Source organism: Eleutherodactylus coqui, chromosome 5 (assembly GCF_035609145.1).
Source record: "Eleutherodactylus coqui strain aEleCoq1 chromosome 5, aEleCoq1.hap1, whole genome shotgun sequence".
Classification (NCBI taxonomy): domain Eukaryota; kingdom Metazoa; phylum Chordata; class Amphibia; order Anura; family Eleutherodactylidae; genus Eleutherodactylus; species Eleutherodactylus coqui.
In genome coordinates this window covers 275,427,467-275,496,616 of record NC_089841.1, presented here as the reverse complement: position 1 = coordinate 275,496,616, position 69,150 = coordinate 275,427,467, and the positions used below count along the sequence as shown (strand labels likewise).

General features: G+C 51.3%; 3 protein-coding genes across 3 annotated transcripts; all 3 read right to left on the bottom strand.

Annotated features, from left to right (window-relative positions):
* Nucleotides 1-11,012: 11,012 nt before the first annotated feature.
* Nucleotides 11,013-30,855, bottom strand: CDC34 (cell division cycle 34, ubiqiutin conjugating enzyme). The gene is made up of 5 exons (XM_066604761.1): nucleotides 30,607-30,855; nucleotides 16,959-17,045; nucleotides 15,998-16,095; nucleotides 14,665-14,799; nucleotides 11,013-11,775 (listed from the first exon to the last, which is right to left on the bottom strand). The coding sequence occupies exons 1-5, from the start codon at nucleotides 30,778-30,780 to the stop codon at nucleotides 11,565-11,567; spliced, it is 705 nt and encodes a 234-aa protein (XP_066460858.1). The 5' UTR covers nucleotides 30,781-30,855; the 3' UTR covers nucleotides 11,013-11,564.
* A 5,009-nt stretch (nucleotides 30,856-35,864) lies between these two features.
* TPGS1 (tubulin polyglutamylase complex subunit 1) lies at nucleotides 35,865-45,788 on the bottom strand. Its single transcript, XM_066604760.1, has 2 exons — nucleotides 45,426-45,788; nucleotides 35,865-37,665 (listed from the first exon to the last, which is right to left on the bottom strand). Exons 1-2 carry the CDS (start codon nucleotides 45,704-45,706, stop codon nucleotides 37,140-37,142), a joined length of 807 nt encoding a protein of 268 aa, XP_066460857.1. The 5' UTR covers nucleotides 45,707-45,788; the 3' UTR covers nucleotides 35,865-37,139.
* Nucleotides 45,789-45,841: 53 nt separating this feature from the next.
* Nucleotides 45,842-47,926, bottom strand: LOC136628980 (ribosome-binding protein 1-like). The gene has a single exon (XM_066605055.1). It carries the CDS (start codon nucleotides 47,924-47,926, stop codon nucleotides 45,842-45,844), a length of 2,085 nt encoding a protein of 694 aa, XP_066461152.1.
* Nucleotides 47,927-69,150: the final 21,224 nt, after the last annotated feature.

Below are 69,150 nucleotides of genomic sequence, written 5' to 3'. Positions count from 1 at the left end.
GCCGTTCTGGCGTGTTTTATTTTTCACAGCGCTCACCGTGCGCTATAAATGATGTTCGATTATTTCTGCAGGATTATGTAAATACCAAATTTATATCATTTTTTTTTTTTGTAATTCTTTCACACTTAAAAAAGATGTTCTTTTTTTGTTTATTGCGGCTTTCAAAGGCTCCTCCCATTTTTCTTCTTTTGTCCAGAGTGAAAGGCTTAGTGCCACCATTTGTTGATCCATGCCACGTTTTGATCACTTTCCGTTCTGTCATTTGTAAGACAAGAGGCTAAACTGGCTCTTATCGCCATGTGTTTTTAGGAGGTGCCCGGTGTCAGATAATGTACGAACGGAGCCATACCACATGTGTGATTTTTTTTGGTAACCTTTTACCTGTCCAAATCGCTGAGGTTTGACGGTTTTATCTATTTGTTTTACACTCTTTAGATTTGTCTCACTAGGGGACTTGACTATCAGCATCCTTTCTCGTTCTTTGAATACTCTACTATACTTCTGTATAGTAATGTAATAGAAAGCCTATGAGGTCAGCCAGAGTAAAAACTAGAAAGAGGGAATCTTTATGGAAAATCCTGTTTAATGCCCACACTACCCTTTTCCAGTTTTTATGATCCCTTCTGAACAGACTGTAACCATGTAAGTTCTCCAACCAGTCAGAGCTTTCATCCAGCCAGGTCTCCGTTATTCCCACTATGGCATAGTTTTCCTCAGACATTATTCCAGTTCGTCCATCTTATTGGTCAGACTTCTAGCATTAGTCTCCATATAGTTTAGAAGGTTATTTGTATTATTAAGTGTATCCCTATTAATTGTTCTGCCAACTCTAACAGTACTAACTCCTCCCACTGGTCCACCATTATTACCATTTCCTACCTTCAAGAATAATGAGCCAAAAGAAATTCTCCAGTGTAAGTTATTCTGGTCCCCCAGCCACTATGACAATAGTAAACTGGAAGTTATCAGAGCACAATGCAGTCCTACCACATCCTACAGTGGAACCAAAGCTTGTACTGTATTAGGGGCATAGCATTCCCCATATGACTTGACTACACAATACTGCTGACCACCATGTAACAAATGACTGGCCCTCATGTCCGATGCAGTAGTTGTCATTTAAGGTAAGAAACCATTAGGGGGAAAAGTAAATATTTTATCGTACAGCAAGAGAGGGAAATCTTTCGTACAACAGATGGCATGATTGTGTTCCAGAGGCCGCTTCAAAGGAAGTTATTGTCCTCGAAATCTACGGCATGTATGGTAATAGTGCAGCTTCCAGGAGTCGCTATTCACGGTGGGCTTACACACTGCGGGGGCAGTATGGAGTCACCTGAAGCTGCAGCTTCAGACAATGGGGCGGATGTGTAAAACTGCTGGAGTTATTTTTGCCAGAATGAAGGTCTGAAGGTCTGCCCGCGCGGCCGTTATGAAGCTGCTGCTTTTATTCCAAGTATCCTCCTATGCATTTAGTCTGTGCAACAGTTTACAAAGGAAACAACTGTGCGGCGGCTGATCACCGGGAGCCCCGGATTTTGTATAGAAGCACATGGAGATTCACATTCACGAAGATGAGCATTCCCCACACACGTAGAAGAGATGTCTGTCCTGGGAGCCTGACGCAGGGCCACACACCACCTGCCTGCAGGTCCAGGTACTGGAGCCTGTACACCACTAGGAGGGTGAATGCTCACCGCAGTGTCATCTCTAGGGGATCCTACTCACCAAGCCTCAGAACCACAACATCATTAAAGACCACTGTGATTTGGGTTTTGTACTATATCAGAATGAATAAACCAAGCCAGATGAACCAAAATTTTTGCAAAAAGATTCATTTAAAGGGGTTGTCCCGCGAAAGCAAGTGGGGGTATACACTTCTGTATGGCCATATTAATGCACTTTGTAATGTACATTGTGCATTAAATATGAGCCATACAGAAGTTATTCACTTACCTGTTCCGTTGCTAGCGTCCTCGTCTCCATGGTGCCGTCTAATTTCAGCATCTAATCGCCCGATTAGACGCGCTTGCGCAGTCCGGTCTTCTCCCTTCTGAATGGGGCCGCTTGTGCCGGAGAGCTGCTCCTCGTAGCTCCGCCCCGTCACGTGTGCCGATTCCAGCCAATCAGGAGGCTGGAATCGGCAATGGAACGCACAGAGCCCACGGTGCACCATGGGAGAAGACCTGCGGTCCACCGAGAGTGAAGATCCCAGCGGCCATCTTCGCAAGGTAAGTAAGAAGTCACTGGAGCGTGGGGATTCGGGTAAGTACTATCCGTTTATTTTTTAAACCCCTGCATCGGGTTTGTCTCGCGCCGAACGGGGGGGCTATTGAAAAAAAAAAAACCCGTTTCGGCGTGGAACAACCCCTTTAAGCAAGTATAATGAAAGGGGCGTACCCAGGTCTTGTGGGGGCGGACAAAGGTGGGAAAATCCCTACTTGTCTAACCTTTACAATCAGTAAAAGATGACACTAGCGCGGACAGAAAGGTCACTGAACAGGCCAGTATTTTCCTTATTTTATAGGCTTATCTGCTCCTCATCATTTCAGGCCGTACAGATGAACTAATGCATCTTTCAAATTACACCTTGTCGTTGTGGAGTTGTCGTTTTGCTGCATATCTACCTGAGATGTAACTGCATGCTAACAATTAGAGTTGTGGTGATTGGGTGAACGGTCACTGGAGGCCCTAAAAGCGGTTCCCCCATGTCCTATAAGAGGCTCTCGGCGGCCCTTGTGTGTAGTGACCTCTTCTTCCACTTGTGTAGAGCTTGTGCACCACTAAACGTCTCTACGCCACAGAGAAGAGATTTTGCCCAGTTAACCTTTTATCTGTCAATGTTCCAATCTTGAAACCGTAGATTCAGAGAGTTGCTGCTTTGCTTTGGATTCATAGAATGGTCGAGTTGGAAGGGACCTCCAGGGTCATCGGGTCCAACCCCCTGCTCAGTGCAGGATCTCTAAATCATCCCAGACAGATGTCTGTCCAGTCTAGGTTTGAACATCTCCATTGAAGAACTCCCCACCTCCCATGGTAACCTGTTCCACGCATTGATCCCCCTCACTGTCTAATATCTAATCTGTGTCTTCTCCTATTCGAGTAACTATAGGGGATGCGGTTGCACCCGGGCCCAGGAGCCTTAAATGGTCCATAAGGCCTTTCCTCTCCATATAGGGAGCCCAATACTATGAATAAGACATTATAGTTGGGGGCACGGATAAAGGTTTTGCATTGGGGCCCAGGAGTTTCAAGTTACGGCTCTGCGTTTAAAAAAAAACTTTTGCACAAAAGGGCCCATGAGCCTTTAGCCACAACCCTGGCTCCTCCCTTCAACTTTATCCCATTGCATCTAGAATTTCCTTGCGCAGATGACAATAGGGCTGATCCCTCTGCACTGTGACAGCCCTTCAGATATTTGTAGACCGCTATTAAGTCTCTTCTCAGCATTCTCTTCTGCAAGCTAACAATTCTCAGATCCTTTAACCGTTCCTCATAGGACATGACTTGCAGACCGCTCACCATCTTGGTAACTCTTCTCTGAACTTGCTCCAGTATTCCAGATGAGGTCTGACTAAGGAAGAGTAGAGGGGTATAATGACCTCACGTGATCTAGACTCTATGCTTCTCTTAATACATCCCAGAATTGTTTTTGCCTATTTGGCTGCTGCATCACATCGTTGACTCATGTTCAGCCTATGATCTATTAGTATACCCAAGTCTTTTTTACATGTGCTGCTGCTTAGCCCAATTCCTCCCGTTCTGTATATGCTTTCTTCATCATTCTTGCCCAGATATAGGACTTTGCATTTCTCCTTGTTAAATACCATTCTGTTAGTCGTTGCCCACTGTTCAAGATTTCTAGATCTTTCTGAATCCTCTCTCTCCCCCCTAGTGTTAGCTATCCCTCCTAGCTTTGTGTCATCTGCAAAATTGATCAGTTTCCCATCAATTCCCTTCTCCAGATCACTTATACCAATGGTGACCAACCCTGGGCTTAGGACAGAGCCTTGTGGTTCCCCACTTGATACATTCTTCCACGTGGATGTGCAGCCATTTATGACCACTCTTTGAGTACGATCACTCAGCCAGTTGTGAATCCACCGAACAGTTGCCTTGTCAATCCCAGATTTGGTCATTTTTTCAAGAAGTACAAGGGGCTGCTGCTAAGTCTTTGGCTTTACCCAGAAAGAAACAAGATAGGAAGATGAAACTTTCCATTTCTTCCACATCCTCTCCACTGATGCCAACACACTTCTTACATCGGTATTCCAAGTTCTGTAAGCCTTGCAAAAAGAAGCATTTCGGTTTTGCCTCAAACCAGTCATTTGTAGCAGCCATGGCATCAGAAATGGTGTGAAATTTGGTCCCCTTAAGGAGTTTCTTCAGGTTTGGAAACAGATGATAGTCAGAGGTATCTAGATCTGGTGAATATGGTGGGTGGTCAACCAGCTGGAAGCCTAGCTCCACCGGTTTTGCCGTGGTCGCTTGTGCAGTGAGCGGAGGCGTTGTCTGGCAGGAACAAGATTCCTTTGGACAGCTTGCCATGCCTTTTGGCCTTCAGAGCTGCCTTCAATTGGTCCAAAAGTTCAATGTAATCCCTTGCATTGATGGTGGAACCATTGTGAAGGTCGTCCACTAGCAGCATGCCCTTCTTATCCCAGAACACAGACGCCATCACCTTAGTGGCTGAGAACCACTGGGCCTCCACTCTCTGACTGCTCCTTGGTTTCAGGGTCATACAAATAAATCCAGGTCTCATCCATGGTGACCAGTCCATCCAGGAAGTTCTTATCAGTCCGGAAACGCCGACAAATGGACCGGGAAGTTTTCACTCGCATGTTTTTCTGATCTGTTGTCAAACATTTGGGGACCCACTGTGCAGATAGCTTCTTCATGGATAATGACACAAACACGTTCACCAGAAATCCCCATGATGCCAATTTCGGAAGACTATGAGTTAGCACAATCTAGAAGCTCAGTTACAGCGAATATGGACGTACATACTGCAGGATACCATATGGAACTTGTATGCCTCCATGCCCCCCGTATCACATCCTGTAGCCAAGCTAGAGGTGGTACAACAAGGTATTAGAGCATCCACGCCCACCCGTTCCACATCTTGTATCCAAGCTAGAGGCGGTACAGCAGGGTACTAGAGCCTTCATGCCCTCCGTATCACATCTTGTATCCAGGCTTAGAGGCAGTACAACAGGGTACTAGAGCCTCCATGCCTGTCTATCACATATTGTATCCAAGCTAGAGGCGGTACAACAGGGTACTAGAGCCTCCATGCCCGTATCACATGACTCTACCCACAAAGAGCAGAGGAGAAAGAGGTACAGCAAGAAATGGACTCTACCCACAAAGAGCAGAGCAGAGGAGAAAGAGGTACAGCAAGAAATGACTCTACCCACAAAGAGCAGAGCAGAGGAGAAAGAGGTACAGCAAGAAATGACTCTACCCACAAAGAGCAGAGCAGAGGAGAGGAGAAAGAGGTACAGCAAGAAATGACTCTACCCACAAAGAGCAGAGCAGAGGAGAAAGAGGTACAGCACGAAATGACTCTACCCACAAAGAGGAGAGGAGAAAGAGGTGCAGCAAGAAATGACTCTACCCACAAAGAGCAGAGCAGAGGAGAAAGAGGTACAGCACGAAATGACTCTACCCACAAAGAGGAGAGGAGAAAGAGGTACAGCAAGAAATGACTCTACCCACAAAGAGGAGAGGAGAAAGAGGTACAGCAAGAAATGACTCTACCCACAAAGAGCAGAGCAGAGGAGAAAGAGGTACAGCACGAAATGACTCTACCCACAAAGAGGAGAGGAGAAAGAGGTGCAGCAAGAAATGACTCTACCCACAAAGAACAGAGGAGAAAGAGGTACAGCAAGAAATGACTCTACCCACAAAGAACAGAGCAGAGGAGAAAGAGGTCCAGCAATAAATGACTCTACCACTAAGAACAGAGCAGAGGAGGAAGAGGTACAGCAAGAAATGACTCTACCCACAAAGAGCAGAGGAGAAAGAGGTACAGCAAGAAATGACTCTACCCACAAAGAGCAGAGCAGAGGAGAAAGAGGTACAGCAAGAAATGACTCTACCCACAAAGAGCAGAGCAGAGGAGAAAGAGGTACAGAAGAAATGACTCTACCCACAAAGAACAGTGTAGTAAGCGCACAGAGTCCTTTTGAATGGAGAAAAAGAAGTGCTGTTGTGAAGAGGAGGAGAGTGGTGGTTGTAGAGGATTCCCTATTGAGAGGAACAGAGGCCGCTGTCTGCAGACCTGACATAACCTCATGAGAGGTGTGCTGCCTTTTCTTCCAGGGGCACAAATTACAAATGTGCCTGATAGGCTGTCAAGACTCTTCCGTCCTACAGAACACCACCCATTCCTACTAATACATGTAGGGACAAATGACACTGCAAAAAGGACCTTGCAACTATCTGCAGAGACTTTGAAGACTTCAGAAAGAAGGTGAAGAAACTAGGAGCACAGGTGGTCTTCTCATCCATCTTCCCAGTGGATGGCCATGGAATAACAAGTAAGCATATATTTGGTGGGCGTCTTGCTTCACTTATTAGGAGAGCTTTAAACTAAAACAATATGGGGGGGGAAGTGAAAGGTAAAAATATACAGCTAATTAATACATTTGAGACCCTCGCTATTACAATTCAGAAGGCAAGTAGGGGAGCAAGAGACCCCGATCACAAACTAACATGTTTTTATACAAATGGCCAGAGCATGGGAAACAAACAAGGAGAACTGGAGCTCCGAACACAGGAAGAGAAATATGATGTCATAGGCATCACGGAAACTAGGTGGGATGATACACATGATTGGGATACAAGGCCTAAAGGATACAACTTATTTATAAGATACAGACCTAATAAAAGGGGAGGAGGTGTTGTGTTGTATGTTAGGAAAACATCCATCTCCACGGAGATTCAAGCTTCAGAGCTGGGAGTTCTGTAGAAACTGTTTGGGTAAGAATACAAGGAGAGAGCAACAGAAAGGACACCATTGTAGGCATTTACTGTAGGCCGCCAGGACAAGCAGAAGATATGGAGGAACTCTTTCTACATCAGATGGCCAAGCTCTCAGAGAAGCCCAACATAGTGATAATGGGAGATTTTACCCATCCAGACATTTGTTGGGAATCTCTCAGGTAAAAGTAATGGATCCAACAGATTCTTATCCGCTCTTGGTGACAACTTTATCTGCCAGAAGGTAGAAGAGAAAACAAGGGGATCTGCTATCTTAGACCTAATTCTTACCAACAAGGAGGGAATGGTTGAGGAAGTAAGGGTGGCTGGGACCTTAGGAGGCAGTGATCATAATATCCTTGGATGTTGGATAACAAGGGGAGGAAGACCTGAGAAGACTCAGACCTCAAGGATGGATTTCAGAAAGGCAGATTTCAATGAACTCATAAATAGAGGGAAGAATCCAATGGCTGGATGTTCTTAAGGGCAGAAATGTCGAAGAAGGTTGGGAAATATTGTGAAATGAGATTCTCAAAACACAATTGTTAACAATCCCTAAAAGAACGAGGAACAGGAAGCATTTAAAGAGACCCGGATGGATGAACACAGAACTTGTACACATGTTATAGAGGAAGAAAAATATGTTTATCAAATGGAAAGAGGGGGGAATATCTAAAGAAGAATATAATGCGGTCTGCAGAAACTGTAGGGCAAGTGTCAGAAAAGCTAAAGCTGATAATGAACTGAGGCTTGTAACAGAGGCCAAAAGCAATAAAAGGATTTTGGGGGTCAAAAGCAAAAGAAAAGTCAAAGATGCTATTGGATGCTTACAGGATGAAAATGGTGAATTGGCTAAGAGCGATGTTGAGAAGGACAGACTTTTAAATTCTTATTTTGTATCTGTTTTCGCTCAGAAAGTAGATGGAACATCAGCTGATCTTCCCTGTGCTATTGGGGAATAATAGAATGCAGGCTATCTGTAAGCAAAGAGATGGTGAGGGAACACTTAGCTAACTTACATGAATTCAAGTCTCAAGGTCCAGATGAATTACATCCTAAGATACTAAAGGAAGCAGCAGAGGTAATTGCTGGACCACTCGCCATACTCTTTGAAAATTCCTGGAGAACGGGAGAAGTCCCAGAAGCTTGGAAAAGGGCAAATGTTGTCCCCCATCTTCAAAAAAGGGAAGAAGGTGGATCCAGGAAACTACAGGCCTGTGAGCCTGACTTCTATACTGGGAAAGATCTTTGAAACATATTATTAAACAGCATGTATGCAAGTACTTGGATGAGAATGGAGTAATTAACCAGTAACAAACAAGTCATGCCAGACGAATCTAATTTCCTTCTATGATAGTATCACTGACTGGGTTGATCAGGGAAAGGTGGTTGATATATTTTTTTTCTTGACCTTAGTAAAGCATTTGACAAAGTATCTCATACCATACTTATTTAAAAAAAATGACCAAATATGGGTTTGACGAGGCAACTGTTAGGTGGATTCACAACTGGCTGAGTGATCGTACTCAAAGAGTGGTCATAAATGGCTGCACATCCAAGTGGAAGAATGTATCAAGTGTGGTACCACAGGGCTCTGTCCTAGGCCCAGTGTTGGTGAACATTGTTATAAATGATCTGGAGGAGGGAATTGAAGGGAAACTGATCAAATTTGCAGACAACACAAAGCTAGGAGGGATATCTAACACTAGGGAAGAGAGGGAGAGGATTCAGAAAGATCTAGAAAAGCTTGAACAGTGGGCAGCGACTAACAGAATGGTATTTAACAAGGAGAAATGCAAAGTCTGACATCTAGGCAAGAAAAATGAGGAAAGCACATACAGAATGGGAGGAATTGGGCTAAGCAGCAGCACATGTGAAAAAGACTTGGGTATACCAATAGATCATAGACTGAACATGAGTCAACAATGTGATGCAGCAGCCAAAAAAGGCAAACACAATGCTGGGATGTATTAAGAGAAGCATAGAGTCTAGATCACGTGAGGTCATTATCTCCCTCTACTTTTCCTTAGTCAGACCTCATCTGAAATACTGGGTCCAATTCTGGGCACCCCACTTTATAAAAGACAGACAAACCGGAGCAAGATCAGAGAAGAGTTACAAAGATGGTGAGCGGTCTGCAAATCATGTCCTATGAGGAACGGTTAAAGGATCTGGGAATGTTTAGCAGAAGAGAAGGCTGAGAGGAGACTTAATAGCGGTCTACAAATATCTGAAGGGCTGTCACAGTGCAGCGGGATCAGCCCTATTCTCATCTGTACAAGGAAAGACTAGAAGCAATGGGATGAAACTGAAAGGGAGGAGACACAGATAAGATATTAGACAGTGAGGGGGATCAATGAGTGGAACAGGTTGTCACGGGAGGTGGGGAGTTCTCCTTCAATGGAAGTGTTCAAAGAAAGGCTGGATAAATATCTGTCTGGAATGATTTAGTGATCCTGCACTGAGCAGGGGGTTGGACCCGATGACCCTTCCAACTCTACCATTCTAGGATTCTATGATCTTGTATCCAAGCTAGAGGCGGTACAACAGGGTACTAGAGCCTCCATGCCCGCCTGTATCACATCTTGTATCCAAGCTAGAGGCGGTACAACAGGGTACTAGAGCCTATCTGCAAGAGGTCGGTTCTCCACAATAAACGCTCCTTTTGCTCGGATATTGTAATCACTTGTAACGTTATAATCACACAGGGAAAGTTTTATTCGGACTACTTCTTGGGGAGGGCTTGTTTTTGACAAGAACTCTATAAGTAAGGTAGTGTTTCCTTGGTTAGTTATTTCGGTCTGAGCCTCCCGGCCTCATCTTCCTTGGATGGTCATGTGATCTCCATTCTGATCTGTTTGGTGCTTGTGTGTTCATTCACTAATCAATTAGTCAGGCTGTATAATGCTATTACGTGGATTTACCACTGAAACTGTGCTGACCAGTTATAATAGTGGAGATCACGGCTCATGCTCATAACTGGATACTTACGGTCTGGAGCATTTTTTTTAGGTGAATATAGAAGGTAACGATAATTAGACTGTCACCCCAGCAGGCAAAAATGGTATAGCCTCAGCAAATTCTGTGCCGATTCATCATGGGATCCATGTGAAACCTAAAGTAAAAATCTGTGCCTTCAGATGTTAAAGGGGTTGTCCCGCGCCGAAACGGGGTTTTTTTTTTTTTCAACAGCCCCCCCGTTCGGCGCGAGACAAACCCGATGCAGGGGTTAAACAAGAAAACCGGACAGCGCTTACCCGAATCCCCACGCTCCGGTGACTTCTTACTTACCTGCTGAAGATGGCCGCCGAGATCTTCTCCCTCGGTGGACCGCAGGGCTTCTGTGCGGTCCATTGCCGATTCCAGCCTCCTGATTGGCTGGAATCGGCACGTGACGGGGCGGAGCTACAAGGAGTCGCTCTCCGGCACGAGCGGCCCCATTGAGAAAAGAAGACCCGGACTGCGCAAGTGCGTCTAATCTGGCGATTAGACGCTGAAAATTAGACGGCTCCATGGAAACGGGGACGCTAGCAACGGAGCAGGTAAGTGAAAAACTTCTGTATGGCTCATAATTAATGCACGATGTATATTACAAAGTGCATTAATATGGCCATACAGAAGTGTATACCCCCACTTTGTTTCGCGGGACAACCCCTTTAAGTATCAGATAGGGGGCTGCACTGCATGGAAGTGCCTGCAATACATTGAAGAGACCCCCAAAGTCTGACAGGCAGTCGGGTGAGGGGGGGGGGCAGGGATGGAAGAGGTCTTCACCAGAGCGGCTCGTTAATGCTTAGCCTGTTTATAACGTTAATCTGCATGCGGTCAGACGTTGTGCTGATTCCAGTATTATCCAGTGACCCTCGCCCCTTCACAGCATTTACAGCAAAGACTTCAAAACTAAAGGTTTCCGTGTGGCAGTTAAAACACTTCATAAACAGGATGATAGTACTTGTATCTTATGACCTGCCGCTTGCGTCCCGCCAGTAGAACCTGTTTGGTAACGCGGAGCTGCAGATTACACCAACAAGTCACTTTATCTTTTATTTATTAAATCCTCTTAAAACAAACCAGAAAAAAACTGCAGAAAAATCCACCCAACCAATCCAAAGCAGCCGACAATGCTGTGAAGTAACCCGCCCAACCAGTGTTAGAGCAGAACAGAAGCCCCCCGCCACCTTCCACCCGCACCCAAAACACAAAGCAACCAAATGATTGTTCTCGCACCCTCCCCGCCGATTCCAGCCCTGCACCGCAGCCTGAACCAGCACAGATGAAGGGTGTGGAGAGAGTAGCAGCAGGGACTTGCAAAAGCACTCTACTGCCATCCTGTGGCACAAGCTTTTACTGCAAGCATTAAGCCATCCTCTAATGGAGCTCAGGGACCACCATCCTTGGCATTTTAGTAGGCAAAGCCTCAAACCGCTCTTCTATCTTTCTAGTACCACAAGTGCCAGGCGGTCATGTGGTCAGAAGGATCACCAGTGTCTTTTTTTGGATGAGAAGATAGTAATGAGGCAGTCATGAGGGGGGGGGGGGGGGGGGGGGGGGGGGAAATCGCTGATGAAGAACATCAGGTGGGGTCAGGATTCTTCATTGCCAGAATCATCCTGGTCTTCATAGCAGCTGTCACCGTCATCTTCCATGTCGTCATCCTCATAATAGTCATCATAGAACAGGTCGGACCCCTCATCCGGCGCGGGAACCTTGGTTTTCACACAATATTCGGCTAGCGTGGTGGGGACTTTCACTCCATCGTTTTCTGCATCAGCCTTCGTGGTGACAACTTGCTTCCTGTGAAGGTAAAAAGGTGACATAGAACACAGTAGGGATCGAGAAGACTGTTAATCACTACTCTGTTGTACAGAAGTCTGAGAACATGCCGCGGTCTCCCGCCGCTAGCCGCACTAGCCTGCCGCGGTCTCCCGCCGCTAGCCGCACTAGCCTGCCGCGGTCTCCCGCCGCTAGCCGCACTAGCCTGCCGCGGTCTCCCGCCGCTAGCCGCACTAGCCTGCCGCGGTCTCCCGCCGCTAGCCGCACTAGCCTGCCGCGGTCTCCCGCCGCTAGCCGCACTAGCCTGCCGCGGTCTCCCGCCGCTAGCCGCACTAGCCTGCCGCGGTCTCCCGCCGCTAGCCGCACTACCCTGCCGCGGTCTCCCGCCGCTAGCCGCACTACCCTGCCGCGGTCTCCCGCCGCTAGCCGCACTACCCTGCCGCGGTCTCCCGCCGCTAGCCGCACTACCCTGCCGCGGTCTCCCGCCGCTAGCCGCACTACCCTGCCGCGGTCTCCCGCCGCTAGTCGCACTACCCTGCCGCGGTCCCCCGCCGCTAGCCGCACTACCCTGCCGCGGTCCCCCGCCGCTGGCCGCACTACCCTGCCGCGGTCTCCCGCCGCTGGCCGCACTACCCTGCCGCGGTCTCCCGCCGCTGGCCGCACTACCCTGCCGCGGTCTCCCGCCGCTAGCCGCACTACCCTGCCGCGGTCTCCCGCCGCTAGCCGCACTACCCTGCCGCGGTCTCCCGCCGCTAGCCGCACTACCCTGCCGCGGTCTCCCGCCGCTAGCCGCACTACCCTGCCGCGGTCTCCCGCCGCTAGCCGCACTACCCTGCCGCGGTCTCCCGCCGCTAGCCGCACTACCCTGCCGCGGTCTCCCGCCGCTAGCCGCACTACCCTGCCGCGGTCTCCCGCCGCTAGCCGCACTACCCTGCCGCGGTCTTGCTCGATCACTTCAAGCCAACAGAAGCTATTCTGCCAATATTAGGCAATTACATACTTTGAACCAGAGCTGCACAACCGGACCCTCTTCTTCCTGTGATGCAGCACAGATTGCCATCATTTTGCTTCCTGCAGGTCCGTGTACCCGGTCACTAGTGATGTAGCGTTCGCTGCCTAGCAGGGAGTGGCAAGGTATTGCGGCATTACTATATGAACACCCTCGATGAGACAGCACGACATAGGATTCAGCATTCCCTGGCAGGCAGTAAAGACTGCAGCACTAGTGACAGGCCACACGGACCGGCAGGAAGCAGAATGCCAAGAATGTACGCTACATCACAGGAAGAAGAGGGTCCGGCCGGCTTGTGGTGAAGTGACCCGGGGGGCTGCAGGAGCCAGGTGAAGATCAGTAACACTAACAGGGAAGGAATAGGTAAGTTTAGGATTTTATTTCCAATGACAGAACCCCTTTAAACTATTTTGCAAACCGCTTTGCTAAGTAGTTCTCACTGCACTGCAGTCCAACGTTCCTGGACTACTGCGGATTCCTGGGAGGAACCTTCTGCACCTCTTTCCTCTCCTGCACAGTTGTTGGTTGCACCACCATTCTCGGGGCCTAATGGACCTTCCCTGATATCTCGGTCATGTGACCACCCATGCAGCAAGGGAGGGGGTAGCGGAGGTCAGCTGCCTGTTCAATGCCAGGTTCAAGTCATGCGACGGACACCCGCTCCCCCCTCCCTCGCTTCTGGCCGCTCACATGACAGTCTGGGAAAGCCTTCTAGCCTGGTCACACTAGCGGCTAGCATGGCATGACTATGCCGCGGACTGTGACTTAAAGGGGTTGTCAGGAGGCTAGCCTCTATAGTCCTCTCATGGTCCATGGGTAGCCAGAAGTCCATCAGCCACTGCGGGCCACATGTTGTGCGAGTCCACTGTAAACATTATATTCAGAAACTAAACACGTGGCATTAATATCCTCCCAGGGAATGTGTCAGCAGCCATGGACCAACCGCAGGCCCGGATCCCATGCATGGCTCGCTTACTTGGTTTGGTGTTCAGGTTTTCTTGAAATCAGCCATTACCTCCGGCACCGGCACCCTACCGCCTCCGCTACCACTAAACCAATTAAAGTGAGCCATCGCTGACATTAGGGTGTCTGACCAGTTTACGTCCTCAGATAGGTGGTCAGCAGCTATGGCCAGAAACAGGCAGACTCGCTCCACTCCTCTGAACGGAGTGAAACACAAGCTGGGATGGAGAATGGTAACGGGGCCGGGTAGTGAGGATACAGAAGTCTGATGCATTGCGGTACCCTGTGCCATTATACGGAGGGGGCTCGCCCCGAGTTCTTCCTGACATACAGTGCGTGTTCGCCCCCCCCCCGATAGATTCTGCATTGTATAACTTGTTTCCCCAGCAGATAGACGCCTGTGCAGACACTAAATGTCCTTTATAGCTATGAACTCTTCCAGGACCCGCACTTCTCTGTTATACGTAGATCTCCAGGTGTTTCTTCACCTCATTGGGACTTTAAAAAAAACCAAAAAAAAAAACCTTTAACCCTTTCCAATCCACTGTCTGACGTCTAAAGACATTCTGATTGACGGCTGTACAGCTCTGATGTCGAAAGACGTCCGGCAGGGTATTCTTACTGTAGATTACTGGCTGCTCTGTTGTCGGGGGCCTCTCCAGCATGCCACATACCGCAGTACTGGCTCCAGCCAGCAGATGGTGCCATTGTATAATGGCAGAAAGAGAAAGCCCCCTAGGAAATACTGAATCCAAAATTGGATTGCAAAGGGTTAATAAAATCTTTTAAAAGCAGGTAGTTTAAGACCCTCTTAATGTTATACCTGCAGTGCAGAGCAGGAGTGGAGCGTGCTACAATGTTTATGGATTCCAGGTAGAAAGCCTCGGCGCCCCGCATGCAGCTCGGCGGACGCCCGCGCCCCGCAGCCAGCTCACCGTATGATGTCCGTGTACTCTCTATCTCGGCCCTTGCTTTCCTTCCACTTCCGGTACATGACTGATGCGTCCACATTGGCTGGAGAGAAGGTGTTGGGTTCGTTCAGGAGGGAGATGACGCTGAGGAGGATCGTCCTGCCAACAATTAACAACATGTTAGACCAACCACATGTGAAGTGGCAGCAGCAGCTCCTTCTCATCCCCAAGCATGAGCGTTAGCTGATTAGGGGCCATGAAGCACATCCACACTTGTGGGATTACAGCACAAAGAGGGGATTTCCAATGAAGCGGGACCGGACCCGTTTGTGAAACCCCTCGGCGGGCAACTGTGTGTAGAAAGTACATACATTTCTGCCACAGCTGCCACAGCAGAAGTGAACCACCACGTGCCAGCCATGTAACCCCCGAACGCTGCAGGACATACAGTTAATTCCTACACGTTTGGGGTATGTATAGAGGGGATAGGGCGGGTGGACCCCACTCCATACAGTGCAGGTGCTGACTGTTTCCTACAGCCAACACCCGCGCAACAGCTCCAATAAGCAGTGCCACTGAGCGGAGTAGTTAACCCTTTAAATGCCACAGTCTATTTTGACAGCGACATTTAGATGCCCGATTGATGTTTGGGGGTCCCACACTGCTCCCAACTATAAGATGGCAGGTTGCTGTGGCAGCCGGGGGCCTTCTGAAAGCCCCTAGGGGTTTAATTGCAGATTGCCTATCAAGCCATACCTCTGGCGTGAGCTGATAGGCTGCCTGTCAGATTGCGGTATAATGGAATGCTATGGCATCACATCATATTGCAGGAGCCATCAAACCATCCGAAATTCTTGTCCCCCCTGGGGCTAAAAAGAATGTAAAAAAGTTGTTAAAAAAAGTTACGTTTATTATTTCTATTAAAAAAATGAAGATAATAAAGTTTAAAAACTGAAACCCTTTTGCCATCTTTATAATAAAAGAATCTAAACAATGATACAAAAATACATATTTGGTATCGCCGCGTCCGTAAATGTCCGACCTATCCAAGTAACACATTGTAACGCCAACGATGGTTGGCTCAGCTCCGTCATTGGCTGCAGCAGCCTGCGCCGTCCCGAAAAGTACAACCAACCGGAGAGGAAGACCGAGCAACGGCGCAGGACGCAGCGGGGAGCAGGCAGACCCAAGGATGGGCTTGGCCGTTATTTTCCTGCATGGGGAAGCAGATTCTACTACGACTACTTTATTCACCCTGGAACACAGACAAGTGAGGAGCGACCAAACAACTGTACAACTACATGAGGATCTCTCCCAGGACTGCGGTTGTCACAAGAGGGCATCCGCTGCGTCTTACCGCACGTTCTGCGTTGGGTTCCACCTCTCTGAAGGAAGTTCTCCACTCTGAGGGTCATCGACTTGGGGATGCAAGATGGAAATGCACACATCTCCGTTCTGTAAGAAACACCAAAGGAAGCCGTAATCCCCACTACCTTAGTAAAGCGGTAATTTATTGGTGAGGCCGCCCCCACACAGGCGTTTTGGTACAGCATTTGGTGCCGCTCATTCCAGTGGGGCGGCTCACACAAGTGTCTCCAACACTGCGCTTTGACAGCGCTGCATGTCCCATCTTTTTTGTCTCTGCGTTGCCCATTGAAACGAATGGCCAGCGGTTTCAACGCTGCTAAAAACGTGGCACAACTTGGCATCGTGTTTTTGGCAGCGTTAAACACCCTAGCTACACTACCTGAGGATAAAAAAATCAATCCTCACCCAGCGGCCTCCGCCGCTTTCCGTACCTCTGTGCAGGCTCCCCCTACACTTGTCATACCCGACAAAGCATCTCTTCCTGGTAATGGGGATTGAAGACCCCGCCTCCAGCAAGAGATTGCTCTGATTGGCTGAGGCGCTTGGCCAATCACAGCCATTCATTGAATGGCTTGTCCAATCAGAGCAATCTCTTGCTGGAAGCATGGTCTTCAACCCACGTTACCAGCAATAGATGGTGTGTCGGGGAGTCTGCACAGAGCGGTAGGGACCCGACCGAGGCAGCTAGGCTATTTTTCTTTCAGCTTCCTCACCTGCATGTTCAGCTGGGCTGAAAATGCAGCCAAAATGTGTCCCAGCGCTGCCAACACAAAAAACGTAAACGCCTGCGTGAGGGAGGCCTAAGAGTTAATTAATGTCCATCAACGACAGCTTTATTCAGACAAAAGCGCCGCATGCATTTTAACGGTTTTACAATGCGGTAGAAGTGGCGTTGATGAGCTCCGCCTCATTTGCTGGTTGGGCAGTGCACGGTATACATATATACTCACCTCATAGATGTTTGGGTGCCACATCTTGGTTAGAAATCGAAATGCTGGGGGAGAATATGGATAATCAATGGGGAACTTCAGACGAGCCTGCGAAACGCAGAATACAAGTCAGTAAATACATCACATCATTAGCTAAGTACCACGTATAAACATCAGCGGCACCGCCACCGCCGGGCGGCACGCATGCCGCCGGGCGGCACCGATGCCTCCGGACGTCAATGTATTCAATCACTAGCCACGTACAAAAGAAAAAAAAAAGCACATCAGCAACTTTTTACCCACTGCGTTCAAACACAGGTCTTGCCCTATCTCTTGCTGATATGCTGGCAGCTCCATGGACTTCTATGGCAGCTGACAATAAAAGGAGAGGGATGGGGTTTAGCTGCGTCCAACGCTGGGAAAAGATGGCCGCTGGCTCTATTTAAGCATTAGCAGTCATTCCGGGGGATTTCCACGCTGTAGCGTATCTTTTTGCCGATACGCAGCAGCCGCCCGTGTGAACGCCGGAGAATACACCACTGCAGTTCGGAAGCCGATTGTGGAAATTCTTCATTCATGCAATTTTTTTTTTTTTTAAACTCGTTTTATTGGACATTATGTATTTTGTACAATACATGAATAAATAACTTTGAATACATCATAGGCTCCTCGTGGTCATGTAGTCAGGACTGGAGTATGTTACATTAGTATATACAGTAGCTGAGTACAGTGCGTCAGTACTCTCGTGGTGTCAGTGGGAGGTGGTAGCAGTCGCTCAGCATTCCCAGGTATAGTTGCCCTCAGCAGGTCCTGTAGTCGATCTTGCGTGAATACTGTGTACGTTGATCCGCACCATCTTTCCCAAACCTTGTTGAATTTTTCGGGGCATTTTTTATTTTTGTAGACCATTTTTTCGTATGGCAAAATGGCGTTAATATTCTGCCATTTCGAGAGTGTCGGAGGGCGTCTGTCCATCCAACGTAGGGCTATTGCTTTGCGGGCAAGGAATAATACTTTGGTAAGGAATATCCTGTCGTGGTGTTGCCATTGTTCTTCATCTAGAAGTCCTAATAAGCACACTGCTGGATTGTGTGGTACTGGTATACCCATCAATTGGGTTAGGAATTCTGTGACCTCTCCCCAGTACGTATAGATATCTGGGCAGCTCCATATTAGGTGCTCTGCACCGATGACACTGGTTTGTGGGTGTCCTATTCATTGTATATAGTCTGGTCGGTGTTAGGTAGCATTGGTGTAGGATGTATACTTGTGTTAGTTTATTATTTGCGGCTGGTGATACCGTAGTATATGTGGACATTGCAGACCCCCAGTCCTCACTAGTGAGAGTGGGAATGAGCTCTCTCTCCATTTCTCCACCACCGCCATCGGCGTGTCAGGGATCTTAGATTGTAGTAGGTGTGTGTACAACACCGATATCAGGCCTTTGGGTCCTTGGGTGCGAAGTATGCCTATTAATGGATATTGTGAGAAGGGTTGTCTGGGCTCTGGGAATTGTGTTGTCAGAGCGTGCCTAAGTTGCAGGTATCTAAAGAAGCCCTCTCTTGGGATTTGATATAGTTGTTGTAATTGTTCGAAGGAGGCCAATACTTGGTCGATCTATAGATGTTCCAGTGTGGTGATTCCTAGATTTATCCAGAACTGTTTATCCGGTAGGTTCATCAGGTGCAGCAATGCTCTATTGTCCCACAAGGGGGTCTCCAGAGGGGTGTTGTCTTGCTTAGTCAGTGTTTTGCATGTCTGCCACACGTTGACTGCAAGTCTATGGATTGGAAGCATCTGCTTAGTCAATAGTCCTGGTTTTTCCAGGAGGACCCAGAGTGATGTCTCCGAAAGGAAGAACATCAAGTGGTGCTCGGAGTTTGGAAGAGGAGAGCCCGATAGCCAGTGACGGATATATCTCACCTGCCCCGCTAGGTAGTAAAGTTTGAGGTCTGGTAGCGCCATTCCTGCCATTTCCTTGGGTCGCTGTAGGGTGTCCATGCGGAGTTTCGCTCTGGAGTTCCCCCAAATGAATGATGTTATTAGGGAGTTAGTTTTTTTGAAGAACTTTTGTGGTATGGCTGTTTCTGCGTGCTCTAAGCAGTATAAGTACTTGGGGAGTATTATCATTTTTATAAGGTTTATTCTGCCCGCTACAGATAGTGGTAAGGAGCTCGTTTTTTAATTTCAGTTGTAGGGTTGCCAATAAGGGGGTGATGTTTAAATCAAGGCTCTGAGTGTGATCTCTGGTGATGTGTATCCCTAGGTATTTGAATTTAGGAGTGACTTGTAGTTTACAAAATACGTCTCCCATTTGCCATCCCTCTGGTCTTAGGGGCATAAAAGCGGATTTTTGCCAATTGATGCACAGACCCGAAAAGTTCCCAAATTCATCTATTAGTGAGATAGCTAGCGGCAGGACGTTCTTGGGGTCCGACATGTATAGTATTAGGTCGTCTGCGTATAAGCCTATTCTATCTTCTCTGGGTCCTATCTGGATGCCCCTATATGATGCGTGTTGTCGGATTCTCAGAGCCAGCGGTTCTATTGCAATTGCAAACAGGAGGGGGGAAAGTGGGCAGCCCTGTCAGGTTCCTCTGTGGAGTGAGAAGGAGGTGGAGGTCAGGCCGTTTACTACTACTCTGGCTGTCGGAGACTTATATAGAATAGAGATCCACTTGATAAATGAGTCTCCGAATCCAAATCTCCGTAGGACCTCCATCAAATAGGGCCATTCAACTGAATCGAATGCCTTAGCAGCATTTGGTGAGGCCAAGGCCCAGTCCGATCTCCACCTCCATCCCACCTGTGTAATCACCTGCGTCCTTCTGATGTTGTCTGATGTAGATTTTCCTGGGATAAAGCCAGATTGATCGGGGTGTATTATTTCCTTAATGGCTTGGTTTAGACGAGATGCCAATATTTTGGTAAGAATTTTGTAGTCTGTATTTAGTAAGGAAATTGGTCTATATGAACCGCAATCTTCTGGGTTTTTATCTGGTTTTAGAATAAGGACTATATTGGCTTCTAACATTGACTCTGGGAGATGGTTTGTATCAAATATATATTTATATAGGGAGAGCAGGTGCGGCATTATGTCCTTTTTATAATGCAGATAGACTTCCACTGGCAGTCCATCTGGGCCTGGAGTCTTGTTTTTTGCCATATCATTTATTGCCTCCTATCTCTTCCTCTGTAATGGCAGAGTCTAATAGGGACTTAGAAGTGTCTTGCAATACTGGGAATGTTATGTCGGCTAGATAAGACTCTAGTTCTGCAGGTGAGTAGTCGGTTCGCGATTGGTAGAGGTCATCATAGTATTGCTGGACCCTGTCTAGGATGTCTTTTGGGTCTGTGAGCGTTATTCCTTCGGCTGATTTAATTCTTAGGACGGACGGTGGGGCGGTCTCCTGTCTTGCCATGTAGGCTAGTAGTTTGCTGGACTGGTTTCCTAATTCAAAAAAGGATTGCCGAGTAAAGAAAAGGTTTCTCTGGGCTTTTTCTTTTAGGTATATTAGATCGTCTCTCCCTGTCTGTAGCCATCTATCTTTTTTGGTATCTGTAGGGTCGGCGACAAATTCCTTTTCTAGTTGTTGACATTGCTCTGCTAGGAGTTCTCCTTCCCTTGCGGTGGCTTTTTTAATAAAGGAGATGGAGGATCTAAAGCAACTTCTGAGGTACGGTTTAAATGCCTCCCACACTAGCATCATATTCGTGTGCACCTCATGTGCCTCGTAATATATCTGGATCTGGTCCGGTATGCGGTCGTTGGGGCCGAATAGCGAGAGCCAGAATGGATGCACCTTTAGTCTCTTAATTGTGTCCGGGCCTGGGTTTTTAAGGGCATACGGATTGGTGAGGGGTCTGAGATCCCTCGAGGGAGGAACTCTATGGATTCAATTTTTGGAAATAGTGAGGGGGACCCAAATATATAGTCTATACGGCTTAGCGCATGGTTGTGGGCTGCGTGACAAGTAAACTCTTTTTGTTGTGGGTGGAATATGCACCATAGATCTAGCCATCCCGTCACTGATATAAAAGAAGCCAGGCAGGTCATGTTTGTGTCTACCTCCCTCCGAGCACCACTTCCGATTCTGTCCATAGTGGGATTCATTACCATGTTCATATCTCCCATACAAACAATCGTTGTGTCTGCTAAGATGGCTGTTGTCGCCGGCGGTGGGTTATAGCAGCACAAAAGGACGTATGGGTCGTTATTGATTTTGGCTCTCACAAAGACGTATCTACCCTCCGGGTCTCTCCTAAGTTGTTCTAGCTCCCATCTGAGTGACCTTCTTATTAATAGGGACACCCCTCTGGAGTAGGATATGTGGCATGAATGAGCGGACCACTGTATCCACGGTTTCGACAGGACTTTCGTAGTTTCAGGTGTCAGGTGGGTCTCCCGCAGGCACAGCACATGTGGTTGCCAGGAGCGTACTAATGAATTTATTGCTGATCGCTTCCTGGCTGACCCCATGCCCCTGACATTCCAGGACACAAAGACTATCCCCGCCATGGGCTGGGGAGGGTTTATCGGGTCTGGATGAATTTCTTTATATTGTTCCGACCGCCAGGAGTCCCACCCCGACACTCGGTTACATTCTTATACATCATACAGCAGTTTTTCGTTACATTTTTACGATCATCATGGAGCTCTTGATGCGTACAATTTGTTAACATTACGGTAGTCTACTACCAACTTAAAACAGCTTATTTTGGAACAGACTTTAAATGCTTTTTCTGTTGCGTTAGCATTCATGGCGAACTGGTATTAGGGGGAACCTGCTTAGCGTAGCTTTTGTATGGGCTATACTTGAGGTACTGTTATATGCATCGATACGGTAATAGAGGCCGGCTTTAGCCTGGTGGGCATTATCTAGGTGGGCCTCCTTGCGGGGTGGGGGTGGGAGAGTTCTCTCCTCTCCGGGTACTTCCACATTACCCCTCTCTATATAGGTAGTAGATTTCATTATACCCAGAGCAAAAGATAGGAGGGGGGGGGGGGGGGGGGGAGGAGGTGTATAATAGGTTAGAAGAAAGGGGAGAGGGGAATTAATGATGCCGAGGGGGGGGGGGGGGGGGGGGGGGGGGGCTCACCGCCATCCTCGGGAAGGAAGTTAGTCAAGTAACCACAATAAATTGCAGGCGTCTCAATCCTGTGTCTCAGTCTCAGATATGGTCAGTGTGTGTCTGGAGTACAGTTTCTGATGCACGGTCGTATGGCTTTTAAGGGCATGTTCACGTGTTTACATAAGAGTCCCGGCACCTGGAGGGAAAAAGGAGTATGGTTATGTATACATTACGGCCCTTCTGGACGACGTCTGGTGGCCACTCTTCTGCTTCGGTTGGGGTAGTGAAGAAGCGGGTACGGTCTCAGTCTGTCACCCGTAGTCGTGCCGGGTACATCATGGAATACGGGAGCTGCAGGTCTCGAAGTTGTCTTTTGATTCCGAAGAATGATGCTCGCTGTTTTTGGAGGTCTGCAGAGAAATCTGGGAAGCTGGAAACTGCGGTGTCATATCGCAGAGGTCCTCCTTTTCTAGCAGCTTGTAGGATTGTATCTCTATCGCGAGAGTTGAGTAGTTTAGCCAGCAAGGGTCTAGGTGGTGCCCCTGGTATGGGCGGCTTCATGGGCACCCAGTGGGCTCGCTCAATCACAAAGACTTGTGATAGTCCAGCATTGGGAAAAGTTTCGTGGAGCCATCGTTCCATAAATTCTTCGGGTCTCTGCCCTTCAGCTCGTTCTGGTAGACCCACTACGTGCAGGTTATTCCGTCGTGAGCGGTTTTCGAGATCATCCGCTTTTTGTCTCCAGTACTCGGCTTTCTGTGTGAGGTCTCGTATGGCGGCCGACATTGGAGAGACGGAGTCATCTAGTGTAGAGATCCTGTCTTCCGTATTAGTGACTCTTTCTCTTAGGTTTTGAAGGTCTTGTCTCAGTAGGCTCACGTCCATTTTTACTTCGTCGATTTTGCCAGTTAGAGTGGCCGTGGACGTTTGTATTGCTGATAGAAGTTGTTCGGATAACTGTTGCAAGGTTTGGACTGTGCCCTCTGGTGGGCCTGGGCTGCCGTTCTTTGTTGCTGATGTTCCTGCTATGGCGGGCGTAGTGGGTTCTGGGCCGGAGTCTTTTCGGGTCTCCCCCCTGGCAAATGCTTTAAGTTTGTCGACAGACGAGCTCTGTCTAGTGGGGCCCATGATGAGATAGTTTAATATTTCGTGCTGGTGAGAGGTTCTGCGGCGCATTCAGTTCTCCACAGGGGGCTTTTGTGTTCCCTGTATATGGCGTTTAGTAGCTGTATGCCCCTGGGGGGTGGCAGCGGCGCGGCGAAGCTGGTGCCTCTCTTAGAGGTATATGCTGTGCTTTTCTTTTTTACCTTCACTCTGCGGCCTCCCCCCTGGCCCCCCCGCTGGTTATGGCGGGAAAGTATGCAGTTCCCTCTCTCAGGGTGGTATAGGGCTCTCTATTCAGTTGTTCTCTCTATTCCCCCGTGTTCTCAGCACTGCTTCGGGGTGCCGTTTCCTCTTCCCAGGGGGGATCTCCCTGTTTTCTCGGCCCTCTCTTGCTACTCACGGCCGGTGTCGCCTTCAGGTTAGTGGCGGCGGCGGTCGCCGCGTCGCGGGTCCGCTGCCGGCGTCTCCTCCGTCACAGGTACTGCGAGGTTGCTGCAGGCAGCCCGGTTTCTGCCCTCTTCCTCACTTCGGCCTCGCGGCCGGTGTTGTCTTCCAGTCGGCGGCGACAGCGGTCGTGGCGGGTCCGCCGCCTGTGTCTCCTCTGCCTCGGGTGCTGCGAAGTTGCTGCAGGCGGTCCGGTCTCCTCCCTCCCTTCGGCCTCGCGGCCGGCGTTAAAGGGGTGGTCTCGCGAAACAAAGTGGGGTTATACACTTCCGTATGGCCATATTAATGCACTTTGTAATATACATCGTGCATTAAATATGAGCCATACAGAAGTTATTCACTTACCTGCTCCGTTGCTAGCGTCCCCGTCTCCATGGTTCCGTCTAAATTCGCCGGCAGCTTGCTTTTTTAGACGCGCTTGCGCAGTCCGGTCTTCTCCATTCAGCACGAGCCGCTTCAGTGTGCTCCCCGCTACAGCTCTTCTGCGCATGAGCAGACGACCTGTCACTGCTCGGGAGCGCGCTGGAGCGGCCATTCTGTACCTTCCTCTGTTAGAGGAAGGTGCAGAGCTGCCGAGCTGTCCAGAGAAGCCGCCCAGCTGTCCCGTCGTCCAGCTGTCCTGGTAAGTGATGGGCCGGGGGGGGGGGGCTGTCGCTGCGCCGGGGGGGGACTGTCGCTGGGCCGGGGGGGGACTGTCGCTGCGCCGGGGGAACTAGCGCTAGGCCGGGGGGGGGCTGCCGCTGTGATGGGGGGGGGGGCTGTCGCTGCGCCGGGGGGGCTGCCGCTGTGATGGGGGAACTAGCGCTAGGCCGGGGGGGCTGTCACTGCGCCGGGGGGGCTGCCGCTGTGATGGGGGGGGGGGCTGTCGCTGCGCCGGGGGGGGCTGCCGCTGTGATGGGGGAACTAGCGCTAGGCCGGGGGGGCTGCCGCTGTGATGGGGGGGGGGGCTGTCGCTGCGCCGGGGGGGCTGCCGCTGTGATGGGGGAACTAGCGCTGGCCGGGGGGAAGCTGCCGCTGTGATGGGGGAACTAGCGCTAGGCCGGGGGGGGCTGCCGCTGTGATGGGGGAACTAGCGCTAGGCCGGGGGGGGCTGCCGCTGTGATGGGGAACTAGCGCTGGCCGGGGGGGGGGGGGGGGGGGGCTGTCGCTGGGCCGGGGGGGCTGCCGCTGTGATGGGGGGGGGGGGGGGGGGGCTGCGCCGGTTACCTTTTGCCTGGCGGTGGGTGACAGGTCGGCCGTGTTCACTCCAGGGGTCCGGTCGGCGGCTGCGGGGCGTCTGGTTGCCATGGAGACACAGCTGGTAGCGTCTCGGGAGCGCGCACGTCGGGCTACAGCAAGCGATGCGAAAAGAGCCGGCGGCCATCTTGGGAAAAAGTTTTATAAGTTGCTGAAACGCTGGAACGGTAAGTAGAAACCAGCTAGGAAAGTAATTTACAGGGGTAATTAGTAATGTATGTTTAATTAGGGGGACTGGGCAAAAAAAAAAAATTCACTGCTTCCTCGAGACATCTCCTTTAAGCGCTAGATGGCGGCGGCAGCAGCCGCGGGTCCGCCGCTGGTGTTTTCTCCGTCCCGGGTGCTGCAGGGTTGTTTCAGGCGGCTCAGCCTCCCTCCTCTTCACTTAGGCCCCGCGGCCGGCGTTGATTTCAAAATGGCGGTGGCAGCAGTCGCGGGTCCGCCGTCGGTGTCACTCTCACCGCAGGTGCTATGAGGCCGTTGCTGGTGGCTCGGTCCCCTCTCCCCTCACCTTGGCTGATGTGTTGGTGGGTCCAGGGGCCCTCAGGATGGTTACAGGATATCGGGTATGCCGGCTTGAGCGGGAGCTCTCTCTACATGCGGCCGGTCTGCTCGGCTTCTTGGCCACGCCCCCCATTCATGCAGTTTTAAAGCGCGTACGGGCGAAAGTAAAAACCACATGTGATCGCGTGAAAGAAGCCTCTGGCAGAGAGTTCATGGTCTCACTGCTCTTACAGTGAGGAACCCCTTCTGAGTCGTGTAGAAACCTTCTTTCCTCCAAAGTAAGAGAGCGCCCCCTTGTTGCAGCTCAGGGTATAAGTAGTTAATGGGAGAGATCTCTGGACTGCCCCGGATAGATTTACATATGCACCCCATGATCTTACTTGCTGTAGGCCGCCTGCACACAAACAGATTTGAATAGCAGGATCGACGACGGGCACGTGGCCGGGGGATCCACTGTAATACTCGCCCATCGGAAGGCATTCCCTCCCGCAGATCCCAGCAGACCGGCGGGTGTGAATCGCAAATTTTTGTTTCAAGCAAAAAGAAAAATATTGCAGCACGTTGTATTTGAGCGCGGATTCCCCGCGGACGGCTCCACTGATCTCTATGGGGGCGTTCAGATCGCAGCGCATCCACCATTACACTGTAGACGGACGTGGATTGAGAGGCGGGTAGTTCGCAGGATGCCAGGAGGCCACATAAGATAAATAACAGGAATGCGGGAAGAGAACACACAACTGTACACCGCAGTAACCGCGGCGGTATTAGATGTGGGCCGGTTCATTGCTCTCCCGGCCAAGAGAGCAGCGTGCCGTCCTGAAGGCCCTACAAGAGAGGTCGGCTGGCCATTAACCCTTTGTATACAAGGGTTTTTCCAGGGAGATGAGCAGCTTTCTGATGTCATCACCTGCGTGCGATATTATTTCCGAGCGGAAAAACCACTGCATCCACGATCGTACGCAAACAATCGCAATTTGTTTCCGCGATGAATCACAGAGCTTCTGCAGCTAAACTCGGCTTGCTGAATCCGACCCGTTAGTGTGCAGGTGGCCTTAGCAGCAGCTGCCTGACACTGGCTGTTCCCGTTTTTCTTTAGCCCAGCGCTGGCAGGCAGTGATGCTGAGGAGCGTCTGATTTCCCCCCCCCCACCCCCACCCCAAAAAGTGATCTGTTTGTCCACAGTGATAAGCAGCAGCTGCGACTCCCCCCTACTGGCTGCTTTGTATGATCTCTGTCCTATCTACACTCTGAAGACAGTGTGATCTGCCCTCCCTGAAGACTTGGATGCACTCCTCCCTATCCACACCGGCATCTCCTCCATACTCATATCTCTAACATAGGGCTATTGTGAGTGAAGGGCAATGAGAAGCCACACATCCTGGAGCGTGTGCAGTGGTCTCCCTATCAGAAGCAGCAGGACAGCTGGCTATGTACAGGGGCTGCACAGACTACACCAGCAAATTGGTAGGAAATTTATAATGAGGACTAATTAGAAAGTTGCTTAATTCTGCATTCGGGAAGCAAAGAAACAACAAGAAAAAAAATCTGGGACAAATATGTCCGTAATATTTGTCATCCACATACCAGTATTATATCACTCTGTTACTGGAAGGGGGCACTATGATGCCAGACTGGTGTGCTTAGGCACTAAGCTGATTTCTGCAGGAAACAGACAGCTCCATTCCTACTGCAGTGGCCAGGCTTGGTATTACAGGTAAAGTTCCCATTCATTTCAATAGGAACTTGGCTTGCAATATCAAGCCTGACATTTATTGGTACTGGTGCATCTTGTCTCCACCAGAAGAAATGGTGGAGACTTGGGTTGGGTGGGTTGTGTTATAGGGGAGGGGGCAGGTCACACCCCCAAGACTGTATTGGCTGCTCGCCGCACACAGCATGTCACGCTCCGCCTCTCCCGGATGTGAGCATGTCCGGCCCCCGCTGCTCAACCCACACACTCCTAACCCCGCAGTGCTGCTATGTTTGCTGCCAGCGCCTCCGCTGGGTGCAGTGGCTGCGGCGGTATAACAGGACGATGCGCTGATACAGTCCTGTAGTATTTGGACAAATTGGGGCAGTTTTTAAACTGATTGTAAAAAGTTAAAGGGGTTGTCCCGAGGCAGCAAGTGGGTCTATACACTTCTGTATGGCCATAATAATGCACTTTGTAATATACATTGTGCATTAATTATGAGCCATACAGAAGTTATAAAAAGTTTTATACTTACCTGCTCCGTTGTTAGCGTCCTCGTTCCCATGGAGCCCGACTAATTTTCGCCCTCCGATGGCCAAATTAGCCGCGCTTGCGCAGTCCGGGTCTTCTGTAGTCTTCTATGGAGCCGCTCGTGCCAGAGAGCGGCTCCGTGTAGCTCCGCCCCGTCACGTGCCGATTCCAGCCAATCAGGAGGCTGGAATCGGCAGTGGACCGCACAGAAGAGCTGCGGTCCACGAAGCAAGAGGTTCCCGGCGGCCATCTTCACAGGTAAGTATAGAAGTCACCGGAGCGCGGGGATCAAGGTAAGCGCTCCGGTAAGCTGTCTGTACGTCCCTGCATCGGGGTTGTCTCGCGCCGAACGGGGGGGGGGTTGAAAAAAAAAAAAACCCGTTTCGGCGCGGGACAACCCCTTTAATTCCCCGTTGGGCTGTCCATGCCCGCTGCTGCCGCTGGTGGACTGGGTCTGCGTGTGGGTCACAGCTGGTTGGCACTTGGACTTAAAAAGCAAATCCAGTTGCCACCCGGCAATTCCAGGTGACGGCAGGCAGCGATCTGCATGCAGTTAAAACAAATCAACTGCAGTGGGCGCAGGAACCCTCGCCGGGCGTACGAATTATCACTCAACTCTACAGCCAATCTGAAAGTCACCCGTCAGTACGGGCTTCAGCCACGTAGCCGCCCCTGCGAGGAGACCGTACAGCTGCCCCCACACCATGTCCCCTGCGAGGAGACCGTACTGCTGCCCCCACACCATGTCCCCTGCGAGGAGACTGCACCGCTGCCCCCACACCACGTCCCCTGCGAGGAGACCGTACTGCTGCCCCCACACCATGTCCCCTGCGAGGAGACCGTACTGCTGCCCCCACACCATGTCCCCTGCGAGGAGACCGCACCGCTGCCCCCACACCACGTCCCCTGCGAGGAGACCGCACCGCTGCCCCCACACCACGTCCCCTGCGAGGAGACCGCACCGCTGCCCCCACACCATGTCCCCTGCGAGGAGACCGCACCTCTGCCCCCACACCATGTCCCCTGCGAGGAGACCGCACGGCTGCCCCCACACCATGTCCCCTGCATGGAGACCGCACCGCTGCCCCCACACCACGTCCCCTGCGAGGAGACCGCACCGCTGCCCCCACACCATGTCCCCTGCATGGAGACTGCACCGCTGCCCCCACACCACGTCCCCTGCGAGGAGACTGCACCGCTGCCCCCACACCACGTCCCCTGCGAGGAGACTGCACCGCTGCCCCCACACCACGTCCCCTGCGAGGAGACCGCACCGCTGCCCCCACACCACGTCCCCTGCGAGGAGACCGCACCGCTGCCCCCACACCACGTCCCCTGCGAGGAGACCGCACCGCTGCCCCCACACCATGTCCCTTGCGAGGAGACTGCACCGCTGCCCCCACACCATGTCCCCTGCATGGAGACCGTACTGCTGCCCCCACACCATGTCCCCTGCATGGAGACCGCACCGTTGCCCCCACACCACGTCCCCTGCGAGGAGACCGCACCGTTGCCCCCACACCATGTCCCCTGCATGGAGACCGTACTGCTGCCCCCACACCATGTCCCCTGCATGGAGACCGCACCGTTGCCCCCACACCACGTCCCCTGCGAGGAGACCGCACCGTTGCCCCCACACCATGTCCCCTGCGAGGAGACCGCACCGCTGCCCCCACACCATGTCCCCTGCGAGGAGACCGCACGGCTGCCCCCACACCATGTCCCCTGCATGGAGACCGCACCGCTGCCCCCACACCATGTCCCCTGCGAGGAGACTGCACCGCTGCCCCCACACCATGTCCCCTGCGAGGAGACCGCACGGCTGCCCCCACACCATGTCCCCTGCATGGAGACCGTACCGTTGCCCCCACACCATGTCCCCTGCATGGAGACCGTACTGCTGCCCCCACACCACGTCCCCTGCATGGAGACCGTACTGCTGCCCCCGCGCCTCGCTGCCCTTACGTGTTGGCAGTCTGCAGGCCCGTTCGCTGGCACAGCTGTTGGCGATTCTCCTTGAAGCAGATGGAGGCAGAGCGCTTGGGGATCATTCTTCATTCGCTGTAAGCAGGCCGTCGCCCACATATCACATGACCCGCGTGCCCATGGAGCGAGCAGCCAACCGATACGACCGAGAGGCTTCACCGCTCAGCACCGCGCCTGTGGGCAACCGACCGCCTGGTAAAGATGCCTACAGGTCGCATTCAGACAAGTGCGTAACTGGGCATTTCTGCGCCGTATTCTGTTTGCCCGCCGCTTACCGTACATCCGATTTAGAAGCGCAGACGCGGCGGTCGAGCAGCACGTTACGTATTCGCGCGGCTTTCTGCCATTTGTGCCGGACAGCAGAGTGTCGCCGTCTGGAAGGACCGGAGAGCCACCAGATGCAGACGTCTCCGCCGCCTTCACCCCTGCGCCGTCATCTCCGCTCGGAGGGTCACAAAATACCGGAAGAAATGGCGCCGCAGGCTGGGGGTTATCTTCTGCTTTAATGCTGCCGAGTGGAAACTGAACTGACCCCCTTATTGCCAATGGGTCCACCTGGTGCTGGAGCAGGATGGCGGCCCCGGCCGCTGGCATAAAGGCCGCCATGGTCTGTGCTCTGGACGCATATTTGTAGTTTCCGCTTAGGTTAAGCAGCGCTGCTGATTAGAGCCACCTGATTGGCTCTTCGGCACCACGTGACTACACAGCGTGCACGCGCATTGCCTTCAGCAGCCGTGCACTACACACTACAGTTAGGCAGCACGGGGTTAGGTTTAGGGTTAGTTTTAGTGTTTACGGTTAGTGTTTAGGGTTGGGGTTGGGGTTAGGTTTAGGTAATCCTAACCCTAAACCTAACCCCGTGCTGCTTAACTGTAGTGTGTAGTGCACGGCTGCTGAAGGCAATCCGCGTGCACGCTGTGTAGTCACGTGGTGCCGAAGAGCCAATCAGGTGGCTCTAATCAGCAGCGCTGCTTAACCTAAGCGTAAACTGCTAATATGCGTTCTGGACGGCATCCCCCTGGCGGCAGCACAGCTGCCGGGCTGCAGCTCTATGGTTTACCCTACACTGTGGAGCTCCCCCTGGCGGCACCTCCTCACCTTGAAGTATCCCCCCTCATAGAAGGTGTTGGGGGCGCCGAATATCGCCACCTCCCAGTTGTACAAATCCGCCTCCTCCACCAGGGTGACCCGGAACCCCTCCACCGGCTCCTCCTGCAGCCCCTTCAGCTCCAACAACAGCGCCTTCTGGGAGCTGGGCACCGGCCGAGCCATGGCGGCTGCTCCCCGCTCTTCTCGCCTGGGGCCTGCGGCGGTGTCACCGCGCACTGCACGCTGGGAGATGTTGTTCTGTCCAGGGGGGACGGCACGGACTACAACTCCCAGCAGCCCCAGCGGCGGGGCCGTGACGTGTGGCGGCGGCTCCGCCCACAACCGGGGCACTCGGCAAAATGCGCAGGACAAACCCAAAGAGGCGCGGAGCCGGAGATCCATGGGGATTCAGCCTTAATGGCCACTTATTCTCCGCGGCTCTGCGTGCAGCCCTGGTGCCATCCTGGTACACGAACACGCCCTCCATCCCGGTACGCAAACACGCCCTCCATCCCGGTACGCAAACACGCCCTCCATCCCGGTACGCAAACACGCCCTCCATCCTGGTACGCGAACACGCCCGCCGTCAGGGTACGCGAACACGCCCGCCATCCTGGTATGCGGAACACGCCCGCCGTCAGGGTACGCGAACACGCCCGCCATCCTGGTATGCGGAACACGCCCGCCGTCAGGGTACGCCAACACGCCCTCCATCCCGGTACGCGAACACGCCCTCCATCCCGGTACGCGAAAACGCCCTCCATCCCGGTACGCGAACACGCCCGCCGCCACACACAGCAGCTGTTTTTATTTTTCTGCGTCCTCGGAGCGCCTCGGCCGTTGTTGGCGCGGGGACAGTCGGCCGTCGCTGCCGTGTTGTCTCCTCCGACGTGCGGTGCCCAGGCGCCAGAGGGCGCACTTTCCCAGCAGTGATGCGCGATAAGCCGCGGGCACAAGGAGGCGGCGCTTCTCAGACTGATATGGCGCTCGCCTGCGTGAAGGAGCAGAATCCGCGGATAGAGCCGGCCGCCGCCCGGACGGTCCGCACCGCCAGCTGACGTTATTTCGTGATGCAGGAACACGATTTTCTGCACCTGAATGCGGCATGCGGATTTTGGCCATCGAGGGGCGACCGCCGCACGCAGGGCAGCGCAAAAGACCACATGAGGAAGAGGTGGAGTTTACAGGGATCCTGCGGGCAGCTGCACACGGCGTGGCATCGCCTCTGTGATTGGTGAGAGTCAGCGGTGCGAGATTCCCCCACGCAGCGGCCGCCATAAAATCACGATAAATTGGGCGGGTTTTGTCGCGGTCGTCAGCAGGACCTTCTAATGTTATAATCGCAAGTTTGTACGTTAAAAAGGCTCCGCCGGGAAACGGGAGGAGAAAAGAAAACCTTGCCGAGCGCAGGAGGATGGCCACGTGACACCCCTTTACACGCAACGATTGTCATGGCAACAAATGACTTAACGGCTGTTAATGGCGTTTATCTTACGTGTAATCCTCGCCATTTCCCTCGTTCGCTGTGTAAACGCTGGATGTTTGCGCGATGGGGGGGGGGCTATGCCAAGAATCAGCAGAAAGCGCCGCTGTCTGCTGTCGCGCGAGTCAGTGTGTTCAGCGGGCAAACGGTCGCCCCTCCCCGCAAGTCGCTTGAAAGACTGAACGAACGGCGTTTAAACCCAACGACAAGCGAACAAACTAACGATTATTGTTAAGGCCGAAACTCAGCGATAAATGACAAGTGAATAAATAGCGCACAACGGCCGCGCGTTTACACATAACCATTAGCACTCACATTTTGAGCGATAATCATGTGTAAATGGGCCTTAAAGGATCATTTACACGCAAAGACAATCTTTCAAACGAATGATTGACAGTTTTAGCAATCATTTTGCATAAAGTGCTAATGGACACTAATGCCCATTAGTACTTTATCAGCTTCTCACATGAGCTGTAGAGAGAACACAATGTAATCTGCTCCCATGGAGAACACAGCATGCGGTTTGAACAATGGTTTTTAAACTTGCCTAAAAATCATCATTCAGATGAAAAGTGCAGGATGGCATTTACACACAACGAGCTCATGTGCCATCATTTTAATGAAGTTTGAGTGATAGTCATTGCGTGTAAATGGGCCTTAAGTCTTCCTCACTGTGTGCTGCCAAGGCCACCCTGCAGTACATGTGGGGGACCACTTGGCATGTGCATAGAGTTGTATTAACCCTTGCTGCAGCTGCACTGAGATGTACCTACTAGGCAATAAGCAGTTTTGTACTGGGTTTATCAGCCAATTCTGTATATTTTTCATAGAAAACCCCTATTCAGCCGCTCGAAGTTACCAGAGAAACTCGCTTCAGATAGCCGCGTATCTGAACACAGAGCTCCCTTCTGCGCTGCGCCTACATTGTTCTCTCTAGTGCAGGCACAGCAGTTATCCATATTAGGGCCCATTTACACGCAAAGATCATCTTTCAAACGATTTAAAGATTAGCGATCGTTTTGATAAAGTACTAATGGGCACTACTGCCCATTAGTGCTTCATTAGCTTAATGTGTGTTGTTGTTTGACGGGCTGCAGAGAGAATACAACGTAATCTGCTCCTGTGGAGAACACAGCGTGCGGTCCCCTAAAAATCATTGTTCAGATGAAGGTGCAGGATGGCAGCATTTACACGATTATTGTTTTAACGAATTGTGAGCGCTGATCATGGCGTGCCTTCCTTCCGTAGCGGGACGCGATCGGACGGAGACATCACAGCCGGCCTAATAAAGCGGGCACAGTTCTTTCACAAACACATCCCTATTGGAGCCGCCCACCGACTCGGCGTCTAACCTGGAGGCCCGATGTCCACGGGCGGCTCTCAGTTGTGGAATCCGCATGGGTCGCCCGCGCAGAAGATCCGCAATGCAAAGTGCCCGCAGGGAAGCATCGGCATCCACAGCTGAATTTAGGCATGCGGATTTAATTTGCGGAGCATTTGGCGCGGACACATCGCAGCGCGCTCCGTATCAGTGCGGACGATCCGCACATACAACTGGGGTGCACTGCGGCTCTGACGGTTCAAATCAATTAGGGAGGGGGGGGGGGGAGGCTGGGGGCGGGGGGCGGATTTGTTTCCATTGCATTCGCAATCTCCCGTAAATGGTTTCTGCAGGTCTCCCATCCGCTCGTGGACAGGAGGCCGAAGCCTTGAGTGCGTCTACAACGTTACATATTATATATGAAGCCCGGTTACTATTAGTTACAGTATATACAGGAGGGCGCTGGAGACGGAAGAACAGAGGAGCTGGACGTTATTGACTCCAGAGAACACTAGCCGTCTCAGAAGACGCATCTTGTAACTGTAACCGGAGGGTAAGTGGGCGCACAGCCGGGCGCATCTATGGCACGGATGCCCAGGAACCAGTCTCTAAAGGTAGATGATGGCGGAAGCACAAGTGGCCGGTGCTCATCACTGTACAGCGGGTCGTGTGGCACATATGATACATGCGGCACGCTGCCCGGCTTCTGCCAATCTTACCCCATTCAGCTTCACCAAGGTTTAGTCTTGCCAGTGTCCAATAAATGACTGCTCTTGTGTGTGACTGGGGATGCACTCGTCTGCCATACGTGTTACGGGCAGATCTGCCACGCAACAGCGGAATCCACAGCAAATCTGCGTAGAAGACGTGCCCAGATTTAGTATACGAGTGCCTGGCAAGGTGATTCCTACCACACTAAGTGGCGTTATATGGTGTCCGCCTAAGAGATCAGCGTTAGTGCTGCAGCAGAGCTGCCGGATCTCCATATTATGACTCCATAGGTATCTTTGTGGGAAGCTGCTGGGCATCGCCTAGGTGATCACTTACCCCAAATAAATATGGCACATCGTGCTTCACATTAAGGGGCATGGCAAGCGCTACATTCCCTCCTTCGTACATTTCCGTGCTTTAAGCTAGAGGATGGCTTTGTGGCAACTGCATGTGGCTGAAACCAGTGGACAACTGCTGCATGATTGTGCGGTAAAAGGGCAGCACTATCAGAAACCTCCTGTGGCGGCTGGTCTGCCTCACTCCAGGTGTGGCTTAAGGGGGGGGGGGAAAGTTGATCAAAGTTGAAGACTGCGATATGGGGAGTACGATTTGGAAGACACTTTCTAATAGCAGACACATGAAATCCCCGCCGCTGCCTGTTATAAAAGGGGAACTAAACACTGAACCCCATTATTACACGGCGCCATCAACGCAGGCCATGTGATACAGGGGATGCCACATCCTCCAATGCCATCCGCTCTTGGCAGCACTAATATAAGGAGCTCTCCGCAGAAGACGTGATCTGTTTACATGGGGCATCCCTCATTGTGTAGAGGTGGTGCCCGACGTGGCATCCCTGGAATAGGCCATGTGACCTCACTGCAGCGCTGGGCTGTTGCTCCCCCACCCTCCGCTGCCGGTGGCTGACCCTGATGATGTCATTAAGCTCCACCCATTGTTTGCAGTGAATTGTAAAGGGGCGTTCCCATCCAAAAAGCTCCGCGCAACAAATCCGCATGTTTTAATCCTGCTGCGGCCGCCATGTCTTCCTACCTGCGGCCTGTACTGCGAATCGTCCGTGCAGATTCTCTCATTCAAATCTGCCTGTGGACATTGGGCTCCCAAAGTCGGTGGCAGTTAAAGGGGTGTTCCGGGGCACTTCTTTTATTATTGATACCATAGGCTATGAATAAATGATCAGCATGGACTCATCGCTCTGATCCCTGCTGCTGCTATGTTCAGTGGTGGAAGCAGAAAGCGCTGACCGTAGCACAGTGGCCAGGGTTGGTATTGCAGGCACAGCTCCCCTTGAATGTGAAGGGAGCTGAACTGCAGTATTAGCCCGGCCGCTGCGCTGTGGTCAGCACTTCCTGCTTCCTCCGCTGACCAAGGCAACAATACCAGGAATCAGCTGATCGGTGCGGATCCCAGCCAATCATCTACTGATGACCAGTCAGCCATGAACAGCAAGTTAAAGAATGTCCCAGCATATAAGTTTCAGCACACAGCACAGCGGGCCCTGTGGCCCCTGCAGCTTGTAAGTCACTGAAGCAGCGCAGCCTGCAGTTTGTGGAGCTCCCATAGACTTCTAAGGCTCGGCTCTCGCTATCCTCCCGACCACGGTATTCAGGGTGGCTGACAGCAGAGGACAGAAGATGTGCGACTTCCAGAACCCATCTGACTTTTATAGTATAGCCTGCGGATATACCACGGATGTATGAGTGCAGACAACACACAGAGAACAAAACCCGCTGATTTCGATTGGTTTATTTACATTCGTGTATTTCCTGCGCATTTCAGTCAGGCAAAAAAAAAACCGCGCCGCGCTCCGTTTACCTGTTCACTTCCACACCAAAAGTCCCCATAGAAGTCAATGAGGATGCACAAATACACAGAATACACTAGGAGATGCGTAACTGCACTGAGAAGAAGGGAGATGGAACAAGACCCCTGCAGCGCCACCTATTGGAAGGCAGCATTCCTGCAAGGCAATCTCAGACTCTTTATACAAGCCTTGTAACAATGACTGGGAAGGAACACATCTAGAACTGAATGAGTCATTTCAATCCGTGCATTTTTCCCCGCACCAACATATGAACATGCCCTTGTGCACGAATAAAGTTCAGTGAAATACGCCAAAGTGTACGAAAAAAGCATTATTCATTCCACAAAAACACTACGCTCATGCAAATACGCAGACTCTCGTGTGACGCCGGCCGCGAAACCTGAGGTGGGATACACCTTTAAGTTTTGCTGTCTCTGCTGTCACAGTGTACAGTGATGAGGGGACTCCCTGCGGGGATGAAGGAATCCCCTTGCCACTACTGCAATCTGAAAAACAGATCAGCACTCCCAGGGTTAACTTTTAAAGTAAAACCATTCTTTACTCCTCAGTAAAAAATACTGAGGAATCAAAGTTAACCCTGGGAGTGCTGGTGTATCTTTTCGATTGCATTTGTGACACTGTGGATCCTTGGGTCCAGGATCCCTTTTTGGATCGTGCACCTATGGCCGGAGTGTGCCTGGCGACGTAACTGCATGTGCTGCTATCCACCTTCTTCTTTATATTCCCCTACCACTACTGTCACGGCAGCGGCAGAGGAGCGGGATGTTCTGTCATTGCTTTCGATAGGCCTGGCGCTGCCGCTGACCCCATTGAATCAAGGAGAAACCCCTGGATGAAGGAATCCCCTGCTACAGCTGCAACAGGGGATCACGATCTTCCCCATTGCTTTTAATGTGGCCACCGCTGCTGCCAGCGGCCCATTGATATCGCAGACAGAAAGGAAATGCTGGAAACATTGCGAATGTGAAGGAGACCATTGAGAGTCATTGGTTTGATACGGCTGTGTTGGCACTCGTCTCGCAGCGTGAAGGAGCCTTCATACAGTCAGAGAGGCGAAGCTCCTTGTGCTGCACGGACGGCTCTGGGGGTCTCTACTTGGGTCAGCACTGGCAAACTCATTTATTTACCCCGATGGAATGCAGACCCCTCAGCTCGGTCGCAGCAGACAATAGGGCCGGCCACTAAACTGGTTTGACTTTATCAAGGAACAGCAAGCACGCCTCTTTCAAAAACTGGGTCTGTCCCATAGGAGCGGCCTGCTGCGTGCTCTGGAGCGCTCGGTCCATAGCGATGGCCAAACAGTCAGGTCCGAGTTTAGAGCCGGCCTCCAGGTAGCTGGTTGGGACGGATACGTCGCTGGTACTAAGTGCTTCTTCCAAGGTGTCCAGCACGGCTCGGCACACTCGCTGGTCCGACTGCTTGTCCCCATCTAGGATATGGAACAGGGTGTCTGCTTTGGACATGAACTCCACCAACACAAAGCAGGTGAGAACCCCATAACGGAAGACATCAAACGGAACGGCCTCATGATCGCGGCACTGGATCTTCTTCAGGAGGGCGGAGAGGATCTCAGCGGGGAGCGCCCCTTCCTGACCGATCTGGCTCAGCAGCTCGCTGTAGGTCTTCCCATTCAGGCCGGGCTTCTTCTTCCTTCCTCCAGCACTGAGACAGTCATAAGCAACGGCCAGGTTATTGCTGAAGGCCGTTCTGAAAGAGAGAGATAATTCACATTAACCCCTCAGCCTCCACAACTCATTATTGGTCCAGCGACTAATAGCCGGAGGTTGGCGCACATATGACAAATCAGGTAGAGGCAGCACCCCACAAGATTATTGGGGTCCAGTCAATCCCGCCGTGCTCCTAAGCCAACTAGATGGAGTTATGGAGATCTACGAGTGTGGGATCAATGGCCTAGCATACCATTCAGAAAGTATTTGCCCCCTTCGCAATTTCTTTTATTTCTACATATTTATTCCATTAGAAGGTTTCAGATCAGAAAACACAAATAATCACAAAATGTTGCTTTTAAATAAAATTGCTGCTCAGTCCGCCCGAGCCCTGTGTGAAAATGTAATTGCCCCTTAATTACTAAAGGCCCACTTAGACGGGACGAGTGTTGGGCAAACGATGGCCGCCCCTCGTCCCCATATACTGGCTGCGGTGCTCCTACATAAACGATGGCCGCCCCTCGTCCCCCACATACTGGCTGCGGTGCTCCTACATCAACGATGGCCGCCCCTCGTCCTGCACATACTGGCTGCGGTGCCCCTACATAAATGATGGCCGCCCCTCGTCCTGCACATACTGGCTGCGGTGCTCCTACATAAACGATGGCCCCCCCTCGTCCCCACATACTGGCTGCGGTGCTCCTACATAAACGATGGCCACCCCTCGTCCCCCACATACTGGCTGCGGTGCTCCTACATAAACGATGGCCCCCCCTCGTCCCCACATACTGGCTGCGGTGCTCCTACATAAACGATGGCCACCCCTCGTCCCCCACATACTGGCTGCGGTGCTCCTACATAAACGATGGCCGCCCCTCGTCCCGCACATACTGGCTGCGGTGCTACTACATAAACGATGGCCGCCTCTCGTCCCCCACATACTGGCTGCGGTGCTCCTACATAAACGATGGCCGCCCCTCGTCCCCCACATACTGGCTGCGGTGCTCCTACATAAACGATGGCCGCCCCTCGTCCCCATATACTGGCTGCGGTGCTCCTACATAAACGATGGCCGCCCCTCGTCCTGTACATACTGGCTGCGGTGCTCCTACATAAACGATGGCCGCCCCTCGTCCTGCACATACTGGCTGCGGTGCTCCTACATAAACGATGGCCGCCCCTCGTCCCCATATACTGGCTGTGGTGCTCCTACATAAACGATGGCCGCCCATCGTCCCGTACATACTGGCTGCGGTGCTCCTACATCAACGATGGCCGCCCCTCGTCCTGTACATACTGGCTGCGGTGCTCCTACATAAACGATGGCCGCCCCTCGTCCCCCACATACTGGCTGCGGTGCTCCTACATAAACGATGGCCGCCCCTCGTCCCCCACATACTGGCTGCGGTGCTCCTACATAAACGATGGCCGCCCCTCGTCCCCCCCATACTGACTGCGGTGCTCCTACATAAACGATGGCCGCCCCTCGTCCCCCACATACTGGCTGTGGTGCTCCTACATAAACGATGGCCGCCCCTCGTCCCCCACATACTGACTGCGGTGCTCCTACATAAACGATGGCCGCCCCTCGTCCCCCACATACTGGCTGCGGTGCTCCTACATCAACGATGGCCGCCCCTCGTCCTGCACATACTGACTGCGGTGCTCCTACATAAACGATGGCCGCCCCTCGTCCTGCACATACTGGCTGCGGTGCTCCTACATAAACGATGGCCGCCCCTCGTCCTGTACATACTGGCTGCGGTGCTCCTACATAAACGATGGCCGCCCCTCGTCCTGTACATACTGGCTGCGGTGCTCCTACATAAACGATGGCCGCCCATCGTCCCGTACATACTGGCTGCGGTGCTCCTACATCAACGATGGCCGCCCCTCGTCGTGTACATACTGGCTGCGGTGCTCCTACATAAACGATGGCCGCCCCTCGTCCCCCACATACTGGCTGCGGTGCTCCTACATAAACGATGGCCGCCCCTCGTCCCGCACATACTGGCTGCGGTGCTCCTACATAAACGATGGCCGCCCCTCGTCCGCACATACTGGCTGCGGTGCTCCTACATAAACAATGGCCGCCCCTCGTCCCCCACATACTGGCTGCGGTGCTCCTACATAAACGATGGCCGCCCCTCGTCCCCCACATACTGGCTGCGGTGCTCCTACATAAACGATGGCCGCCCCTCGTCCTGTACATACTGGCTGCGGTGCTCCTACATAAACGATGGCCGCCCCTCGTCCTGTACATACTGGCTGCGGTGCTCCTACATAAACGATGGCCACCCCTCGTCCTGTACATACTGGCTGCGGTGCTCCTACATAAACGATGGCCGCCCATCGTCCCGTACATACTGGCTGCGGTGCTCCTACATCAACGATGGCCGCCCCTCGTCCTGTACATACTGGCTGCGGTGCTCCTACATAAACGATGGCCGCCCCTCGTCCCCCACATACTGGCTGCGGTGCTCCTACATAAACGATGGCCGCCCCTCGTCCTGTACATACTGGCTGCGGTGCTCCTACATAAACGATGGCCACCCCTCGTCCTGTACATACTGGCTGTGGTGCTCCTACATAAACGATGGCCGCCCCTCGTCCCCCACATACTGGCTGCGGTGCTCCTACATAAACGATGGCCGCCCCTCGTCCAGTACATACTGGCTGTGGTGCTCCTACATAAACGATGGCCGCCCCTCGTCCCCCACATACTGACTACGGTGCTCCTACATAAACGATGGCCGCCCCTCATCCCCCACATACTGGCTGCGGTGCTCCTACATAAACGATGGCCGCCCCTCGTCCCCCACATACTGGCTGCGGTGCTCCTACATAAACGATGGCCGCCCCTCGTCCCCCACATACTGGCTGCGGTGCTCCTACATAAACGATGGCCGCCCCTCGTCCCCACATACTGGCTGCGGTGCTCCTACATAAACGATGGCCGCCCCTCGTCCCCACATACTGGCTGCAGTGCTCCTACATAAACGATGGCGCCCCTCGTCCCCCACATACTGGCTGCGGTGCTCCTACATAAACGATGGCCGCCCCTCGTCCCCACATACTGGCTGCAGTGCTCCTACATAAACGATGGCCGCCCCTTGTCCCCCACATACTGGCTGCGGTGCTCCTACATAAACGATGGCCGCCCCTCGTCCCCCACATACTGGCTGCGGTGCTCCTACATAAACGATGGCCGCCCCTCGTCCCACACATACTGGCTGCGGTGCTCCTACATAAACGATGGCCGCCCCTCGTCCTGCACATTCTGGCTGCGGTGCTCCTACATAAACAATGGCCGCCCCTCGTCCTGTACATACTGGCTGCGGTGCTCCTACATAAACGATGGCCGCCCCTCGTCCCCCACATACTGGCTGCGGTGCTCCTACATAAACGATGGCCGCCCCTCGTCCCCACATACTGGCTGCGGTGCTCCAACATAAACGATGGCCGCCCCTCGTCCCCCACATACTGGCTGCGGTGCTCCTACATAAACGATGGCCGCCCCTCGTCCTGCACATACTGGCTGCGGTGCTCCTACATAAACGATGGCCGCCCCTCGTCCTGCACATACTGGCTGCGGTGCTCCTACATAAACAATGGCCGCCCCTCGTCCCTCACATACTGGCTGCGGTGCTCCTACATAAACAATGGCCGCCCCACATCCTGCACATACTGGCTGCGGTGCTCCTACAATCAGCTGCTACATGTGGGGCCCATGTCGTTAATCTACTTCACCTGTACAAAAAAAACATTTCTTCCTTCCCCTCTGGGTCCTTGGCTGTGTCTGACAACTGAGGACCCGGCCAGCTGTCAGGCAAACAATGCCGACACTCGTCCTAGTGATGTTCGCTCCGCTGCGGTTACACAGGAACGGGTATCGCTGGCATCGCTCACAGCGCCGCTGTGTGAAGGCGGATCGGCCGGGTAGCGTTCCCAGAGAAACTTTACAGACCGGTGAAGGTGCCCGGTTCCACAATAAGACAATACTGAGCAAAAATGGCGTCCATGGGCGATCCGCAAGACGGAAATCACTGCTGACCAAAAACTATGCAAAGACTCATCTCGCATTTGTCCAAAAACATCTAGATGATGGAATGAGGAGTCAGAGGGGAACCTTCTGGAAGACACGGCTCCCCTTCCATCTGGCATCCAACTGATCACTGCAGAAGTCACTGAGCGGAAACTGTCAGCAAGCAGACTGCCAGGTATAAACCCGCAGCCGCACACGGGACATCGCATACCGGCTGCGTGCGGCCCACAACCTGTACTATCTGGCCGTGTAATGAACACGCTGTCATTTATCTGGCGATTATTTCACACAAGACATGCGAGCGCCAACATGGCCGCCTGTAGCAGCTAATATAGCATATTACGTGCCATGTTAACACATCCGTCAAATTCAGACAGACATCTGCTTACTCATCTCCCAAACGCTGACTGTCTCACTGGCTGACTGCCCCCCCGCTGACCGCCTCGCCCGCTGACCGCCTCCTCCGCTGACCGAACCCCTGCTGACCGCCTCCTCCGCTGACCGGCCCCTCCCGCTGACCGCCTCGCCCGCTGACCGCCCCCCCCCCCGCTGACCGCCTCCTCCGTTGACCGGCCCCCCCGCTGACCGCCTCCTCCGCTGACCGGCCCCCCCGCTGACCGCCTCCTCCGCTGACCGGCCCCCCCGCTGACCGCCTCGCCCCCGGTGACCGGCCCCCCTGCTGACCGACCGTCCCCCCCCCCCCCCCCCGCTGACCGGCCCCTCCACTGACCGGCCCCCCCGCTGACCACCTCCTCTGCTGACCAGCCCCCCCGCTGACCGCCTCCCCGCTGACCGGCCCCCCTGCTGACCGCCTCGCCGCTGACCGCCTCGCCCGCTGACCGGCCCCCCCGCTGACCGGCCCCTCCACTGACCGCCCCCCCGCTGACCACCCCCCCCGGACCGCCTCCTCCGCTGACCGGCCCCCCGCTGACCGCCTCGCCCGCTGACCGCCCCCCCCGACCGCCTCCTCCGCCGACCGCCCCCCCCCGCTGACCGCCCCCCCGCTGACCGGCCCCTCCACTGACTGCCCCCCGCCCCTGCTGACCGCCTCCCCTCCGCTTTCCCACAATCATTGTTTACAATAGCAAAGAAGTGAAGTCTCAAATGTGACTGCCACAGACAACTACTGGCCTCACCGACGCCGGGTCCATCTAAGAGCGCATTCACGATGAGGCCCCCCGCTCTGGCGTGTTTCCGTTTTTTGGTTGCATTCCTGGAAATGAACAAAAATATAAAAACTGCTGCCTTCAGCCGACGCCGGACTCCCCTGACCATGATGGGGTGGGTCCGAGTACTGGCGTACCAACCAGCCTTAAGCTCCAATCACAGCGGGCAGTTCGGTCGCAGTACAGACCGCATCAAAAAGTGCGCTTGCAAAACATGTTATTTGCCGCATCGTACTGCAGACCTAGGAGAACTCTCCCGGTTTCACCAATGCACGGCCCGTGGGGATGGAGCCTTAGGGCTGCTGCAGGGATGCAGCCACCCATCCCTGCAGGGCTGGAGGAATCCCCTGGGGGGGTGGATTCTGAAAGATAAGCCCTACCCCAAAAATAATCCATAACTGTAGAAAACAATACATAAAAATGATAATACATCACCTTAGAAGCGCCATCATCTCCGGCGCTCAGCCAATCAGAGGCGGAGAAGAGAAGCTGCTGCTGCCGGCCCCACTGACGACAATGGGAGAGCCTCAGGATCCACTGCAGCAGCCGTGACAGCCACAGCAGGGGATTCCTTCAGCCATCGTGTCCCATTGATTTAAATGGCGCTGATGCTGCCGCCGGCCCCGATGGGAACAATCAGCGAGATCGCAAAAAGAATAGTGCGATTTTGTTTTCCTGCTGCGTTAAAACCTCGCACATGCGCACGGAGCCATTGGCTTCCTAATTTTGCAATTTCCTGCAGCGCTGGGAAGCGGTGTGCCTTCATCGCCAGTGTGAAGGCACCCTCAGTGATGGACGTGCTGCAGCCAGAGACTGACTAACGGACGCAGCTGGGATGACGTCATTACTAGGTGTGGGTCCGTCTACACCAAGCCACATCGGAGTTCGCACGGCCACCGGTCTATACGGCAGACACAGCGTCGGCTCCTCCAAACGAGAATCAGCCAGTCCTTCACGTTCGCTGTACGACAACGACTGAATGGTCCATATACTAAAGGCGTCAACGACGAAGCCTGCAGGACACGAGCGGCGAACGAAAAGCGAATGATGTATCGGCCGGTCGTTGGCTGCGCTGACACTTAACATATTTGGCTCATTTAAATGACTTTTGATTGATATAATTCCATGTAAACGAAGACTGGGGCAGCGGAGGGCGATAAAGGGCGGCGGAGGGCGATGAAGGGCAGCGGAGGGCGATGAAGGGCAGCGGAGGGCGATGAAGGGCAGCGGAGGGCGATGAAGGGCAGCGGAGGGCGATGAAGGGCAGCGGAGGGCGATGAAGGGCAGCGGAGGGCGGCGATGAAAGGCGGCGGAGGGCGGCGATGAAAGGCGGCGGAGGGCGGCGATGAAAGGCGGCGGAGGGCGATGAAAGGTGGCGGAGGGCGAAGAAAGGTGGCGGAGGGCGGTGAAGGGCGGCGGAGGGCGGTGAAGGGCGGCGGAGAGCGATGAAGGGCAGCGGAGGGCGATGAAAGGCGGCGGAGGGCGATGAAAGGCAGCAGAGGGCGATGAAAGGCGGCGGAGGGCGATGAAAGGCGGCGGAGGGCGATGAAAGGTGGCGGAGGGCGAAGAAAGGTGGCGGAGGGCGGCGAAGGGCGGCGGAGGGCGGTGAAGGGCGGCGGAGAGCGATGAAGGGTGGCGGAGGGCGATGAAAGGCGGCGGAGGGCGATGAAAGGCGGCGGAGGGCGATGAAAGGCAGCGGAGGGCGATGAAAGGCAGCGGAGGGCGATGAAAGGCAGCGGAGGGCGATGAAAGGCAGCGGAGGGCGATGAAAGGCAGCGGAGGGCGAGGAAGGGCAGCGGAGGGCGAGGAAGGGCAGCGGAGGGCGAGGAAGGGCAGCGGAGGGCGAGGAAGGGCAGCGGAGGGCGATGAAAGGCAGCGGAGGGCGAGGAAGGGCAGCGGAGGGCGAGGAAGGGCAGCGAGCCATCATGGTGAATATATATATTATACACAAAGAAATCTATATACTCTGCACTATGGATGACTGCAGACGGCGACCCCGCGGACCTGCTCTCCTCTATACTGCGGATGACGGCGACCCCGCGGGCCTGCTCTCCTCTATACCACAGATGACGGCGACCCCGCGGACCTGCTCTCCTCTATACTGCGGATGACGGCGACCCAGCGAACCTGCTCTCCTCTATACTGCGGATGACGGCGACCCCGCGGACCTGCTCTCCTCTATACTGCGGATGATGGCGACCCTGCGGACCTGCTCGCCTCTATACTGCGGATGACGGCGACCCCGCGGACCTGCTCTCCTCTATAGTGCGGATGACGGCGACCCCGCGGACCTGCTCTCCTCTATAGTGCGGATGACGGCGACCCCGCGGACCTGCTCTCCTCTATACTGCGGATGACGGCGACCCCGCGGACCTGCTCGCCTCTATACTGCGGATGACGGCGACCCAGCGGACCTGCTCGCCTCTATACTGCGGATGATGGCGACCCCGCGGACCTGCTCGCCTCTATACTGCAGGGGTCGCAGCTTGCCCCCTGCAGCTATGCGTGTACTTACAGGAGCAGTACTGACCGTCTGACATCATGACGTCAGCGCATGCAGCAATGACGTCATAGGAGAGGCCCTCCTACCTCTGCGAGTGGTGGGCCAGCCGCAGATACCAGACGGCGTGCGCCACCCGCTGCGGGCCCCCGTCCAGCTCCTGGAAGTAGTCAGCCAGGAAGCCCACCGCGTCCTCCGGCCGGGCCTCCAGCAGCTTCACGGCGGCCTCCCGCAGCAGCTCCCGCACTCCGGCCCGGGCCAGGAAGTCCGCCTCGCTGGTGGCCCGTGTGTGAGGCCGCGGGGAGCCGCTCACTACCCGCCTCCGCTCCGCCATGCCGCCGCTCAGCGGGAGAAGTCGGTCCGGCGCCATGTCATGTAAGGGCAGCGCCAAGGCTCAGCGCTGGTTGCCACGGCAACCGCTGCGCCGCACTGCTCTGTGAGGCCGTGCGCCCGATGCTGGTGCCTGCAGCATGCGGGGAGGGAGGCGCCGGGGGCGGCAGGAGGCTCAAACTAAATGTGACCAAACAGCCGGGGTCCACGGCCAACAGCCCCGGCGCGCTCCTCGGTGCCCTCTCCTCTGTATCCTCTCCTCGGTGCCCTCTCCTCTGTGCCCTCTCCTGGGTGCCCTCTCCTCTGTATCCTCTCCTTGGTGCCCTCTCCTGGTTTTCTTCTCCTCGGTGCCCTCTCTTGGTTGCCCTCTCCTCTGTATCCTCTTTTGGTTGCCCTTTTTCTGTATCCTCTCTTCTGTGCCCTCTCTTGGTTGCCTTTTCCTGGTTGCCCTCTCCTCTGTATCCTCTCCTCTGTGCCCTCTCTTGGTTGCCCTCTCCTCTGTATCCTGGTTGCCCTCTCCTCTGTATCCTCTCCTGGTTGCCCTCTCCTCTGTATCCTCTCCTCTGTGCCCTCTCTTGGTTGCCCTCTCCTCTGTATCCTGGTTGCCCTCTCCTCTGTATCCTCTCCTGGTTGCCCTCTCCTCTGTGCCCTCTCTTGGTTGCCCTCTCCTCTGTATCCTCTCCTCTGTGCCCTCTCCTGGTTGCCCTCTCCTCTGTGCCCTCTCTTGGTTTCCTTCTCCTGGTTTTCCTCTCCTGGTTGCCCTCTCTTGGTTGCCCTCTCCTCTGTATCCTCTCCTGGGTGCCCTCTCTTGGTTGCCCTCTCCTCTGTATCCTCTCCTCTGTGCCCTCTCCTGGTTGCCCTCTCCTGGTTGCCCTCTCCTCTGTGCCCTCTCTTGGTTGCCCTCTCCTCTGTATCCTCTCCTGGTTTTCCTCTCCTGGTTGCCCTCTCCTCTGTGCCCTCTCCTGGTTGCCCTCTCCTCTGTGCCCTCTCCTGGTTGCCCTCTCTTGGTTGCCCTCTCCTCTGTATCCTCTCCTGGGTGCCCTCTCCTCTGTATCCTCTCCTCTGTATCCTCTCCTGGTTGCCCTCTCCTCTGTGCCGTCTCTTGGTTGCCCTCTCCTCTGTATCCTTTCCTGGGTGCCCTCTCCTCTGTATCCTCTCCTCTGTATCCTCTCCTGGGTGCCCTCTCCTCTGTGCCCTCTCTTGGTTGCCCTCTCCTGTTTGCCCTCTCCTCTATGCCCTCTCCTGGTTGCCCTCTCCTCTGTGCCCTCTCTTGGTTTTCCTCTCCTGGGTGCCCTCTCCTCGTTTTCCTCTCCTGGTTGCCCTCTCCTCGTTTTCCTCTCCTGGGTGCCCTCTCCTCTGTGCCCTCTCCTGGTTGCCCTCTCCTCTGTGCCCTCTCTTGGTTTTCCTCTCCTGGGTGCCCTCTCCTCTGTGCCCTGTCTTGGTTTCCTTCTCCTGGTTTTCCTCTCCTGGTTTTCCTCTTCTGGTTGCCCTCTCCTCTGTGCCCTCTCCTCTGTATCCTCTCCTGGGTGCCCTCTCCTCTGTATCCTCTCCTGGTTGCCCTCTCCTCTGTGCCCTCTCTTGGTTGCCCTCTCCTGTTTGCCCTCTCCTCTATACCCTCTCCTGGTTGCCCTCTCCTGGTTTTCCTCTCCTGGTTGCCCTCTCCTCTGTGCCCTCTCTTGGTTTTCCTCTCCTGGGTGCCCTCTCCTCTGTGCCCTCTCTTGGTTTTCCTCTCCTGGGTGCCCTCTCCTCTGTGCCCTGTCTTGGTTTCCTTCTCCTGGTTTTCCTCTCCTGGTTTTCCTCTCCTGGTTTTCCTCTTCTGGTTGCCCTCTCCTCTGTATCCTCTCCTGGGTGCCCTCTCCTCGTTGCCCTCTCTTGGTTTTCCTCTCCTGGTTGCCCTCTCCTCTGTATCCTCTCCTGGGTGCCCTCTCCTCTGTGCCCTCTCCTGGTTGCCCTCTCCTCTGTGCCCTCTCTTGGTTTTCCTCTCCTGGGTGCCCTCTCCTCTGTGCCCTGTCTTGGTTTCCTTCTCCTGGTTTTCCTCTCCTGGTTTTCCTCTTCTGGTTGCCCTCTCCTCTGTGCCCTCTCCTCTGTATCCTCTCCTGGTTGCCCTCTCCTCTGTATCCTCTCCTGGTTGCCCTCTCCTGGGTGCCCTCTCCTCGTTGCCCTCTCTTGGTTTTCCTCTCCTGGTTGCCCTCTCCTCTGTATCCTCTCCTGGGTGCCCTCTCCTCGTTGCCAGTGCCTCAGTGTTCGCTGCCGCTTCCATCGAGCTGAGAAGCGACATCTGTAAAAGTGCCTAAATCCATAAGCGCGCCGCCGCAGCTGCCGTACGCCATTTGTAACACAGGGTTGTCACAAGTCTTCCCAATTTGAAGCACCCATAACTCCTGTCTAAGGCCAGCTGCACACGAGCGGAAGAGAAATAGCGGGCGCCGTAGCGGATGGGTTTTGCGCAGCGAAGAAGACTTTTTTTTCACGTATAATTTTATGTGGGATAAATGTAACGTGTCATCTTCCCATCTCGCTTCTTTCTGGGTAATGCCAAAGACTCATCAGCAGCCCCTCGTACATAATGGGAGCGGCCCCCCGTATATGTGGGTCCCCCCTTGTTATATATGGATAACCCCTTCTTCTGATAAGTCTTTGGCTTTACCCAAAGAAACGAGATGGGAAGATGAAACGTTCCATGGCTCCCACATCCTCCACTGATGCCAACACACTTCTTACATCGGGATTCCAAGTTCAGTTGTGCCTCTAACCATCCATCCGTAGCAGCCATGGCATCAGTAATGGGGTGACATGTGGTCCCCTTGAGGTGTTTCTTCAGGTTTGGATACAGATGATAGTCGGAGGGATCTAGATCTGGTGAATAAGGTGGGTGGTCAACCACCTGGAAGCCTAGCTCCACCGGTTTTGCTGTGGTCTTTTGTACAGTGTGAGCGGAGGCGTTGTCTGGCAGGAACAGGATTCCTTTGGACAGCTTGCTGCGCCTTTTGGCCTTCAGAGCTGCCTTCAATTGGTCCAAAAGTTCAATGTAATCCCTTGCATTGATGGTGGAACCATTGTGAAGGTCGTCCACTAGGAGCACCCCCTCCTTATCCCAGAACTTCCACTCTCTGACCGCTCCCCCTAGTGGTGGCTGTATATATCTGTATGTAGTGAGCTCCCCCTAGTGGTGGCTGTATATATCTGTACACTGACGCCATCACCTTAGTGGCTGAGAACCACTGGGCCTCCACTCTCTGACCGCTCCCCCTAGTGGTGGCTGTATATATCTGTACACAGACGCCATCACCTTAGTGGCTGAGAACCACTGGGCCTCCACTCTCTGACTGCGCCTCCTAGTGGTGGCTGTATATATCTGTATGTAGTGAGCTCCCCCTAGTGATGGCTGTATATATCTGAACACAGACGCCATCACATTAGTGGCTGACAACTACTGGGCCTCCACTCTCTGACCGCTCCCCCTAGTGGCGGCTGTATATATCTGTATGTAGTGAGCTCCCCCTAGTGGTGGCTGTATATATCTGTACACTAACGCCATCACCTTAGTGGCTGAGAACCACTGGGCCTCCACTCTCTGACCGCTCCCCCTAGTGGTGGCTGTATATATCTGTATGTAGTGAGCTCCCCCTAGTGGTGGCTGTATATATCTGTACACAGACGCCATCACCTTAGTGGCTGAGAACCACTGGGCCTCCACTCTCTGACTGCGCTTCCTAGTGGTGGCTGTATATATCTGTATGTAGGGAGCTCCCCCTAGTGTTAGTTGTATATATCTGTATGTAGTGAGCTCCCCCTAGTGGTGGTTGTATATATCTGTACACTGACGCCATCACCTTAGTGGCTGATAACCACTGGGCCTCCACTCTCTGACCGCTCCCCCTAGTGGTGGCTGTATATATCTGTATGTAGTGAGCTCCCCCTAGTGGTGGCTGTATATATCTGTACACAGACGCCATCACCTTAGTGGCTGACAACCACTGGGCCTCCACTCTCTGACCGCTCCTTGGTATCGGGGTCATACACATAAATCCAGGTCTCATCCATAGTGACCGGTCCATCCAGGAAGTTCTGATCAGTCTGGAAACGCTGACAAATGGACCGGGAAGTTGTCACTCGATGCTTTTCTGATCTGTTGTCAGATATTTGGGGACCCACTGTGCAGATAGCTTCTTCATGGATAATGACACAAACCCGTTCACCATAAACCCCCATGATGGCGGCTATTCCTGCCGCCGGCCGATTCTCCAGTATGGGGTTGTGCGCAGCATCGACGATCTCCGGAACAACAACCTCTCTCGGTCGTCCAGGACGTTCCTCATCATTGGGGCTGAAGTGGCACCCAGTTCTTACCTGTAGAGAATGAAGGGCATTGATCCCCCGATGTCTGCCACATATCACCAGGAATATCCTGCGCCGACTTTATCACTCCTCTGCTCTCATTGGCTGTGAATATCGCCTTAGACGCCGCCATTTTGTTTTGCCGCGTGCCGAGATCACTGTGGCCATAAGCTACAAACACATATATTAGACACATAAGGCTTTCATGTGATGGAACATTCGTTACCATAGAAACAAAAAGCAAAAGACTTATCAGCACCCAGTCGTAATAGATGATGGGAGAGATCTCTGTAGTGACCCCTGATATATTATACATAGTTATTAGAGCGCCCCCTTATTACAGTCCTGGGTATAATAGATGACGGTAGAGATCTCTGTAGTGACCCCTGATATATTATACATAGTTATTAGAGTGCCCCCTTGTTACAGTTCTGGGTATAATAGATGATGGGAGAGATCTCTGTACTGACCCCTGATATATTATACATAGTTATTAGAGCGCCCCCTAGTTACAGTTCTGGGTATAATAGATGATGGGAGAGATCTCTGTAGTGACCCCTGATATATTATACATAGTTATTAGAGCGCCCCCTTGTTACACTCCTGGGTATAATAGATGATGGGAGAGATCTCTGTACTGACCCCTGATATATTATACATAGTTATTAGAGCGCCCCCTTGTTATAGTCCTGGGTATAATAGATGATGGTAGAGATCTCTGTACTGACCTCTGATATATCTATACATAGTTATTAGAGCGCCCCCTTGTTACAGTCCTGGGTATATTAGATGATGGGAGAGATCTCTGTACTGACCCCTGATATATTATACATAGTTATTAGAGCGCCCCCTTATTACAGTCCTGGGTATAATAGATGATGGTAGAGATCTCTGTAGTGACCCCTGATATATTATACATAGTTATTAGAGTGCCCCCTTGTTACAGTTCTGGGTATAATAGATGATGGGAGAGATCTCTGTACTGACCCCTGATATATTATACATAGTTATTAGAGCGCCCCCTAGTTACAGTTCTGGGTATAATAGATGATGGGAGAGATCTCTGTAGTGACCCCTGATATATTATACATAGTTATTAGAGCGCCCCCTTGTTACACTCCTGGGTATAATAGATGATGGGAGAGATCTCTGTACTGACCCCTGATATATTATACATAGTTATTAGAGCGCCCCCTTGTTATAGTCCTGGGTATAATAGATGATGGGAGAGATCTCTGTACTGACCCCTGATATATTATACATAGTTATTAGAGCGCCCCCTTGTTACAGTCCTGGGTATAATAGATGATGGGAGAGATCTCTGTACTGACCCCTGATATATCTATACATAGTTATTAGAGCGCCCTCTTGTTACAGTCCTGGGTATAATAGATGATGGTAGAGATCTCTGTACTGACCCCTGATATATCTATACATAGTTATTAGAGCTCGCCTTTGTTACAGTCCTGGGTATAATAGATGATGGGAGAGATCTCTGTACTGACCCCTGATATATCTATACATAGTTATTAGAGCGCCCCCTAGTTACAGTTCTGGGTATAATAGATGATGGGAGAGATCTCTGTACTGACCCCTGATATATTATACATAGTTATTAGAGCGCCCCCTTGTTACACTCCTGGGTATAATAGATGATGGGAGAGATCTCTGTACTGACCCCTGATATATTATACATAGTTATTAGAGCGCCCCCTTGTTATAGTCCTGGGTATAATAGATGATGGGAGAGATCTCTGTACTGACCCCTGATATATTATACATAGTTATTAGAGCGCCCCCTTGTTACAGTCCTGGGTATAATAGATGATGGGAGAGATCTCTGTACTGACCCCTGATATATCTATACATAGTTATTAGAGCGCCCTCTTGTTACAGTCCTGGGTATAATAGATGATGGTAGAGATCTCTGTACTGACCCCTGATATATCTATACATAGTTATTAGAGCTCGCCTTTGTTACAGTCCTGGGTATAATAGATGATGGGAGAGATCTCTGTACTGACCCCTGATATATCTATACATAGTTATTAGAGCTCGCCTTTGTTACAGTCCTGGGTATAATAGATGATGGGAGAGATCTCTGTACTGACCCCTGATATATCTATACATAGTTATTAGAGCGCCCCCTAGTTACAGTTCTGGGTATAATAGATGATGGGAGAGATCTCTGTACTGACCCCTGATATATTATACATAGTTATTAGAGCGCCCCCTTGTTACAGTCCAGGGTATAATAGATGATGGGAGAGATCTCTGTACTGACCCCTGATATATTATACATAGTTATTAGAGCGCCCCCTAGTTACAGTTCTGGGTATAATAGATGATGGGAGAGATCTCTGTACTGACCCCTGATATATTATACATAGTTATTAGAGCGCCCCCTAGTTACAGTTCTGGATATAATAGATGATGGGAGAGATCTCTGTACTGACCCCTGATATATTATACATAGTTATTAGAGCGCCCCCTAGTTACAGTTCTGGGTATAATAGATGATGGGAGAGATCTCTGTACTGACCCCTGATATATCTATACATAGTTATTAGAGCTCACCTTTGTTACAGTCCTGGGTATAATAGATGATGGGAGAGATCTCTGTACTGACTCCTGATATATCTATACATAGTTATTAGAGCTCGCCTTTGTTACAGTCCAGGGTATAATAGATAATGGGAGAGATCTCTGTACTGACCACTGATATATCTATACATAGTTATTAGAGCTCGCCTTTGTTACAGTCCTGGGTATAATAGATGATGGGAGAGATCTCTGTACTGACCCCTGATATATCTATACATAGTTATTAGAGCTCGCCTTTGTTACAGTCCTGGGTATAATAGATGATGGGAGAGATCTCTGTACTGACCCCTGATATATCTATACATAGTTATTAAAGCGCCCCCTAGTTACAGTTCTGGGTATAATAGATGATGGGAGAGATCTCTGTACTGACCCCTGATATATTATACATAGTTATTAGAGCGCCCCCTTGTTACAGTCCAGGGTATAATAGATGATGGGAGAGATCTCTGTACTGACCCCTGATATATTATACATAGTTATTAGAGCGCCCCCTAGTTACAGTTCTGGGTATAATAGATGATGGGAGAGATCTCTGTACTGACCCCTGATATATTATACATAGTTATTAGAGCGCCCCCTAGTTACAGTTCTGGATATAATAGATGATGGGAGAGATCTCTGTACTGACCCCTGATATATTATACATAGTTATTAGAGCGCCCCCTAGTTACAGTTCTGGGTATAATAGATGATGGGAGAGATCTCTGTAGTGACCCTTGATATATTATACATAGTTATTAGAGCGCCCCCTTGTTACACTCCTGGGTATAATAGATGATGGGAGAGATCTCTGTACTGACCCCTGATATATTATACATAGTTATTAGAGCGCCCCCTTGTTATAGTCCTGGGTATAATAGATGATGGGAGAGATCTCTGTACTGACCCCTGATATATTATACATAGTTATTAGAGCGCCCCCTTGTTACAGTCCTGGGTATAATAGATGATGGGAGAGATCTCTGTACTGACCCCTGATATATTATACATAGTTATTAGAGCGCCCCCTTGTTACAGTCCTGGGTATAATAGATGATGGGAGAGATCTCTGTACTGACCCCATATATATCCATACATAGTTATTAGAGCGCCCCCTTGTTACAGTCCTGGGTATAACATATGATGGGAGAGATCTCTGTACTGACCCCTGATATATCCATACATAGTTACTAGAGCGCCCCCTTGTTACAGTCCTGGGTATAACATATGATGGGAGAGATCTCTGTACTGACCCCTGATATATTATACATAGTTATTAGAGCACCCTCTTGTAACATTCCTGGGTATAAACAGATGATGGGAGAGATCTCTGTACTGACCCCTGATATATTATGCATAGTTATTAGAGCGCCCCCTTGTTACAGTCCTGGGTATAATAGATGATGGGAGAGATCTCTGTACTGACCTCTGATGCATTATACACAGTTATTAGAGCGCCCCCTTGTTACAGTCCTGGGTATAATAGATGATGGGAGAGATCTCTGTACTGACCTCTGATGCATTATACACAGTTATTAGAGCGCCCCCTTGTTACAGTCCTGGGTATAATAGATGATGGGAGAGATCTCTGTACTGACCCCTGATATATCCATACATAGTTATTAGAGCGCCCCCTTGTTGCACTGCTAGATGTAAAAAAAACAATTTAATATAAACCTCAAAAGCTAACATTTTGCCCTTTTGCTATGAAAAAACAAATCATAAATCTGGTACCACTGCATTCGTATATCAACAAATATTACCAATAAAAGTCCCCCTCATCCCGCAGGTATCGGCTCCTCACACTGCCTGTAAAGGGCCTTGAATGCGGTGATAAAAAAAATGTTTTTGAAAAATTAGCAAAAAAAACCCCCCTATATAAATGTGGTATTGCCATAATCGTAGAAACCCATAGAATTAATTTAACATATCATTTATACTGCCCTTAAACATAAAAACGCGGCAGAAGTGCAGATTTTGTTAATCTTGTCTCTAGAAAAAAAGCGGTATACAAAGGAATCCAAGTGTTACATTAGATGAATGAAGGCTGGGGGTCCCACAGAGCCAACGCCGCCATAAGAAGCAAATCTATAAAAACAAGCATAAGCCTGGCATCGCCGGCACGGTGCCAACCCAGAAGACTGTCGTTACATCACACTGCCACTGAAATACAAAACACTAATGGCAGACATTCTTTTTCCCCCAATCCACCTAAAACATCCCTAAGAGTCCTACAATACATTATGTACCCCAAAATGATGTCATTTAAAAATACAAAAAGCAAACCCTAATATGACTCCGACGGGCGGGGAAATCAGAGTGCAGCATTTCTAGTGCCAGGCTTGGTATAGCGCTCTCAGCACACGGTGCGCGTGCTACACGAGGAGGCGCACACCCCTTATGGCACCGGTCGCACTCCTGGAAGCTCCGCGCACCTTGACAAAACCTTGGCCCAGCCAGACGCACATCTCTGACCTACGCCAGTTTCTGGGGTAAATTCTACATAATTTGTTGGCCTAGCTGGCTGTGGCCCCTCCGGACAAGCCATACACACTTACCCCAAAAGTGGCAAGGTCGGTGCGGAAGCTGAAACTTCTCTAAATCTTTTGTACACACGGCCCTTGTCCCACACCTTGCCAGAAAGCTGCTGTGAATCCTTTTACATGTCCCTCTATATGACGGGGTCAGTGTGAACTGCATGTCCTACTTTGAGGCCTCATGTCCACGGGGAAAATAATAATTAAAATCCGCAGCGGATCACCCGCGCGCGGATCCGCGCCCCATAGGAATGCATTGACCACCCGCGGGTAGCTAAATACCCGCGGATGGTCAATAAATGTGAATTAGAAAAATCATGGAGCATGAAAAAAAATGGACATGCTCCATTAAGGGCTCATGTCCACGGGGAAAATAGGATTTAGGATCCGCAGCGGATTTCCTGCATGCGGATCCGCACCCCATAGGGATGCATTGACCACCCGCGGGTACATAAATACCCGCGGATCGTCAATAAAAGTGATTTAAAAAAAAATGGAGCATGAAAAAATCTGGACCATGCTCCATTTTCATGCGGGTCTCCCGCGGGGACGGCTCCCGCAGGCTTCTATTGAAGCCTATGGAAGTCGTCCGGATCCGCGGGACACAAAAATCATATTTTACTCACCCGCTCCGGTTCTTCTCTTCTCCGCGGCGCCATCTGCTCTCAGCCGCGGCCGGATCATTTTGCTTCGGCCCGGCGCATGCGCGGGGCACGTCACCGACGTCATCGTGCACATCCGCCGAGCCGAAGAATGAAGATCCGGCCGCGACGAGAGAAGATGACGCCGCAGCGCAGAGAAGAAACGGAGCGGATCGGAGGTAAGTTTATTCTGATTTATTTGCATTTTCAGCGCTCATGTCCGCGGGGCAGGAGGGACCCGCTGCAGATTCTACATGTAGAATCTGCAGCGGATCTGATTTTCCCCGTGGACATGAGGCCTTAGGTGCGGATCACGCTCCGGATGGCCCCATTGATCTCTATGGGGTGCGGGAAATCCGCTGCGGGTGTTAAATGCCATTTATTTGGGTGCGTGAAATCTGCATGCGGATTACAAGTTTGGCTTCTTTTTCAGTGGCCTTGCATTTTTTTTCACGCGCAGATGCAAAAATGCCATCCGCGTGCATACACGCGTGAAAAAAAACGCATCCGCGTGTCATCCGCATGCAATAAAATACTATTTTAAGCTCATCCGCACTGCATCCGCGGCCCAAATCCGCGTTACAAATCCGGAGCAGATTTGATTTTCCCCGTGGACATGAGGCCTTAGTGTATATCAAGGCGCCTGCTTACACGGAATGTGTTTATTCCACTATGAACTAAAACACATTCCCCGTCTGGCAGAGAGAATTCAATGCACAGCGCATCTATCTATATCACAAGGTGAGGCCCTCACTGACGCATCACTAATTCTCTAACTTCCTGCTGTCCTACAAACTTTACATTTGGCACAAGCATTCTTAGGATTTTTCACCCAATGTAACATTGTGACAACCCCGCAGCACTGCGACTACTGATGGATTACGTGATCATCCCACTATAACGCACGTATATTGTGAAGCATGGGGGGTGTTCATGTGAGATATCTACTCTGCACAACACACTGGATTACATGTAGATCCTCTTCGTTCCGTGTCTCGATAGCTCAGGAACCACTCTCACATTTCTTATATTGTGTTAGCGGCCGCAGAGACCTCCTGCTTCATCCCATGACTCGGTACAACGGAGTCGTCTGCTGCAGCCCATCACCCCCCTTTTACCCCCCCACTTATCTAAAATAACTACCGACAACTTCTTTTTGGATTAATTTTTTGGCCACAGCAGCCAATTTATTATAACATCACAATATAACAGAAATAACACTTTTTAATCCTAACCTTAAATTATTTTTGGAGAGATCCTTGGAGCTCCCAACTAAGACTGTCTGTCGCCTCACAAAACCCAAGGAAAAATAGGTGTAACTGTCTCCCGTCTCCTAAAAAACCTGACTCGGAAGACCCTATTTTCCTAAAAAACACGCCTCCCGTCTCTAATAACCTGACTCAGGAGACTCGCCACTTCACCTCGGGTCGCCTACCTCCCGACCCCGGGGCTATCTAGCCATACCACGGCTAGCAACACCAACCACTATTTCAGGGAACCCCCTGTCCAACCAAGAGGCGACAGACCCCCCTACACTTAATCCGAACCGGAGGGGGGAGGAGGTAATTCTACTACCCCTGCCTCCCCCCCCTACCCCCTCGTAAATGACTCCAAGGACCCCTCCTTAACCGCCACAGCCAGCACGGCTTGAGCCCTCAAGCCTGCGCCGCCCTCCACAAGACCAAGGCGCGCTCAATTCCCTCCTGCACTGCCTCTAGCCACAAATCTAGCCCGATGTCATTTAGATGGACCCCATCCTGTCTCCAATAATTTCCAGCCTCCAAGTCTATGTGTCGCACTGCTACCCCCCCGTTCCTACTGACAAAGCGCGAAACCTCTCTGTTTAATTTTATTCGTGCTTTGTCCAAACCCTTTGCTGTCCGTACAAACTTCCAAATCTGTCTTGGTACAATCTCAGACCAAACCACTACCATTTTCTTATGCGACGCTAATAATCTCAAGATATCATACCTGATATCTCTTGATAAGTCCCTGAATGGCCTCTTCCCCAAATCATTACCCCCTGCGTGTAATACGACTATGTCCGGGGCCCTGTCTAATCCCACCATCCTTTCAAATTCCTGTAACACCTTGCACCAAGACATCCCTCTAATTGCCATCCATCTCAAAACCGCCTCCGACCTAGGGAACCTCAGCTGCCTCCCATCCTGCCTCACGCTGGCTCTCTCCGCCCCCCAATAAACATAAGAGTGGCCCATAATCCACACTAACGCCGATTGTGGACCTGAAACGAAAGAAAAAACAATATTGACCAACTCCCCTTTAACTTAGCCCCGCCCCCAAACCTCTACAACAACTGAGGGCGCACATACAATTTATACCTCCCTGATTGCCACCTGCCAATCTTCCTGATCGACTCCCCTGACAACCCCTGCACCGTTGCCTCTGTAGCCGCCCCCACTCTGAACAAGTGCGTACCAAATTGTGACTCATCTACGCCCAACTTCCTCAGCGCCTTCTTAAAGATCGCTGCAAACTGGAAGCGTGACAAAAACTGTCCCCCCTCGTGCTGCAGTAAAGGACCAAACCTCTTGCCCGTTACCCTAGTATAGTCCTCCCACGCCTTCACGGGGCACATTATTGACCCATGAACCCTTCCCAACCTGACCAACTGTCCCCTCCATGCCTGATCTGTTTTCGATCGGCGAACGACCAACTCTAAATGGTCATCAACTTTCCTTACATCTCCCGTCTGTAGTCCTCCCCCAACCGATTTACTTGGAGAAACCAACTCCCCCACCCTAAATGCCCCGAAAAAGGCCAACGAAAATGCTAACCTGAATAACATTTTCTCAAATAATACCTCACAAATGCCTTCCAGTACCTCCCCAATCTTCTCTAAGAACTCAAACGAAACTGGCCTCCGTAAATCAATCCTCCCTTTTCCTTTCTTAAAACCTTTTAAAGCTTGCCTCACTAAAAAATTCTTAGTTATGTCCCCCAAACCCCTTAACTTGCACCCAAACGCTACCCCCGCCATAAACCGATTAACCCGCGACACCGAAACGTTGTCCTGCTCCACCTTTCCTAACCAACTCAATAACGCCCCCACTCTGTCTTCCTCCGCCTCTCCAGCCCTAATGTGTCCTACCCAACTTTCCCACTCCTGCCAAGCTGCGATATGGGCAGCTCTAGTCCCCTGAGCCAGTGACCTCTCAATCAGGTGCCCCACTGCTCTCTTACCACACTCCAAAGATGAGAGGGGCACATCCTCCCTCGGTCCTCCGCCTCGGGGGCCAGGGTCCTGAATCGCTCCCACTGAAACCGAGAAAGAGCATCCGCGATAGAATTTTTAATCCCTGGTACGTGCACCGCCACTATCCAAATATTCAACTTCAATGTTTACAATACCAGGTGGCGTACCAAGTTCACCACCGGGGGTGAGGAAGCGGTCAGGGAATTAATCACCTGTACCACCCCCATATTGTCGCAATGGAACCTCACCTTCCTGTTCTGAAAGCGATCGCCCCAAAGCGCAACGGCCACCACTATTGGAAACAATTCCAACAACACCAGATTCTTTGTCCAACCTTCCTCCCTCCATTTCTCTGGCCATTCCCCAACGCACCATTGCCCTTGGCAATATGCTCCAAATCCCGTACTCCCTGCCGCGTCCGTGAATAGGTCAAAGTCCACGTTCTCGCTCACCTCCAAGATTATCATGGACCTCCCACTGTATTTATTTAAAAAGGATGACCAAACCGCCAAGTCCCCTTTTACATTCTTCCCCAGTCTGATGTAGTGATGCGGGGCTCGAACCCCCGCCGTGGCCGATGCCATTCTTCGACAAAAAATTCGCCCCATAGGCATTATCCTGCAAGCGAAATTCAACTTGCCCAATAATGACTGAAGCCCCTTCAACGTAATTTTTTGCAAGCTCCGTGCCCTTTCCACCTCGTATTTTAAATCCCGCAACTTATCCTCCGGTAATTGGCACACCATCGCCTCAGTATCGATCAAGATACCCAAAAACTGAAGGGAAGTTGTGGGTCCCTCTGTCTTATCAGGGGCCAATGGCACCCCAAACCGGTCGGCTACCCACTGTAATGTTCCCAGCAAAGTCGCACACATTGGCGACTCCCTTGGTCCAATACACAGGAAGTCATCAAGGTAGTGAATTACTGACTGCAACTCTGCAGTGTCTTTCACTACCCATTCTAGAAAAGTGCTGAAGGCTTCGAAGTATGCACATGAGATTGAGCATCCCATGGGCAAACACCTATCGGCGAAATACTTTCCTTCCCAAAAACAACCCAGTAAGCGAATGCTGCCCGGAGCAACCGGCAAAAGGCGAAATGCCGACTCAATGTCGGCCTTTGCTAACAGCGCCCCTCTCCCTTACCTTTTCACCCATCGTACCGCCGCGTCGAACGATGTGTAAACCACCGAACAAAGCTCGGCGTCTATGCCATCGTTCACTGATGCCCCTTTTGGATAAGAAAGATGGTGTATTAACCGAAACTTATTCGGTTCCCTCTTGGGGACTAGCCCAAGAGGAGACACCACGAAATTCGGGAAAGGAGGCTCCCGAAAGGGACCTGCCATCCTACCTAAGCTAATTTCTTTTGCGAGTTTCTCCGAAATCACCTCCAGATTCCTCATGGCCGAGAGTAAATTCTTTGTCGAGAATGGAATATCGTACAACGGGGGCGGAATATGAAACCCATCCCGAAAACCCTCCAAAGTAATTTAGCTTTTTCCCTGTCAGGATACCTATTTAGGAACCTGACCATCTCTCCCAGCCTCACCGGCGTCCTCCCTTTTTCCAGCCCCCCCTGGGGCTTTGCCCTTCCCTTTCTTAAAGCATACTTGCTCCGTGAGACCCGGCATTACAATAGGAGCAGATATGCTTAAATCTGCAACCTGGCCCAAATTTGCATTGGCCCTTATTAAATTGCCAACACAAACCGACTCTGTTACCCCCCGATTGACCTCCCTGGTTTCCTCCATGCGAGGTAGAGGCCAGGCCTGATGGCCCGGCTCCCCTGTGAAAAGGCTGCCCATAGCGGCTTGGCGCCATAACCCGAAGCCATAGACCAATGTCCTTTTGGTCCCATCGGATTGACGGCCTTATCGCCTTCCGTTGCCTAAATTGTTCGTTGTATCTTAACCAGGTTTGGCCCCCGTATACACGATATGCTTCGCCTATAGAATCTAAATAGCAGAAGAGGCCCGAGCAGTTATCCGGCGCCTTCTCTCCTATCACACTTGCCAAGATCGCGAACGCCTGCAACCAATTATTGAAAGTTTGAGGAATTAAACGCCACCTGCGTTTTTCTTCCTCCTCCTTCTTGTACTCCGTTCTTTTGCCTTTGTCTAAATTAAATTTTTCCAAAGGCAAGAGGGAGAATATTTCTACAAATTCGTCCCTCCATATCTTTTCCTTAACTTCATTTTTGAGATGGGCCCCTAAGGGGTCCTCGAAGCACACATATACTTCCCCTTTTGCCCTATCATCCAACCGCACCGCTTCCCCATCTTTCTCCGTTTGTACGGCTACCGCCACCCCCGACGCCGACTCCTCCGCCCCTACCGAGCTGCCACCCATAGTACTTACCCTACTAGATGGTGTTGGCAGTGAAGTACTCCAGGACGTGACCGGCGATGGTCCAATGCCTGGCCCCCCAGATCCCCCTGCCTGTTCCCCCCCAGTCGCCCCGGCGGGGGCTCCCGTTAGCGAGCCCTCCCTACCAGACGACACACTACACGGCAAACCGGCAGGCCCCATCTCCTGCCTCCGCAACAATTCCCACATACAACCTAACAGTGCCCTCATCTCACTATCCCCCCCATGCGCACCGGAAAAACCGACCGCACCACTACCTATTCCCATATTCCCCCCGGCGGGCACAGATCTAGCAACTAAATTGAAAGTGTTTTGCTTAGGTAAGTCACCGGGCTGCGCAGGTGCTGTGGGCCCACCAGCCGCCGATTCGTCTTCCTGGCGTCTCGACCTGGAATCCATCCATGTCCCGCTCGGTCCGTTCGATTCCTCTGCCGACTGCCGCCTCTCCGCTGCGCGCGCAGCCGCCCCGCTGGAACTCAAAACACCGACATTAGTAACATTCTCCGGACCAGCCTGATGCTGTCCCCCTCCTTGCACGATCCTCTGCTCCCCACCCCACTCTCTGGTCTCCTGACTAGCCCCCCCACTGAGTCCACACTGCTCCTCACCTGCAGCTCTGGACCCTCTGCTAACTATTGCTCCGGATTCTCCCGACGATCCAGGACAGGGGCGCTCCTCTCTGCTACACTCACCGCTGGAGCGGCCCCCCCTCTAACTGCTCCTGGAGCCGACTGTGCAGCCGCAGGCCCCGCCCCACTTCCAGCACAGGTACCTGAGCTGCACACTGCGCTACGCCGCCGGGTAGGATTCCTCCCAGCCCTGGCCCCCCCACCTGCCGCTGCGGAGGTTAACCCGGCTGGAGGTTCCATAGCTGGGCTCCTTGTGCGGCGCCGACGCACAGGCGCGTGCTCGGGGCTAAGCCTCTCCGGCGCACGCGCCCGACGCGGCCTCCTCTCCCTCTCTGGAACTGCCGCCGCTCCCCCTCTCCCTCACTTGCCAGTCTCTCCAGCCACCCGATGCCTCTCTCAGCCGCCGCCGCCCGGATCCGCTCCATTAACGCCTCCATTCTACCCCGATACCGTCTTCTTCGGGCTCTTCCTACTCGCTGCACCCTCCGGTCTTCTCCTGGACAATCTTCTTCCTCTGGTCTTCTCCTGGACAATCTTCTTCCTCCGGTCTTCTCCTGGACAATCTTCTTCCTCCGGTCTTCTCTCGTAAGTCTTCTTCCTCCGGTCTTCACCCGTGAGTCTTCTTCCTCCTGTCTTCTCCCGAAAGTCGTCTTCCTCAGGTCTTCCCCCGCTCTGCTTCTATTTTTCTCCGCTGTCTTCACTTTTCTCTCACCGCTCTTCACTCTTCTCTTCGTCCGGCTCCAGGTCCTTCTTCTTCCCCTGCTGCACCCGGAATGACTCCTCCCCCTTCTTTCACTCTCTTTCCGCTACCTATAATCCTTCACTCCCCCTTTTCTACTCCCCCCTTTACCTCATACTTTCCTATTTTCTTTTAAAATTATTAACCCCTTCCTCCCCGTTAACCCCGTCATGTCCGCCTCTACCTATGGCCCTCCAGGCTCCGGTTCCGGCCTCCCTTTAGTGTGTGAGCCCCATAGGGGGCAGCACTTTACAGGGATCCCAATGTCCACAGGCGGGTTTTATTTATTGAATCGGCGCGGGTCTCCCCCAGCTCTAGCCGCCCCTAGAGAAGCATTGGGCATCCGCACTTCATTTAGGTCCTGCGCATATGATTTTCAATGATTTGCGGATAATAAATCGCAGCATACGCCCTTTAGGGCCCAATGTCTGCAGGCGGATGTGATTTACGGAACCCGTGCGGGAGATCTGCAAATCAAGCCACCCATAGGGATGCATTAGCATCCGCAAAACAATCTAAATCTAATCTGCGGATGTCCAGACCGCACGCGCAGGAGGAAATCACAGCACACTCCATTTTCTGCAGATCCCACAGGGACGGCTTCCATTGAAATCAAAGGAAGCCGTCTGATCTGTGGCACCGCCACACTTGTCACTGTGCATGTGCTGCGGATCCGCAGGAAATTTTAAAAAAATCCGCACTGCACATGCGCCATGCGCATCGGCCAGCACTTCTAGAGGCATCTGCCATGCAGAAGAAAGAAGAGCTGGCTGCAACGGAGGAGACCCGTGCTGGTTCTGCAGAGGTGAGAAAATGTCCCATGGCTGCGGGCACAGGCAGATTTGGCGGGATTCCACACTCAGAATGCGTACGTGCCGTGAACATTGGGCCTTACCGCGGATCACACGCCGGATCTGGAGCATTCATCTCTATGGGAGCTTCGGTTCAGCAGTGCGTCTGCAAGTGAGAAGGATACATATATATCCTTGTAGGTAGAAAAGAAAACACAGGAATATATACATTTATATAGATATAGTTATGTGCCTTTCTTTTTATATGTATACTAACTTTATTCTCATATGTACAAACTCTATGAAAAACTTAATACTTCGCCTTATACTAGATATTCCAAAGGCCTTGCCAGGCGAAGACAAAATGTATTTTAAACACAGCAAAGAAGAACCAGACACAAGGCCGTGTACTTGGCCGTTTTCCCAGAAGCGCCATATCTAGATGAAGACCGTTCAACTATGCATCTGAACTTTCACTGTCTCAGGCCGGAAATCCGGACTTCCCATATATGGTTATGCGGTGAATTTGAGCCAATGAGCCCATCACCCATTTCTAGTGATTAGACCAAAGGGTATAAGATCTCATGTAATCTGTAATAAAGTGGGCAGCGCAGTCATGTCCCCGTGTGAGGAACTATACCAGACCTCCGTGTGTGGTGTCTCTTCTTTACCGCCGGCAGCGGGGCATTGGGTTGGGCCTGATTGGTGCTGTACGCAGAATTTACCCTAACAATTGGCGCAACCAACTGGGGCGACAAAACCAGAGCCGTGCAGCCCTGTCCATCTGGATCCACGCCACGGGGAAGCCGTCCTGCTGCAAACCGAGCCTGATCAACTCACAGAACTCCAGGTAAGACCGGCATATATTTATGTTGTGTTTTACACTGAGAGTCTTGCAGCAGGAGGGACTATCTTTGTTTTGTGACCGGACGGGTTGGGTTAAGAGTTCTACACGGTAACTCGTGTGGGCTTCGGGTTTGCCGTCACGGACCACTGACCGTGATATGCGCACCAATCGCTCACCCAGGAACTAGTCTGTAGTGTATTTGTACTTTGAAGTCCATAGCGTTTTAGCAATACTGAAGGTTGTTTGTTGTATCTGCAGAATTTTTTTTCTCTCTTACTTTTCATTTGGTCTCACAGAAGAAGGAACCCTCGGTTGTTTTAGTTGTTAATGGTTTAGCTGAGGAGAGGGATGCACTCTGTGAGACAGGTGCCATAGAAGAAGGAACCCTCCGTTGTTTTAGTTGTTAATGGTTTAGCAGAGAGGGATACACTCTGTGAGATAGGTTCCACAGAAGAAGAGACCCTCGGTTTTAGTTTAGTTGTTGATGGTTTAGCTGAGGAGAGGGATGCACTCTATGGGACTGGTTCCATAGAAGAAGATGCCTTTGGTTGTTTTGCCATATATAAGGGGCTGACAATTCGGGTCAGAAGGATGCACTCTATGGAGCGTGTTATTATTATTATTGTTGTTCTAATATGCGTAAGATCTTATTAAAGAAGACAGAGCCCTTATGGGCCGGATGAATTTGTAAGATGTAAGAGAACTTATGAAAATGTGTAACAAGAACCCGCACGGTAGATTACAAAAATGGTGACTGGGAGGAGGTCTTTAGGACCAAGAAGCGTGCCTTGAAAGACCAAGGATTGCTAGAAAGTGCTGAAGTAACAAGCAAAGTCGAGAGGAAGGTTACAAAGCATGTGATTTGTTGGCAGAGAGAGAGAGGAAAAGGTGTATAATACTAGATATAGATAATAGATATAGATGTATGTGTGTATATATGTATATATATATATATATATATATATGTGCAAATGGTTAACTGAGCTTGCTTTAAGTGGGAGAAGGGTTGTTTACTTAAAGCTGCAGTCTGTGTAGCCTTTCAAGGTCAAGCGATAACAAAGCAGAGAGAATGCAATACTGACCCTGGAAAATATCTTTGCTTGCTTAAAATGAATTGAAATGAATTTAATTAATTATACTGTCTTAGTTGGCAGGAAATATAGCAATTTCTAAGGTATATTCTTACTGGGTTCTAAGGTCACAAATGGAGACGTCTTGGTCTCTTTCATACAGGTGTAAGCTGTCAGAAGGTCCCAGCATATGTGTTAATTATGAGTTCAAATGCAGGGAATAGTTAAACTAAAACAACTTATTCAGTCTGTGTTTCATATTCGTAGAGAGATAAGTTATTTTGCAAAGGTGGGGGCTTTCAGACTTGACTCAAACTCAGGGTCACAGAAACTAAAATACTTCAGCGTTTAATACAGCATATAATAGCTTCAGTAGATAAGAAAGATAGAATGTCTCAGCAAACTTTTTCCCATAATTTGTCAAAAATAGCGCTCATTCACAATCTCATCCCAATAGAATCATGTACTTTATAACATTATAGCACTCACCTCAAAGTTTTTCAACTGATGTATGTTTGTTTGTCAAACTTTTTTTGTCTGTGCATCTGTGTGTACTGGTACACCTTCAATGGGGGGTGATGGGGCAGACTTGAGAGCATGGATGGATGAGAGTTAATGACCCGTGTTCAGGCTGTGATGAATGTGTGATGTGTGATGCAGATATTGACTAGGGATGGAGGTCCCCCCCCCCATGCATAAGACTTTACTTGTTTGAGATGTGGATGCTTAGACTGTTAAGCTTAAATGAAGGTTTGAAAAAAGACGCAAGCGACCAGTATCGAAGGGGTGGAGCTAGATGATGTAAAGGACGTAATGTTTCATCCCTCTTGTCCACAAGGGAGGGGGTGAGGATCTTGAGCAGCTAGTAAAAGTTTTTTTTTTTTTCTCTCTCAAATTTGATAAGACATTGCAGGCAGGAACAGATTAATAATGAATTTGCTTAACCCCTTCATGACATGGCCTATTTTGGGCTTAAGGACGCAACAATTTTTGGCGGATTTTCTTCTCCATTTATCAAAAGTCATAACTTTTTTATTTTTCCGTCGACGCGGCCGTGTGAGGGCTTATTTTTTGCATGGCGAACTGTAGTTTTTATCGGTGCCACTTTTGGGTACATAGACTATATTGTAAAACTTTTATTTTTTTTTTATGATAGCAGGGAGAGAAAACGCATCAATTCTGCCATAGATTTTTTTTTTTTTTTTTTTTTACAGCGTTAATCATGCAGCATAAATGAGACATTCCATTTTTTTCTGCGGGTCGGTACGGTTACAACGATACCAAAATTCTTACATTTTTTTCAGGTTTTCCCACTTTTCTGCAATAAAAACCCTTTTTTTGGAAATCTTTTTTCTATTCTAAATTGCTGCATTCAAAGTCCTATAACTTTTTTATTTTTCGATGTATGGAGCTCTATGAGTTTTTTTTTCCGCTTTTTTTTTGCGTGCACAGTCAAAAGCATGTGCAACTTATTGTACGCGTTGTTACGGACGCAACAATACCAAATATGTGGGGTTTAATTTTTTTTTTACCTTTTTTTATGCTAATCTGAAAAAAAGTATAAAAAAGGTTTTTTTTTACATTTTTCTTTTTTTTACATTTTTCTTTTCTTTTTTTTACATAATTTGTGTCCCTCTGAGGGACTTGCAGCACTGTGCCTATGATCGCTGTCATAAGGCATGGCAGAGCCAGGATATCACATTTCAAATATTAATAGGTGTTTGTAGATTATTCTGCCCCAATGTAACTCATGTCTCTGTTATTGGTGCTAACATCTTACAGGCCTTATCTGCATCCATCAAATCTTTTTACAATGTTGTACTACCTTGAACCCGGCTACTATTCTTCCAATTGAGTATCCTGGTTCAAAGGGGGGGAGGAGAAGGCATAAGTGATCTAGGTATTGCAAATCAGCCATTTTTAAATTTTTTGCAACAAGGTTCTGATCTATGTGAAATAGAATATCAGCCTGATTGTCTAGCATTGATGCAACAAGAAAATTTAAATTAAAAAGTTACTGAAAGCCCTTGTTAATAATGCATATTTTGAGTTGTTTTTTATAGATGGTACCAGGGGTGATTGACGACTCCACACTGGATATGCAGTGGTCACACAACAAGATGTCCTAAAAGCAGAATGCCTCCGCATGTCGCAGCACAAGAAGCGGAACTAGAAAGGCCCTCAATGAGGCGTGTAGAGTGGTAGAAGGTAAGACGGTAAACATTTACACTGACTCCCGGTATGCATTTGGCATAGCTCATGATTACGGCCCAACATGGAAGGCCAGACAGTTTTTTACCTCAGCAGGACAACCAATTAAGAATGGTGCAGCGGTGCAAAGTCTCATGGAAGCTCTACTACTACCTGACAAAGTGGAGAGCTCACACCAATTCCTACACCAGAGAAACAAGAGGCAACGCCATCACAGACCACACAGCAAGGGCAGCGGCCCTCAAACCGTGGAAGAAAGAAGAAAAGAAGACTTTAACAATAACTTTGGACTTTGACTAAACCTTGGACTTTGATAAAAACTTGGACTTTGATATGAATTTGGACTTTGATAAAAATTTTGGACTTTGATAAAAATTTGGACTTTGATAAAAACTTTGAACTTTGATATACTAAGGACTTTACAGTTACAAGCCAGCAAGGAAGAAAAGGAAAAATGGACTAAAAAGGGGCGGTGTATGGCGAACAGGCAACAGCACTTGCCTACCACAGTCCCTGTGCCCCATGATGGCCCAGCTGATGCACGGAAAGACGCACCTCTCAAAGCAGCAATGATGTCGATGCTTGAACGAGGACGGGTGGCTCCTGGGTTTTCTGTAGCTGCTGCATCATTTGTCCAATTTTGCATGATCTTTGCCGTAAAGCAACAGGGCAGAAGTAAATTTGCCACATAACACTTGCCTAGACCACTCTACCCATTTCAGGGATTGCAAATTGGCTACATTCAGCTCCTACTTGATGGGAAGCATGAATATGTGCTTGTTGTTGTTGATGTTTTTCAGGTTGGAGACCTACTCTGTTACCAAAGTAAATAAGCAGGTAACCGCACAGGAGCTCATGAATGAGGTAATCCGCAGATACGGGGTACCGGAAGTGATTGACTCAAACAAAGGTACACACTTCACAGGTGAAATAATGCAACACATCATGTCTGTTTTGGGTATATTCCAGGCTTTTCACACACCCTACCGTCCGCGGAGTAGTGGGAAAGTAGATACAAAAGGCAATGAAGAAAATGGGTAAATTTTGAATTGAGTGTCTTTTATTAGTTTTTCTTTTTCTCCGGAGGGTACATGCCACAGTATCAGAGTTTGGGGAATGATTTTCTTGTTAATTTTGTCATAGGTCCCTCCAAGGAATTGTCAATAATGTATTCTGCAGTCTCTGCTTTTCTCTCAGGTCTGACAGATGAGTGTCACAATCTGAAACCAGGTGACAGGGTCTATGTGAAAAAGTTTGAGAGAGAAACCCGGTTTGAATGTCCCTACCAGATGTTGTTCACCACCCCAACTGCAGTCAAGCTCGAAGGAAAGCCCACTTGGATCCACACTTCGCACTGAAAGAACTAATGATCCTGCATATCCTTTACATGCTATAATGTGGTACAATTCCTCTAACACACCTTTGACTACTGTACACTAGCCCCCTGTTTCAGAACAAATTAATACAATCAAATGTGCAATATGAAGAGTACACTGAGGGTGAGAATC

What these genes read in the sequence shown, in the direction of transcription:
- CDC34 (XM_066604761.1), bottom strand. Translation starts at nt 30,780, where the DNA reads ATGGCTCGGCCGGTGCCCAGCTCCCAGAAGGCGCTGTTGTTGGAGCTG. An exon ending in AACCCAACGCAGAACGTGCG is followed by an intron (nt 14,800 to 15,997) that starts GTAAGACGCAGC and finishes AATTGTTGGCAG; the next exon opens with GACGATCCTCCTCAGCGTCA. An exon ending in GAGTACACGGACATCATACG is followed by an intron (nt 11,776 to 14,664) that starts GTGAGCTGGCTG and finishes TTACCTTCACAG; the next exon opens with GAAGCAAGTTGTCACCACGA.
- TPGS1 (XM_066604760.1), bottom strand. Translation starts at nt 45,706, where the DNA reads ATGGCGCCGGACCGACTTCTCCCGCTGAGCGGCGGCATGGCGGAGCGG. An exon ending in CTGGCCCACCACTCGCAGAG is followed by an intron (nt 37,666 to 45,425) that starts GTAGGAGGGCCT and finishes TCTCTCTTTCAG; the next exon opens with AACGGCCTTCAGCAATAACC.
- LOC136628980 (XM_066605055.1), bottom strand. Translation starts at nt 47,926, where the DNA reads ATGGAAGCGGCAGCGAACACTGAGGCACTGGCAACGAGGAGAGGGCAC.